The sequence below is a fragment of the Microtus pennsylvanicus genome, chromosome 10, assembly GCF_037038515.1.
Source record: "Microtus pennsylvanicus isolate mMicPen1 chromosome 10, mMicPen1.hap1, whole genome shotgun sequence".
NCBI classification, from domain to species: Eukaryota; Metazoa; Chordata; class Mammalia; order Rodentia; family Cricetidae; genus Microtus; species Microtus pennsylvanicus.
Window position 1 is genome coordinate 74,068,833 of NC_134588.1, and position 60,948 is coordinate 74,129,780.

Below are 60,948 nucleotides of genomic sequence, written 5' to 3' on the forward strand. Positions count from 1 at the left end.
CTCCACATACTCGGCTCAGATTAGGGCAAAGTTTAATTGGGTCCCTGCTTTTCATTTTTGCCTGACAACTGCTACATCTACTCTTCCCACGGCAGCAAATCAGAATGTTAGTGTTTTCCAAAAACCCATCAATGGAACAAAACAGAAAGGCTCTTTCTCTTTGGCTCTTCCTCCTGGTCTCTACTTCGTCCCCAAACTTTTACAAACCAGGCTTCAAATGATAGCTATCTAATTCTCCTTCAGTTCCTTGACAGCTTCAGAGTGTGCCCCTTCCAAGGCCTTGGCACCCTCTGCCCTCAGCCTGCACTTTCTGTATTACCCGCCACTTTCCCAGAAGGCTAACTCTTCATTCTTTTGCTTTCAGTTTCAACATCACCTTCTCAGTTCTCCTGACCACGCCCACTTTTATTCTCTATCCCAGGCCCCTTGTCATTGAAATTTGTCTTTTCTACTAAAAGTCACTTCGTGGGCCCGGAGGTGGTGGTGTACGCCTTTAATCCCAGCACTGGGGGGGGGGGGGGGGGGGGGGACAGAGGCAAGCGGATCTCTGTGAGTTCAAGGCCAGCCTGGTCTACAAGAGCTAGTTCCAGGACAAGCACCAAAGCTACAGAGAAACCTTGCCTCAAAAAAAAAAAAAAAAAAAAAGGGCCACTGTGTGGAGGGAGAGGTTTCTGTTGCACCACCCCCACCATAAACACAAGGCCCAGTGCTCACACATTGGACACCCAATCACGCATTTTGGCCAAATAGAGGTGACAATGTGGACAGGTTTCCTTGCCAGGGACAGGTCCTTGTGCTGTCTGGAGTATTTTAGAGACAGGCAACCTCCCCCTTGCTAATAACCACAACAAGCAATGCAAATACACTCCATTTCTAGATTTTTCTCTTTACAATGAACTTAACCTGCTGGCTGCGTGTGTAAAAACATGGTTCCAGTCTCATGCCACTTTTGTGTTGCCCAGGAGGAGCAGACCTGGCCCTCAGCTCTCTCAAAGCCACTTGATTTTACCAAGAAGGAACAAGGTTGTGCTTTGCTCTATAGGCACGCAGGCAGAAGCTGGGACCAGGTCGCCTTTTTCATCACAGCGGTGTGGATACCATTGTACATCTACCTGCCTGTCCTTGTGGCCTTCCACTTCCAAAAATTATCCCAGCCAACTCCTCAGCATAAAGGAGATGTACAAATCTCAGCAGGCTAGCCAAAGGAAGCTTGGTATTTTTAGCCCGGAGTCTGGAAGGGGAGAGTCTCTAAGACTCGCCACCTCTTTCTAGAGGACTACCCCCACCTCTGGCTCCCAAGGCTAGGCAGGAACGTCTTCCATCTTAAAACCAGCCATTTTCCCCCCATCTTTTTCCACCTTCAAGTTACCCCGAGCCATCCCTTGAGACAAGGAATCTCACAACTCGCTTTTCTCCCGCCGGGTCAGGGACTAAGGCCGGAGGGGCATTTGCATAGCTTAACTCGGCCAAGCGCTCAACTGGCCACCACAAGTGACTGGCCGGAATCCAAGCTCCGCCAGCTTCGCGGAGCCACCGAGAGGGAGGATCCGGGTAAATCCCGTTTGGGGCACCGCCCAGAGCCGGACAAAGGGGCGGGCCAGCGATCCGCTCCACTCCCCAAGGCAGGCAGCTTTCAGGGCGGGGTGAGCAGTGGAGGCGGGGTGAGCAGTGGGGGCGGGGCACGGGCGGGGCGTGGAGATCAAGGTGGGAGGGGTAGCCGGCGGTGGGAGTGCGGATTGACGGCCGAGGGGGCGGGTCGAGCGGCGGGAGCCCCGCCCTGCTGCGGGGGAGAAGCGAGCGATGGGGTGTTGCCTTGTGTGGGCGGAGCAAGCGTCGGGGGCGGGGCCCGGGTGGGCCAGACGCGTGGGGCGGCAGAGCGGCGCAGGGAAGCGGTGCCTCTTTCTCCGCCGCGGCCCCGCCCCTCCGCGCCCCGCCCCCGCCGCTCGGACGGCCCGAGTCGCGCCCTCCCGCTCTGCGCCGCCGAACTTGGTCTAACTTCCTCGGCCGACCGGGCCGTGCTGCCGCCGCCGCCGCCGCCACCGCTGCCGCTGCCGCGCCCGGGTAAGTAGACCGCGCGGCCCCGCTGCAGCGTCGGGCCTGTCCTCATTGTCTCGGGCTGGTCCTCGTGAGCGTCCCCTCGGGACGGCGGCGGCTGCTCCCTGCGTCCCCGCTCGGCCCCGGGACTCCGTTGCCTGGCGGGGGGCGGCTCCGCGGGCGGCGCGGGCTTTGTCTGCTGAGACCGCCCGCGAGCTCTGGAGGCCGCCGCCGGGACCCCGCTGAGCCCAACTCGGGCGCTGTGTGGAGTGAGAGGCTCGGCGGGCGCCCCGGAAGGTGTGGCTGCACCCTGCTGCCGCCTGGACTCTGCCGCTCCTCACCTGTGAGCCCAGCGGAGGGCGCCTTCTTCAGCTCCGGTCCCGGGTGAGGGGACGGTCGCCCAGCCCCCACCCACCCTGAGTTTGCTTCCAGCCTCTGGGTCCCACGCTGTCCTGCCGGAGTTTGAGGAGGTGGCGACGCCGGCATTTCGGTGCTGGTCGCTAGAGGCTGTGTTTGGAAGTAGAGCCCGATCCCTGACCTAACCCGAGCTTTGGACAAGTTTTGGTTCTAGCTTTACCTTTGCTCAGCCCAGGTTGCAGCCCCCATTCCTTCCCTGTGAGGCGTGCAGTGCAGAGGGTGGGGAAAGTGTGCGCATGGGGACTTCGGTCCTGAACCTCAGAAACTGCTGTCTGGAGGAGTGAAACTCGTTCTCCGGTGAGAGGCGGTCAGTATTCCCAAAACTCAGTGTCTTAAGCCAGTGCTTGCCTGGAGCTGGTTGCCGAGCCATAGTGAACACTTAATGGCTGTATAAGGAAGGTGGTGTTTGGGGACGTCGAGATGTGTTGGGCAGCGTGTGCAGGACGCTGGGTTGGAGTCTGTAGCAGGTGTGTTCCCAGCTCTCTAGGAGGTTGTCCCTAGGATTGGTGATTGTGGGTCAGTTGCCTGCCAAATACTGGACAGTTTCTACACAGACTCTTGACTTCTAAGTAGAAGTTGGTGCCTGCTGAGTGCTTCCTTCTTTATGGGGAAATCTGGGGCCCCACGTTCTAACAGCTCAGAGGTTGCAAGGAGACACCCTTCCTTTCAAAACTCCTGGGCTCTGGAACCCTTAGAAAGAAGTGCAGACTTCTGCTGTCCCGAAGCCTTGTAGCCTATTCTGACAATGTTTTTCTTTTTGGAGTCAGGGTCTTGTGTAAGGCAGGGTTGTCTTGAATTCATAATTCTTCTGCCCTACTTTCTACATTTGTACATTCTGCAACCTCTCCACATTTTTGGACCCTCTTTGAACCACCTAATGTGTTTCAGAGACTGCGGTGCCCTGTGCTGTAGTGGGACACTCCTGGGCTCATGCCTCCTGACAAGTAGGTGGTCAGTGGTGTTTATTGATATGAGCTTGACCTAGGCCTAGTTGCTCCATTCAGTCAAACCATCTGAGCCACTGATCCTCCAAAGGTTTTGGTTATTTCCAAGAAAAAAAGGCACCAAAGGGGAAGGGTTGTCTGCCCTGGGAAGACACCCCCCTCCCACCCTCTTCTTTAGTGCAACTGGCAACTGTGTGTTCTCTGAGAACAGGTGAGGGCTTCTCCCTTGCTATGTTTCTGATGGAGGATGAAACTCATGCCTTGTGTGGGTGGGGAGGAGCCTGCCCTGCAGGTTATAGAAATGAGGCGAAATTACAAAGAGGCCAGGGTGCAGGGAAGCCCTGGGTTCTTTAACCACTTCCGGGGCCTTACCCTGGGCCACCATGTGCCTAGGGATTTGACCTTGTTTAACTTTAGCAGAGAAGTTAAACAGAATTATTTTTTACAACACCTAAAAAGGCCAGTATGCCAGTCCTGAGAACTCGTTGCTTGTTTAAAATCTAGTGAACTTATGATCAAATGTACAGCTTTTACATGGCATAATAGTGAGTTTGTTAAGGCTTAGTAGTTATGGAGACTTATATTAAGCCACTGTCTCAGCCTTCCTTTAATTGTTTAATCCCTGAAACAACTCAATGTGGTAGACATTAACTACCTGATTTTACAAATGAGCAAACTATGGCCCAGAAAGGTCAAAGTGATTTCCTTGTGGTCTCTGCCTGAGAGTTGGAGCCTCTCATTAAGAGATGCCTTCCTCCTGGAGTTGCTTAAACATAGTGCGAAAGCCTGGCCCAAGGTGGAAGGAACTAGTGAGTCCTTCAGTACAGGTTCCTTAAGGCCCAGCTTCCATGCGTCTCAACTGTCTACCAAGATTAGTTAGGACATACCACCCCTAAATCCCTGACGGTTTGCCCCAACTGTAATGTCTGCCCTACAAGGCCAGAGCATTGCAAGCATGGCTGGAGAGTCAACACCTTCTGTAGAGATCAGGGTTTGATTGGTTAATACCAAAGTCTTTTTTTTTTTCATCTCCACATTTACATCACATCACTTATTTGCTTTATGATGCCGTTATAGTAGACCAGTTCCTAGTTCATATCCCCAGTCACTGAGACGTAGCCCGATGAATCTTGACTCGTATCGTTTCTGCCCATTTGTGGCAGATGTGGCATAATGAAGTGGCATTTCATTGGCTACACCAAGTAACACGTCTGTAGTCACCTTCAGGGTCGGGGTGGGGTTGGGGGTTGAAGTCAGAAACAATGAATGGCAGGAAGCCTATACTTGGCTGTCACTTGTTTCTCCTCAAGCTCTGGGTCCTAGTTTCGTTCTCTGTCTCTGTGCCATCAAGAATGCTTTTGTAAACTAATCAAAGAAATGCGTTTTAAAGATGGGCTTGCCCCATTTGAAAGGTAGACAATTAATAAACATGACTGAACCCTAGGGCCTAGGGATGGAGAGGTGGTCTTTAAAGACCTTGCGTACTTGTTTCCTCTGACCCTTCAGAAGTTACTGGGGCGCCTGCAGTGCCCTTTTCCTCATTACCTAATTCCCATGCTTATGCTAAAGCAGGAAGTCCCAGCCTAGAGGCTGCTAATGGAGGTGACAATCCCTGTTTCCTGCTGCTGGCTGTTTGTGTCTGCAGAGAGATAATCCTGCCTGTGGCCTGTGGGCAGGAAAGCAGGCTTGGCCGCCCTTCTCTTGTGGCCAGTGACTGTTGAGCACGTTGCACTTCCCGTCCTTGCCTGGATGTGAAGTTACTTGTCCTAGAAGCCGAGCAGGTAGAGGTGCCCTTCATTTCCACGCTCTAAGAATTGCTCATGTGACTGGGGCCGAGCTTCGGGACAGTGCGTGTGGAGCAGAGCGCCTATTTGCTAGGGTGACTGGAGGGAAGGACAGGATAGAAACCTGTTGGATGCTTTTCTCTAGCCACACTGGGTTTTGCTTTGTGTTCTGTCTGCACATCAGCCAGGGGCCATGAGTAGAGGTGGGGAGACCTGGGGTTATTCTTTGTGAAGGTTGGTTTGCCATTGGTTCTTAGGCATGGGTACTGCTTTTTCAGGGCCCCTGTTTCCCCTCTGTGCAATGGCAGGAGACATAAAGGCCTGTTGCAGCTCCTGGCTGGTCACTCGTGACCAGAATAGGCTGTCCTTGGTTGTTTTCAGAGTCTTTGGCCTGGGGAACGGGCAGCGTTTCGATTTGCCTTTTCCTGCAGTGTAGCGGTGCCGCTTCCAGCTTATAAATTACTTCAGGTTTTGTGGTCTCCTGGCCACTCTCTTCCATCCCTCTGCTTTGATTCAGACAGAGCAAGTACTTGCCTTGGTTCAGGACAGGACCTGGCCTGTGTGCGACAGTTGATGCACCTGTCCGCTCAGCATGAAGATGCCCAGCAGTCCAGCTTGCAGACGGGCAGTCAGGAGGCCAGCCTTTGGCTGATGTCTCATTGCTAGCTGTGCAACTTAGACTGGAGTTACATCTTTTCTCCTCTTTGAAGGGAGCTAAATCAGACCTGCCCTGCCTGTCTTGGCTGCTGAGAATCCAGTACACACTTCAGGTTTGAGGAACCACAGTCTCAGGCTTCTGGGTTGGGCCTGACCCTGACGCTGTTTGGGGACAGCTGCTATCTTTCGGGGCAGTTCCCAGCAAGTGCTTACCAACAGCTGATTCTGGGAACTCTGCTTCCTCCACCCTTGAGGGTTGGGTGGGGCTGGGCGGGGCTGTGGGTTTTCTCTTTGGAAGTAGTAGGTCTGGTAATCAGTGTAAGTGGGCTTGGGCAGACTGCAATTGACTTGTTCACCTCTTAGGATCTGTTCTGCCTCCCTCTTTAAGCAGCCAGAGCCCACATCTATCAGTCAGACTCCTTGGGCTCTCTTGGTCTGTATACTGTGTCTAAGGACCAGAATAGATGTCTAAAGTGGCTGTTGGCATACTGGTAGGAGGTAAGCTAATGGTGTCCTCTAGACTCTTGAGTTCTCAGTCATCTTGCAGAGCTGAGGTGGTGGGGAAGAGCCAGGTCAAAGGCTGGTAAACCTTCTCTCTGGGTTTTTTCTTGCTGTGTGCCCCAGCCATTGGGTCTGTGATCTTGTATGTTACAGAGCCCAACAAACACTCAAAAACAGGGACTTTGAGGATGTCATAGCTCTGACATCCAACCAGGGTCCTTACAGCAACTAGAAGGGAATGAGTGTCCCCTGAGATAAATGTCTTTTGTTAGTTTTTGTTGGTGTGGTGGGGGAACGGGTTTAGCATGATCAGGGAGTCCTCAGCAGGGTTTCCTTCAAAGTTTCAGAGGATAAGGAAAATACCTACCTCAGCTTTAGTGCCCCAGATCCGCTGCACAGTTCATGCTCTGGTGGGACTCCCAGCACTGGCACTGTATAGTCTCAGTGTTGATGGTGTCCAGCTTTGCTTCTTTGCTTCCCACACTGGCCCTAAATGCCCCTCTCCATGGCTTCTCTGTTTCTTGACCAGCCTGTACTCCTGGTCCTTGTGAAACCAGTCTTCTGAGGCTTGTAGGAGGTGACCAACTCCATACCCAAGTGTTAGTGATACTCTAAGTGAGGGGGAGGGGCCTTGAGTCCTGGAACCCTGAGGAACTCCATGTTTAAAGAAGAAAATGATGTTAACTTGGTAAGGTGAACTATTCAAGATGGCTGTAACAAGGTTTTTAAGTAGGGGAGAGAGACTGGGCTCAATTCCAGAACCCTAGGAAAGTCAGAACTTACAGCCAGGGAGCAGTATGCCAGGATCCTAGAGAATTTTTGAGGGTAGGAGACACTTTCAGCTGAATAGACCTCATAGGGTTCTTCCTCAAGGCAAGCCAAGTGGCCAAATATTATGTGGGGGATAAAGAAGGATGAGGAATTTGGTAATAAATTGGGGGATAAATTGACTTAGCAGGATTCATGTGAGAACGGGCCTCCACAAATCTGAGATTGGACAGAGCTGATTGAACAGAGGGTTTAGAGCACTTGGCTAAAGTTTGGTGAAGGCCTGAATCCTTTCAGTATCCTTTGTTCCATTTTGTGAGTTTTTACACTGGCTAGGCTCATGATCACCCACATTTGTTTCTCAGGAGTGACATTTTCTCCTGTAGGGGTTTCCCAACCAGTACCATTCCCTCTGACACTGTCAGTAAGGCTCCAGAACGGAAGGTGGTCACCATTGAAACCTTAGTCTTTTTGTTGCAGTGCGTACCCCTAGGCAACAGGACCTCGTGTCTCTGCAGCCCCCATCTCCAAACTTTGGGCTTCTGGGACTATTGGCTATCCAATCACGGGCATTCTCTTTTCTGAAATCCTCTACAGCTGCAGAGGGGCTTCTGTCTTGTGCTTCCCCAGTCCTACACAAACCAGTGGGACCACTCTGTAGCCCCTACCAGCCTAGGACTTTCTTCTTTTCTCTGCTCTAGGTCCTGGAGGAGCCATGGGGGTGGTCCCTTCCATTCCCTGGGTCCACACAGTGGAGGGACCATAGGTGGGCCCTCCCATTCCCTGGGTCTGCACAAAAGAGGAGCCATAGGTTCCCCCTTCCATTCCCTAGGTCTACCCAGTTGTCTTTCTGATTTGCATGTTCTTCCCTTCTCCAAGAGGGAGACTTCTCTGGTTTTCTATCTGTCCCCTCTTTCATTGGTCATCCATCCCTGTGTCCCTGGTGCAGGTGACCTACTAATCTGTCTGCCTGAAGCTCTTCTCATCTCAGTCTTCTAGGAGCAAGGCTCCCTTCTGCTCTGAGGAAAACCTGCTGTCTGCAGGTAGGGCTTACTCACTTCTCCAAAGGGAAGGCCCCCATGACCAGTAGCTGTTCCTGCAGAGGCAGACTGGAGATCATGCCTGTTCTCTGCAGTCACCCTGCCTCTCCACGGGCATTGTCTCTTGCTGTCCTAGTTGCTTCCTGTGGAATACAAGCCGTGGTGTAAACAGGATAAGTTGGGGGGGGGGTGTTGCCAAGAAAAGAGTCTGTGGTAGTGGAGAGTGTTTGTGTCCCTGAATGGCCACAAGCATAGGAAAAGGATGGACCTAGGTACCACAGTGATGGCAGGTTCTGCACAGAACCCCCTCTGAGTTCTGAAGTTTTCCCCTGAGAAGACCAGTATGGTGAAACAGGATATGCCCTGGAGACTCAGAGCCTCCCTGAGGCGGGGGAACCTTGAAGAAATAATAAAAGGTGGGGTTACTGGTAGAACATGCCTTGACCTTGCACTGGGTCCTGTCAAGGGAGCAGGAGGTGCTTCCAGCTTTTAGGTTTGTTGCTAGGGTGGTCCTAGTAGCTTTGAGATCCCGTTTGTGCTTGTTTGGGGGGGAGTCATTTGTTGAACACTTCACAGTCAGGAAAGCATACTTGTCCCCTCCCTGGCCTCTGTTCTCTGAGCCCTGGGCAGTTGTGAGCTTGAAGCCATTGTGAAACAGCCAGCTGTATTGTTCCTGGGGTTGAAGTTGTGTGCAGCCAGGGTTGTGCTCATGGACCACTCCCTGTTGTTCAGGTCTCTCCCTATACCGTGGCCCCCACTTGCTCTAATGGCCATTGTGTCATCCCCTAGGCAGCAAGAAAGGCTGGGATGGGTTTTGTATTATTCCTTAGGGGCAAAATCACGTGAAGGAAGTACATCAGTGCTTTTTAGTGCAGAGTACTTATTGACACACCCATTAAAGGGGGGCTTTTAGACCATATGTGTAACCCTTTAGCAAGAATAGGCACAGGAATGCATCTCCCAACCCTATTCTATGGTTCCGTTTCTTGAAAGGTACATGCGGCTTCATGGCTAAGGGTTGGGGTTTTAAGCTGAGATTTTGGAGAAACTGTTTTTTAGCTTGTCCTTGGAGTGGGGCCAGGCCTAGAAATCTGTTGAAATAGCTTTCTTTAGCTGCTAAAATGGGGATGGGCTCATAACGCTAAGACTTGGAGCCTTGCTGGCTGCTGGGGAGGCCCCTGGAGAAGCATCTGCAGGATGCTTTGGTTTCAGCCTCCCTGGGACAGACAGACAGACGCTGTTAGACAGACAAACATCTTTGATCTTGGGATCCTATAGGTGGCCGTTGGTGTGTGGTAGCTTAGTTTCCTTCCTGCCAAAATCTGCTTTTTTTCGATAGGAAAACTTTCTGCTTGTGGGCTTAGGGTGAATGAAGTAAGCAGGGAGTGGAGTGGGCTCCCAGGCCTGTACTCCCTCCCTGGCCGACTTAGTGTCTTCTCCCTCCCCTCCCCCACAGCATCTTGTCTTAGGGAGATGCCAGATGCTGCCTAAAGAGAGCTATTCATGAAATATTTTCCCTCCCCCTCTCCCCGCTCCTCTCTCTCTTTGTTTCTTTCTTTTTCTTAGACAAAATCTTCCTACATAGCCTAGGCTGACTCTTAAATTGTTCTCCTGCCTCAGTACTCTGAGTACTAGGATTATAGGTATATGCAAGTACACCTGGTTATGGTACCTCTAGCCAAAACCTTAGGTAAACACATTGAATTGAGTTTCACCTTTTTTTTTAAATCATAAAACAACCCAGAAGAAATAACAGAAATGCATACTTCTGACTAATTCAGCTGCATCACCCCCCAAGCCCAAAGCCTCCACCATCAGATGTTCAGAGCCAAGTCAATTGTGACAACCCCCATGCACACACCCCTCTCTATCTCTCTTGCTTATTCCCACAGTGGCATGCAGCTTACATTGCTCTGTCCATACTGAGGCTCCCTGAGGTTTATCCTGGGATTGTCCCGTTTTAGCACACATACATGAAAAGACTGTACTCCATTCTTGTTAGCAGCAGCAGGTTATCTTGCTGCAGAGTGAGCCTTGACTGACTCACTCTTCCAGCACCCTTGATGGACATTGAGGTTGCTTTCAGTGTTTGCTTTCACAAGCCCGATTGTCAGGTGCCTTGAACATACAGGTGGGTCTGAGGTGCCTGCTGTGGAGTTGAAGCATTGAGGGGATTGTTAGAAACATGGCTGCTTTGATTCCAAGAGGAAGGGAAGTTTCTGAGGCGTGAAGCTGAGGGGGATCTTCTATTTTTGCCGTCGGGGGCTGAGTTGGCAGGAGGCTGCGTGTGCTGCTTTCCTTCCTTCTTGCGGCTCAGCTCAGACCATGCTCTTTCCATGAGCACATGTAGAACTCTTGGCTGTGCTGTGACCACTAGGCCTGTGCATGCACAAGTGTGCCATGGTGTCTGAGGAGGAGGCTGGTGAGATGAGCTGTGCAGGGAGGTCACTTCTCACAGTGTGCACTTAGTTGGAGCTGCCTACGCTCTGGGTAGTGTGAAAGCAAGCTGGAACTGGTCGGTCTCAGACAAGCTAGAAGGGCTGATGCTAGGATCAGGCCTCCCTCCGCTGCTGTGGGAGCCCTGGTATCCTGCCTGCTTTGCAGCTGGGTCTAACTGGCTTGGTGTAAAACTCCCTATGAAGACGTCCAGGTAGATGGGTTTTCTGTTTTGAGTAGGTCCTTCCTGAGTAGAGAGAGGAGGGGTTGGGATGTGAGAGAGGATTGTAGGAGAGGGCACAGGCTTCCTAATGTTTTCTGACAGTTTCCTTGTTTCCTGTAGCCTGTGTCCCCCTGAAATAGCCAACCATAGCTGTCTCCCCGTGTAGCTGTGGCTGCCCCATACAAGGTCAGTGCAAGACAAGAAGCAGGGAGATCTTAGGGGGACTCCATTCTATGCCCCGACCTAGTGGTTTTGTGAACTGTACCCCTACCAATCTCCCATACAGAGGACTCCTAACTACTGCAGTCACATACAGTCCCCATGAGGAGCCCAGAACTATCAATGCTGGAGGCTCTGTTGTTGGAAGCTTTGGCCCTTTGTAGCACAGAGGTTTCTATTGTGGCCTGGTGACAGCTAGGCCTGACCTGTGAGGCTAAGGAGGCGGGCCTAGTGATGACAGTGGAGCCATTCATGGTCTCTGCCCTGGTTTCCTGATGCCTTCCATCATGGATTTGTGTGTGGGAGGGGAGTATGTGGGGGGGGGTGGAGAGGGAGGGGCCAGGGCTGCTATTGTTAATGACGGCTGGAGGCCATTGTGCTTAGTGGAGGTCTGCTGACAGCCCTGAGTCACTGGGCCTACAGTTCTCAGATTCCAGCCCTGCCTTCTCTCTCCCTGTGACTTTTGTGGGCACCTGTGTGAAGATCCCTTTCTTCTTTCATGTCATGTGATCTGCTTGGTGCTCCTTGGGTTGTAATCAAAACAGCTGGGAAGGAGCAGGATGCCCAGGCTGACTCGTCAGCCGCCTGCCCACCACCTTGGGAAGCATGTCCACAGAGCTCTCGATGCCCAGCTGCACCCTTGGGTGGGGGCCAGACACGTGCCTCAGCTGCTGTTAGTCTTGTAGGCGCCCCCATCTGCCTTTGTGCTCACCCTGTATCGCGTCCCTCATCCCTCCTTGAGCTCCCAGCTACAGAAAAGCCTGCTTTCCGACAACCCAGCCAGCAACCACCCCCGCTGCCACTGCCGAGCACAGCTCTTCTCCTTTGTTTAGCCATCTCTGAGCTCTTGAAGGCCGGCACAGAACCAGTGGAAACTTTCATGGTGCAAGTCTGCCTACTGGGCCAAAGGCTTGGTGGCTCCCTAGATGTACCTTTATCTCCCAGGGAGGCCAAGCATTCCCTTTGTTCTGTCTTCCTCTTACCAGGTCATATAGGGAATCTTAGAGCCAAGGCAGGGGTGCTCACTAGGTTTCGGCCATTGCTGTGTGTGTGTGCACATGAATGCTCATGAGAAAGGGTGGGAACTGGTCACTTGGTCCTAAGCAGAAGCACCTCCTGACAGTATGGTAAGCTTGCCTTTGAAGGCCTGTCAGAACAGCTCCTACTTATCAGTGCCTGGGTGCCAGAGAAATGGAGGAATTGTTTATTTTGGTTTTATGGTGGTGATGATTTTTCTCCGACTGAAGAGAAGCAGTCCCTGCTCTGTCACTCTCAATGTCTCCCTTTTCCCCCATTCCCAGTTTTATTGGTCACAAGGAGCATTCTCTTTGGAGGATGACTCTCACTGCAGGGTTAGGGATTTCTCCCTGGAGGTGGATCTGCCCCAGCCATTTCTGTCTCCTGTCTAAGCCACACCAGGAGCTGTCAGAGCTGTTACCCTTTGAAATGTAGGGTAGTTTTTTTTTTTGTCGAGAAAAAAACAAAACTGATTCTTTCAGAAGTCACTATCTTCAGATTGAGCCTGTCTTTCAAATTAGGGGCCACCCACCTCTCCGCGCGCAAAAAACCCTGCATGTTAGACTGTCTTCATGTCAGCAAATGTAGCATACTCAGATCAGAATGGGCTGGAGTTCACCGTTACACGTGTAAAATATGGACCCCATTTTGGAGGTATCCAAGTGATCTCTGGAGGACAGGGTCACAGTGCAGGTTGCTCCGTTGTCCTGACTAGTGTTTTATCAACTTAACACGTTAGGGCATGTGGTAGAAGGAGCTGCAGCTGAGAAAAATGCCTCTGTCAAAGTGGTCTGTAGGCAAGTCAGTCTGTCTGTGGGGCATTTTCTCAATTAGTTATTGACATGGAAGGGTCCAGCCCCCTGTGGGTGGTGCTGTCCCTGGGCTGGTGGTTCTAGGCTGTGTTGGAAAGCAACCTGAGCAAACCGTGAAGGTAAGCTGGTAAGAAAGAGTAAGCCTCTGCTTCAGTTCCTGCCCCAGCTTTCCTGTGTGGTGGACAAATGCATGGAAGTGTGAGATGGAACAAACCCTTTTCTCCCCAAGTTGCTTAGGATTAAAGCACAGGAATTGGAGGCAGGGGCTTGAGTCCTGGAGGTACACTTGCTGGCCACTGGCATTTCTCTTCCTTGAATGTAGGCCTTTGACTGGATAATGGAGGGAGGGGTTGCTCAGACAAACCTGGGCAAGGTTCTAGCTGTGACCTTTTTAGTTTTGTGAGTCTTAACTCCTAAAGAGTGGGTCACTATCTTGAAGGCCCCTTGTTCTTTTAGGATCTCGTAGAAGAAAATGGCTTTAGATAGGTATGTTGAATAAAGGGTTTTTCTCTCCAGGCCATTTCTTCCCCTCTGTTCCAGGCTGGTGGCCCTAAAGAGTGTCTGTGATTCCCCATTGGAGCTGCACTGCCACCCTGCCTGGTCGTGGGGACTCTTGAGAGCACAGGGCCAGTGACTCCCTGGAGAGGTCCTGAGTGGACATGGACGTGGTTCCTCCTCTCTACTGGTCTAGTCCTTCCCTTGTTGGATCCGGGGAGAAGAAATAAAGCTTTCTTTGTTTTACCTCTCCCCAAAGTGAGGTCATACCAGGAAAGTTAAATCCGAAAATGTAGGGATACATCTCATATAACCTCCCCTCCCCCCACAACTTCTTAGCTTCTTACTCTGTGTGTGTGTGTTTAAATTTTGTGTCTATTTTATTAAGAAGAGGCAAAATATTCTTTCCTTGGCATCTTTTCAGGGTGGGATTGTGGCCCTTTATCTGCCTTTGACCACCCAGCCTTACTGCTTGATCCTTGTGCCCAATCAACCCTGGCTGCTCCCTGTCCCATCTGCTGTCCTGCTGTCTCCTTCCTTGAGCACAGGACAGGTACAGATTGTCACTGGACCTTCTCGTGTATCTCCCCAAATAACGGCTCCCCCACCCTGGAAGAAGTCTAAAGGCCTCACAGGAGGCAGGCTTCCCTCATTTGCTTAGAGTAGCTCTCGCAGCTGTGAGAGGGCTGGGGTGCGGCTCAGTGGAAGAGGGCTTACCACTGCTCAGGAGTCTGTCTATCTTCTCTCAGTCCACAAAAACAAAGAAAAATCCCATGATCATCAGGTGGGCTACACTAAAATACCAATTAATTCCACAATGGAAGCGTGGGGCAGATCCCTGCAAGTTCATAGGCAGTGAGGCAGTGAGGACGCTGTCACCTGATGGTGACTTGCCCTCCAGGCACCTCTGTTTGACCTGCCTTCTCTGGCTGCTCAGCCTCCCTTTTGAGCAGCATCAGCATCATCTGGGAGCCTTTGAGATGCAGAGCCTTGTAGGAGAAGGTTGACCTCAGATCGGCCAATCAGAGCTGTCTTTTCAGAGATTCCCAGGCGCTGTGTGCACTTTCAAGTCTGAGAGGCGCTGACCCTGACGCCTGCCCTGTTATTTTCACACCTCGCCAGTGTTTTGTGGTTTTGCTGTCTACCCTCTGGTCTCCTGTAAAGTTGTGTACTTTTAATCAGCCAGAAACTCCGGTTTTATGTCCTCCCCTTCTCAGGTGTGCAGTGTGTTGCAGGTGTGCTGGTTGTCTGGGGGTGCAGCTGAGATCCAGTGAGCCCCTTTAGTCTGCTGGTGAGGTCATCTGTGGGGCAGGGAGCTGAGTGGGTAATTGGAGCCTCCGTGGACCATCTGGTATCATTTACCCCACCCCATCTGTCTTCCTCAGCTTTTACCAGCTGGAGGACAGAGTCAGAATCAGGCTGTAGGTGTGGTTTGCATTTTGGGGGAAACACAAAACATTCTGGATGAAGATCCTTTGGTATATATTGGTGTTCAAGTAAATAGCTCAGGTGAGTGACTAGAAATCGATATTTTCTGTTTATTTTTTTAAAGGGATAGTAATAAACAAAAACTAACACATCAGAATTGGACAAAACTGATACAGAGTCAAAGAGAAGACACAAGAAACTGAGACCCACTCCATTTGCACACTCAGGAATCCCATAGAAACACTAAACTGGAAGCCATAAAATACATGCAAAGGACTTGTAGGGTAAAAAGACAAATAAAAGAATAATAATAATTTTTTTTTTAAAGGAAAAGCCCTAATACGACATTGTGAGACAAGGAACCTCCAAGGATGCCATTGAGTTTGTTTTCTGTTGGCCATCTACTGCCGGGCATGCAGCCTACCTTTAAGAGTAGGGTTTCTCCAGGGAGACTCCCTTTGGAAGAAATAAATTTTCATTTGCAAGTGGTTATACATCGGAGATCGCTTCTGGATTAGGGAGCTAGGCACATGGGCACATCTTGCTTTACCTCCAGGAACCCATCGATGCAGACCTGCGCAGGCCCTGGGAACACTGCCTCAGTCTCTGAGGGGTCACGTGTGGACTAGTCACATGATTTAGAGGACTTTCTTTCCTTGGTGTCCTCCATCCCTTCTGGCTCTTACACTCTTTCTGTCTCTTCTTCTTTGGGGTTTCTTGAGCCGTGAGGAGAGGGATTTGATGGAGACCTCCTGTTTAATACTGAGTGTTTCAAGGTCATTTTACTCTCTGCATAAATGTGTGACTGTGGGTGTCTGTGTTTGTCCACATCTGCTGCAGGAGGGTGGCTGAGCAGGGCACTGACCTGCTGCCTTGGCTGAAGTTGTTTTCCAAGAGCATGTTTGAGGTGGCTCTGCACCACTTGCTAGCTTCTGGTTCCGGTCTCGGACTTTGGGGAAAGATTTCATATTTATCCCCCCTGCCCCGCTGCTGCCTGCCGCCTCCCACCCCTTCTGCTAACCCTGCTCACAGTTTCCCACCCGTGAGTCCCAGTTTTTCAAGGAGCTCTTCTTTATTCCTCTTTTCATTTGATAGTCTAGAGTACTTATCTTTATTTAGTTTTCCCCAGCAAGATTCACTTCTCCGAGCTTCTGTAAGGCTTTGTTACTTGTTTTGTCAGTAGTCTTGTTCGTTGCTTCCCTAAGTAGCTTTGCTTTGCTTGAGGAAGGCCCAGAGTGACTCAACTCAACCCTCTCAGAAAGCAGGGAAAGGTTGGAGGAGTTCGTATTGGAGAGGGGATAGTGGGGTTATGTCTCAAAACATAGTATACTGTACATCCCATGCAGTTTTGGATGCACCAAGGTTTAAGCATCTCAGAACCATAATCGTTCAGCCTTTTAGGCAAGAAGAAAATGGAGACAAGGAGTAAATATATGTCATTCAGAATTCTCTCATGTAGTTTCCTTGTGTTAGAGAAGCAGGGTGGGGTTGGGGGTGGGAGCAGCCCAGACAAAAGAGAACATTTCATATCCCCATTAGGCATGCAGGTCGAGTTCTGGCAGCTCTACAGAGCTCTGGACTGACCGGCAGAGACCTCGTTATTGGAGCAAAGTCCTCTTTGCCAGAGTTGGCTCTTTCTTCATCGGGAGTAACTGTAGAGTTCAGGAGTGGCTCTCACCCTAGTGTTGGTCTTTCCAAGGTGGTCGTGTGGCTCTGTCTTGGTACTGTCCACAGTGCCCAGCCTATAGCTGGGGGTTCACAGGGAGCTCTGCTGATAAAATGCATTGGAGGGTGCGTCTGGTTCGATGGTTTGCTACTAGCTTAGTTGCTGCATGTCCGCATGTATGTATGAGTCAGTACTGTTGCTCTCATGCCTGTGTGCCTGTAGAACTTGTGTCCTCACCCACCTGACACCTAAACCAGCTGCTCTGGGGAACACTTTCTGGTCTGCGTTCTGCCTTCCTGTGCTGGCTTGCTGTCTTCAGGATCTGGAATCTGAGTCCCCGTGTCATGCCCAGCTCTGCATTGGAGTTATTTGCACTGTGCCCTGATGAGGCAGAAGCAAGCCATGAAGTGTCCTCTCCCACAACAAAGGGGTCACTTGCTGAGCTAGCCTGTGCAACAAGGAGATACCAAGCAGGCTGTCTTCAGCCCTGCTGGTCTGGAAACCATTGGTGGTATGGCCCACTGGAGAATATCTGAATTGGCACAGGGCCTAGTCTATGTTTCCAGAGTTCTGGGGATACAACTAGCCTTCTAAGTTGTTATTGCCTGCCCCCAAGTGCTGTGAGTTGGCCCAGATTCTCCACATTGTGTGTAACTGGCCAGAGTAGATATTCTGTCAGGACTTAACATTTTTAGATTATGAGGTATACAACACTGTGACAGTGTCAACCCTGCGTCATGTGGGTGGATGGCCTTTGATGGCAGAGGGGAAAATGCTATGGGAAATGAACTACAGGATTGCTCTGTATATAGCTCTGGCTGGCCTGGAACTTGCTCTGTAAACCAGGCTGGCCTCAGACTCCCAGAGGTCCACCAGCCTCTGCCTCTCAAGTGCTGGGATGAAAGGGGTGGCCACTATTGACCGGCTGGGAAGTGAACCTGTAACCCAGGGAGGTAGGCCATGGCTGTTGTGGGCGTCTGGGCCTGCCGCACCTGGGCCTGCAGATGCTGCACCAAAGCTTTGATTGCAGTTGTATGAGCTGTGGCATGAATCATTCTGAAAACCTCTGCTTGGCCTGCAGACTCGTTGCCTTAATGTTTTGTCTGCTGCTGCTTCCCCTCCCCCCTCACCACCTCCCTCTTCCTCCTTTTTTAAGAGAAAAAGATACAGACTGTGTTTTGACTTGAGGCCCCTTATTTTTCGGAACCACTTGTAACTTGTGTTCGGTTGATGTTTCTGCACAATTAGAGTCAGGTCATGCACCTTCCTCAGGAACACTTCCTTCAGAAGCAGTGTGGCCCGGGCGCCTCTGCTGGGGACCCACGCGAGGTGCCAGGTGCGTTTGACTCAGTTTGACTCATTGCTGGTGCTGTGAGCAGCAGTGTGCTGTCAGCTGGTTTCTCCACATCTAAGTTACTAGGCTGCCCTATGTAATTAGTCAGTGCCCTTGGGGAGGTGCTTGGAGTCCTACATTTGGAAATGTAGGAATCCTGACAGGATGGGTTATTCCAGTCACGGTTCCTGAATGGCGATAATCTAACTTCACAATGCCCTCCATTTTTCCTTTGGCATTTTCCTGTAAGGAGCTCTTTTCTCTTTTGTTTATCTTTTTTTTTTTTTTAATAAGTGGCTTTCCAGATCTATCCTAGTCTTTATTGAAGGAACCTCTGGAAACATCTGGACTAATCTGCATGTGTGTGTGTGTGTGTGGATTCAGCTGGACCAAGCTCAACATTTTCCTTCCAGTGGGCACCCCATGGAGCCAGCTAACTGCCGAGAAAAGTGACCCACTCTGCTTGCCACCATGCAGGGTTTCTGGGTCAGAGCTTTTTTGAACAAAGGCTCCTGTAGCTTTAAAAAAAATCATTAAAAAAAAATCTAAAAATCACTCAATTAGGTGACCTCCATTTCACACCCCATAGTGCCCCTTCCCTGACGCATACACACCCTCCTTTAGCACCTCTCCCTATGCAGCAACCGCTGGCACCAAAGCAGACAAAAGCTGACTCTCTGAGTTAGCCAGGAGGCCTGTTGATGTTCCTGACACTCAGCCGGTTTGGGGTTGTGAGTTGTTGGTAGAAACTCTGTGTTTAATTTGTTATCTTCAGTGGTTTAACAGGAAGCCAGGCACATAGAACACTATGCCCACTGGAAAGCCTGGCAGGGTTCAGAACTGGCTGGCTAGATTCCCAGGCTATGGTGGCGAGGTCCCACAGACTTGGGACCTTTATTTCCTCCTGCACAACCATCCTTTAGGGTAGTTCTTATAATAAAGGAAGCGGCTTCCTTTAAAGCTTTATAGTGTCTTCCCAGGGTATCCCGCTTTTTGATCCTAGTTAGTGGCTGTAGGCCGCGGGTGTGGGGTGTTAGATAGCTAGGGACTGGGTCACCAGAGGCCATAGACATGTCTGACTCTCGGGTCTGACTCGTGAGTCAGAGAGCTAAGCCCCTTCTTTTGCTTATAGGGTGGCAGTGCCTTGGGCTAAGGCCTAAAATGGTTGCTTTGTGAGATTCCTGTGGGCAGTGAGCAGCTCTTTGGGCATGTTATCACATGCTTCTCTTCTCCTAGAGCTCTTGCCCCTTCTGTACCCACTCGCATTTACCTCTCCCTAGCCTGCTCTCCGGGGCCTCCCTGTGAGTTTGTGAATGAATGTTCCTACTACCCTGTTAGCTCTAAAGCCTCTTAGTGGGAACATCCAGGGCCCAGGGCTACTTGGAGGCTCAGAAGGGTCCTAGCACTATGAAACAGGGCCTCCTTTGGGAAGGGCCTGGCATCAGTGCGTAGGAGCCTTGGAAGCCTTGTGAAAAGGAAGGTTCTTGGTTAATGGCCTGCTTTGGAGAATGAGAGGGAGGAGAGATGTCAGGGATCACTAACTGTGTGTGAAGGGGGTGGGCAGTTGCAGTCTGGGAGTGGGTAGGGAAGGCACTGAGATAGGTTGGGGGTTCAGAACAAACACGGCGAGTGGGAGAGGAGTGGATACCGACGGCTGCGAGAGACCTTCAGGTCTTAGCGTGGGGGAGGAAGAGCTAAACTGCAGTCCCCTGGAGGAAAGGAGAGGAACAGGAACAGCTGTCCCAGAGCCTGGGTGTGTACTGACTTGGGGACCGAAGTGAGGTGGACCTTGGCCTACTTTTTTGCCTGAGGCTTAGGAATCAGGCTTGAAGGACAGGACAGGAATAGAGTGAGACTCTGAAGTTTGGGGCTTCCTTACAGGAGGGTGGTGAACACACAGCACAGCTTGCCCTAAACTGGCGAGGCAGCTGCTGCTCTATGGTTAGTCAGGTTCTGCAAGGTAGAGCAAGAACACTTGTAGCCACGCCTTCCCAACACTGTTTCCCTTTGTTTACTGTCCTCTGGCTTCCTTTTCTCTTGGCCACGTCTTCCTGCCTGCCTGTCTCTCTTGCTCTCTTCTGTCGTGATTTGTCACGTGCAGCAGAGAGAGCTGTTGCTATCAGGGCCTCTCATCTTTAGTCTTACTAAAGTACTGATTGAGTTGAGGGGGACTGAGATCTGCATTTCTGGCAAAGTTGAGTTCCTGGTGCTGTTATCTGATCCATGGTGTCAGTGCCTGGTGTTAAACTGCACACGGTCCAAAGGTGGCAAGTAAGAATGAGGAGAGAGTTGACAGCTGCTGAGAATGGAGGCCCTAGGAATGCCTGAAGGAGGCTGGCCTCCCTTGTCTGTTGGGTGAGTGAGGACTTGACTCCTTTGGGTGTGGCACCACCAAACACCAAACCGCGTGCTCTAGACAGCTAACTCTGAGTCCCAGAGGTTAAGAACTGCCAGCATATCTGGAAATGAGAGGAGACAGTGAACTTTACCCCAGATTTTTGCTTTAACGATCTGTAGCAAAATCTTCTCCTTGCTGCTTTGGGACAGAGATCCCTGTCTCCTTGTTGACTGTCAGCTGGGGCTGTGCACATGCGTAACTCCTACCTTCTCTGGTCACACGTGCCTCCCTCAAACCAGCAAGAGTAAAACAGAACCGTTTATGCTTGGTGCCTGTGCATTCTGCTTTTGCCTTCAGCCGGGAAAGAGCTTTGCTTTTTAGGGCTTATATAATTACAGACCGTCCTGCATATCCACAGGTTCTGAATCTATGGATTCAACCAACCGCAGAATAAAAATACTCAAGGAAAAGGGTATGTCTGTCTGCACAGATATCTTGCCTGAACATCATTCCTTCAACAATACAGCAAGCAACAATTTACATAGTATTTATAGTGCATTAGATGATTTAAATTTTGAGAAGATATACATAAGCTGCACGGTGAAGAATACCTCTTTAAAACCACACACTTCCTGTGCACGTTTGTATATGTGTATGTATGTCTGTCTATTTATATCCGTCTGTCTGTGACTGTTTGAGGCAGTTCTCTCCTTCCACCGTGGGGATTCCAGAGATAGAACTCTGTCATCAGGCTTGGCGGCAGGTGCCTTTACCTGCTGAGCCATCTGGCTGGCCCTACATTCTTTTGAAGGGACCTGCCTGGGTTTTGGCTTCCATACCATCCCTACAGTGTCCAGAGACAACTGTGTGTTGTACCCTCACATTCTTTCTGTGTTAAGACCAGTTGATTAGTAATTGTAGTTACAGAGTTTCTGTTGCTCTTCATAGTAGAGTATGATTCCTGATGGGTTTGTTTTTTTTTTTTACCTCACTAGATAAAAAGCGGCACCCAAAACTCCTTCCTCGGAGTGTAATGGGTGAACATGTGAATCGAGCAGACACATCTAACTTTACTTTCTCGTAAAATATCGTGTAAATTAAGGGGAATTTAATAAAGGAATCAGTGTGCCAGTTTGGGCATCAGTGAGTGGTAATAGGAAGAAAAATATAAATTATGAGTAAGTGACTGAGTGATCTGGTGTAAGAATTGATGACACCGAGTTATTCTGGCAGGAGAAAGAGGAGAAGGGCACTTGTATAGAATCCTCAGATAGTGCTTTAAGAGGGAAGAGGAGGGTGGGGTGAGGTCAGTAAACTTGAGCATGGTGGATGTTTTATCCTAGACTCCTGTCCTCCATGATACTGCTCTGTCTCCCCCTCCCATAATAATAGAATGTTGGAAATTATTTTACAGTAGGCAGACTTGAACCTAGGAGATTCAGGGATTCTTGGGGGTTCATGTTGAGACTGCACTGTTTCAACTCTCCAGCTGAGTTGTTTTCTAGAACACTGGTGGCTTGGTTGGGGAAACCTCACTAAATAAAAGCAAAAAGCAAACAAACCAACATTTCTAAACCCAAAAATATTTGCAACATGGATTTAGCAAATGGCTCAGCCAGATCATCCTAGATAGAAATCTTCCTGCTAAAGGACACATTGTATTTGTTCTTAATTAAATATTACTGGACATATGGAAAGTACCTACCATGAGTGACAGCAATAAAAAAATCTTGAGAGAAACAGCTTATTTAGAAAGAACTATTTTTGAGGAAGGCTGTTCAGACGTTTTGTTTGGAGGAAGAGAAATGCAATAGTGTGAAATAAGAACAAGATTATAGCTTTAAAGGCACATTTAAAATGCAAAAAGTAATTAAAAAACAAGAGCTGAGCAAAAATATCATAGAACTATTAAGAAGCAGTAGGAGGTAACATTAAAGTGGTCTTCGGGAGCTAGAGCTCAGAGGTGGGTGGTGGGTAATAGGGCGGAAAATGCAAGGTGTTTGGAGTGTTAGCCCAGGTTCCCATGCCCACTAAAAGGAGCTGCAGAGGGCGGTGGCCTCGTGGAAGGAGACACTTTGTGGAAAAGAAATTGTCTTCGTGCTGGAAGCTCCTTTTCACGTGGAATGGCCAGTGTCAAAGTCTCAGTATATGTGTAGACAACCCCATAAGTTTACAGAAAGAACTTGAAGAACAAAGATTTGGGATCAAATAGATTTAGGCTTAGAATATAGACAATGGAGAAGGGGCGACTTCACTTTCTGTATGAAATTGACTCCCAGCCTAGACTTCCTACTTATAGGAAAAGGTAACCCTGTACCCTATCTAGAATCTCAGGATTTCTCACAACACTAAGTATAGGCAGGACCTCCTGGGGGCAGTACCCAAAGGGAATTGTGTGTTCGTCTGTCCAGTACCTTGGAAAACTCTGCTCTGAGGATAGGAATAGAACATCCGATGCATAAGAACTTACTGAGAGCAGATTTCGGCAGCTCTCATTTGAATTTGAGGTTGTTGATAAATTCATAAGATGCCAAGTCAACAAAAATAATCATTCTAGAGGGAAAAAAAAATTACCCGAAAAGGAAAACAGCCCCGGTTTGTATGGCTCATTCTGCTAGCTCACATGCTCATCATAATACCAACTCTGAAAATGATCGTAGTCATCTCTACAGTGCCACTATAATTAGATGGAGATAGAACAAGCGTGAGGGAGTGGCTTAGGGAAAGATGGGGTTGGTAGGGAATAGAGTTAAATCATCATCTTCCAGAGTGGGGCCTGAACAAGTAATGCTCTAAAGTAAGAGCCAGGTAGCACTAATGGAAGCATATAGAGTCATTCCAAGAGGTACTCAGATGTAAAAGATGAGAGTCAGTGTCTTAGGGTCTCTGTTGCTACCACGAAACACCATGACCAAAAAGTAAGTTGGGGAGGAGAGGGCGTATTTGACTTTCACTTCAATAGCAGTGTTCATCATTGAAGAAAGCCAGGACAGGAACCTGGAGGCAGGAGCTGATGCAGACGCCGTGGAGGAGTGCCTCTTACTAGCTTGCTCCTGCATGTCTTGCTCAGCCTGCTCCATATAGCACCCAGGACCACCAGCTGAGGGATGAAACCACATATAATGGGCTTGGCCCTCCCCCATCAATACTAATTAAGAAAACGCTTTACAGCCGGGTCTCACTGATGCATTTTCTCAATTAAGGTTCCTCCTTTCAGATAACTCTAGTTTGGGGGCTGGAGAGGTGGCTCAGCGGTTAAGAGCATTGCCTGTTCTTTCAAAGGTCCTGAGTTCAATTCCCAGCAACCACATGGTGGCTCACAACCATCTGTAATGAGGTCTGGTGCCCTCTTCTGGCCTTCAGGCATACACACAGAAAAAATATTGTATACATAATAAATAAATAAATAAAATTTTAAACAAAACAAAATAAAAAAAATTCCAGATAACTCTAGTTTGTATGTCAAGTTGACGTAAGATTAGCTGACATAGTCAGCTAGAAGGTAATGCAATCTAAGTGGGAAAGGCCTGAACCCAGGGGCAAGGCTGGGGTCCACCATTTTTCTCAACAGGATTGTTGGGTTCTCATGTTTTGTGACAGTTGATTCTTACATTTTATATAAATAAGATTAAACATTCAAAACGACAGGGAATAAGGAATGCATACCATGTGATAAGGAGCAGAATTTCAAGAAATTGTACATGCAAGTATGCACACTCCATCCATCCATCCATCCATCCATCCATCCATCCATCCATCCATCCATCCATCCATCATAGCAGTACTGGAGATTGAGCCTAGGGTCATGTATGCTAGGGACGTGCTGCCCCTACATCTCTAGTCCCTGAAATGCCACCGCAGTGGACCATAATCAAAGAGCTGGTACATTTGTTCTCATGTCTGTGACCAAAATACCTAAGCAACTTAATTAATTTTCTGGGTTTATTTTGACTCATAGTTCAGGGAGGTGCAGTCAATCACAGCAAGGAAGGTATTATGAAACTTTCTGGTAGTAGGAGCATATACAGACAAGGAAGCTAGGTGGGATTGTAATCTTCAAATGCCAATCCGTAATGACCTACTCTTACCAGCCAGGCCTGCCTCCTAAAGGCCCACAACCTGCTCAACTGCTGCTGTCCTCCAGGGGCCTGCAGGAGACATTCCAGGTCAAATCATGCCAGTTGAAAAGCTATGGTCTACTGATCTGTCAGTTCACTTTCATTCTTCTGAATTGGAAATATTTTATAGTTGAACAGGTGCTAATTTTTTAAATTAAGGGAAGTCAGTGGGGAAGATTGCTGCAGCATTAATAAGATAGTCAGATCTGGGAGCCCTGCTAATGATGACTATGGGCTCCCCACTCTACTCCCCCACAGTGGCCTCCATCAGTGTTTATAATGCCAAGATGGTAATGGCAAGTGTGATGGTGGAAACGTGGAAAATCATTCATAGACCCACGCCATGCAGCCCCCTCGCGTGCTCTGCTTTTCCATTTGGCCTTTCCCCACAGGCCTACAAGTTGTTCCGTAATTACAAACCACAACGTTCATGTTTCATACTTAGTGCATTTTCTTCTGCTGGCTTATTTCATGAGGCAATTCTTAGTCATGAGTTTATTGGATTAGGATGTGACCAGATCTAATTTCTATGACTGTTTGTTGACTTTTCTGAGGGTAACATCCATCTGCTGCCTGCAGTATGCAGACATTCTTACCTCTAGAAGTGGTGGCATTCTCTTAAATTTGAAAGTAGGAGCTAGTGCCCCTGGATAGTCTGTAGATTTTATTTTCAGTGATAGGGATGTTCGTGTCTATAAAGTACGCTGCCCTTTTCATTCTGCACACCATCCATAGCCACTGTTTACTGTGAGCTTGAGTCATGTAACAAACCTTTACCTGCTATCAGTGCTGCACCTCCAGAGAGCTTTCGTGACTTATGTTTCTTTTATTATTTTAATGGGATTTAATCATGTGGAAATTTGCCACAGTCTCACACTTTCCTACATCCCACCTCCTGGATGCCTCACAAGAAAAGATGATTAAGGGGGAGATGGATCTGAACATCCTGCTCTCCAGAGTGTGTGTGTGTGCGTGCACACGCTTGCAGGTGTAGTGTGTCCTTTAACTATTTAGATTGATCTTGCCTATTTAATCCCCCTCAGATTGTTAACCAGCTTGCTCACCACTATAAGGTAATTCCACCTTTCCTGTTACCAAGTAGATGCTTTATTTTATATCTGTGAGTTCTTGGAGTTCATGGTCGAGGTCTGATCATTGTTTTGGATGCATATAGAGTAGCTTTTAAATTCTTTTCTGCTAGGTCTGCTAGTATCTAAATAATTTATTGCCTTTTAGGAAGCCAAAATTAGCCAGTCTCTGTCTGTCCATTTATCCATCTGTGTATGTGTGTGTGTGTGCGTGCGTGTTACGGTAAAGACTATTGGTGTCAACTGTACAGGATTAGTACTTGATGTGGTATGCCCCTCTGTATGTGTGAATATGTTTTATTGCCATTGGTTAATAAAGAAGTTGATTTAGCCAATAGCCAGGCAGAATGGAGCCAGATGGGAAATCCAAGTAGAGAGACAGGGAGAAAGAAGGGGGAGTCAGGGAAATGCCAACACCCACTGGAGAAACAAGATGTGAGGTAACAAGCCACAAGCCTTGGGGCAGAATATAGAATAATAGAAATGGTTTAATTTAAGTTGTAAGAGTTAGTCAATAATAAACCTGAGCTAATAGGCCAAACAGTTTGTAATTAATAATAAGCCTCAGAGTAGTTATTTTCAAAGTGGCTATGGGACCAGGTGGGACTAGAAACCTCCAGTTACAGAGACTTGGCTAAGGTCTGCCTTCACTCTGTGTTTTGCCCATGAGGTGAGATGTCAGGGACCCTGGATACTTTGGAGTCATTTGGGGTCAGGTCTAGTTTCTAATGTCCTCACAGCCGTGAGTGTGGGAAGAGTATAGGCAGCTGGCTCATGAGTGCTCGGTCCTTTTTCTGCCCCTGAAGTTTTGAGTTGCTGATTCTTTGCTTTGCTGAAGACCATTGTGCCCTGTTGTAGAGGACAAGTTTAGACCAGGCTGAAAAAGAAGTGTTCCTGTTGTTCTACAGTGTAAGCTGTAAAATACATCTTTGGGTTTCTGGCCAGCAGGAGACAACAGGACCCCAAAGGAGAGCCCAAGGCCACCACCATTTTTCCCTTCGTGAGACTCATGGCAGAAAGCTGGAAAGTAGGGTTTTTTTTTTATTGCCGTTGAAATGGTTTCCCTTTCTGTGAGTTGGGGATGGGGAAATCAGTACCATCAGGAGGCCACCCCACCCCAGGGTCTGAGTTGTCATTTCAAAGGAAGTGAGATGATGCTCATGCATGTTCTTGGTTTGTAAGTAGCAGGCGGGGCATGCTGTATGGGTGTGATATCTTGTGCCCTGGACAGTTAGGGAGTGTGTGGCCCCTGCAGGCCAGACTTGCTCCTAGTGAGGTGCCAAGTGTTGGGAAGTCACTGCACGCGGGGGTTTTAATTAGGTCTTGACTTGCAGTTCTTTGGTGAGGGTTTGGACCCCAGCTTCTGGTTTGTGCAGACAGAGTTGCTTCCTGTTTGGTCGTGGGGCTTGTGGCGTGAAGACATCACCCTGTATAGGGAGAACGTACTACACTCAGAATACTATTTCCCCGTGGGGTGGTTTTCTGTGTGGGTCTGTGTTATCCACGTTGAACTGGCTAGAACTGAAAGAGACCCGGGATTTGTATTGTGATAGTCATCATGGGATAATCATGGAGGCCTGGAGCTGGGACACACGGTGGTCAATATTGCCAGGCCAAGCAGACAGTGTTTCTGGTGAGAAGATGGAGGGGGCTTAGCGTTCTTATCCTCACTGGGCCATGGTGGCCATGGAGTGCTGTCTAGGAGTTGTGAACATCTGGATGCTTGTGTGGCCTGTTTCCCCCGGCTTCTCCATGAGCCCTGGAAGAAGGGGTGCCTTTGATGCTCTGAGGACAGGACAGTCTTGTCTCTAAGGGATGGAGTTCCTAGCACTTGGGACATTTTGCTGTCTGAGCAGCACATTTCAGTAGCTAAGTGGGTTAGAGTTAATGAACTCTAGGCTGAATTTTTAACTCCTACAGAGGACCATCCAGTTGTCTCTAATGATCTTTCCTTCCGTACAAATGTCCTCAAGTGAAACAGACAACGCTTGTGTTGAAGAACGTCCTCTCTGGTTAGGTGTCTGCAGCGCCTGTTACAGCCGGCCAAGGTGCTGCGCCCACACAGCCGGGCTCTTCTGTCTTCCCAGGCTCCCACAGAGACAGCGGCCCTCTGGTATGTAATAGCTGCTCCACCAGGCGTGCATCTGGCCTCATGGCCTAGTCACCCAAAAAGCTTAATACACATTCAGAGCCCAACCAAATCTACACAGATGGTGAGGGGGCTGGAGCCTGTAAAATGTGAGGCGGACTCCGATGATGTCAGGTGAAGCCCTCCCTCATGGTAGCACCAGGGATTGGTCATATATTACCTGTTTCAGTTGAGGTCCCTGAGGCCTCCATGAGGCAGGAACTTGATTGGTCAGGCCATGCTGTGACAATTGGTGCCTGTGCCTTTTTCTGAACTCTTTCTTTTCTGAAGGAGTTTGAGCTTCCCTGTGTTGTTGCTTGTGTGGTTCTGTGGCGCGTGTGTCTGCAGCACTCGGCAGAGTCTGTCCCCACTCATCCTTAGCGGGCGGTGTCACAGAAGTGTCTTGGTAGCGGGTGATGATGGGGTAGATGTCAGGCTGCTGTGTGCCTGTCTGCATGTACATGTGGGATGGTGTTGAGTTTGCTGAGATGGTGGTACCCCCTTACAGTCTGGTGCCTCAGATCCTGCCCCCCCCCGCTTTCAACTTTCCTGACCCACCGTCCATCCATACTTTCTTCTGGGGGTGGTGGATAAATGGAAGTAACACTGGTAGCCTGGCTTTGTGAGTGTTTTGAGCAGACAGATAAGAAACAACATACATTGTTCACAACTCCAAGAGTGCTTCTACTGGGACAGTATAGTCCAGATTGTTTGCCTTTGGCCAGGAGGGCAAAGCTATAGTCATGGAGAATAGCGTAGGAGGTAGGAAGGAGGATGGAGTGATGGTGAATGCTGGCTTCTGTGGGCCTCAGTGGCCTCTACCCAGACTGGGCCTTCTCACTCTCCACACACTGAGAATGGGAACTTGTCTCAGACAGCAGACAAATGAACATGGAGCCTTAATAGTCTTTCTGTGCCGGCCCCATGGTTGGATCCTGCACAAGCCTGCCCATCTTTCAGCTTTCTTCCCACTGTGCCTCCTGTGAGCCAAGTCTTCATTTCCTTGTTGGCTATGGTGGATAAAATAATATGGACAGTGTAATCTGCTTTCTATGGTACAGATTCCGGGCTCCGTCCTTACCCTCCTATCTATGGATTTATTTTTATAGGTGAGGTCACACTGTGTAGCCTAAATTGGCCTGATACTCACAGCAGCCCTCATGTCTCAGTCTCCCAAAGGCTGGGAGTACAGTGCGAGCCACTGTGTTTATCCCCTTGTCTTGGGATGGTCACATGACCTTTCTGAACTCCACTGTCCTTGGCGTGGAGTGGAATAATCAATGCATGGCTGAGAAGATGATGCAGTAAATGGTTGAGAAGGTTCCAGAGTTTCTGATACTTTGAAGACACTTCAAAGTTCTCATCCTTTTTTTTTCTTCAGATTTTTTCCATTTGTTTTTAAATGGAAGCTGACTTAACCTGGTTGTTGTCTAGCCTCTAATTGGCATTTGTGTTTAGATGACCAAGTGGACATGAGGGAGCAGTGGAGGTTTCTGGAAGTTGAATGGGATCTGTGGCCTTTGCACTTGGGGAGCAGGTGTAAAGCTGATTGTGCCTCATCAGTCGCTGTCCCCACAGGTCCCGCCTCTCAGAAGATGCACTATTATAGATACTCGAATGCCGAGGTCAGCTGCTGGTACAAGTACCTGCTCTTCAGCTACAACATCGTTTTCTGGGTAAGTCCTGGGGCGCTGCCATGGTCTCTTGGTCGGAACCTTCATCACCGAGTCCTGATTCTCCCTGTCCTTCTGATGACCAGACTCCAGGGAGGCCTTGGGAAGATGTGGACAGGTTCCATGGTCCCTGTCCTCTTAGAACCAGCCAGGAGTAATGTCATGGGTGCACCAAGGTGACTAAAAGTCAGACTAAGGGCTCCAACCACCACCACCACCACCACCGCCCACCCTCACCCTACCCCCTGCCCTGGGTCTGGAGGATTCAGGAAGCCTTTGGACACAGTCTTGGAGTGATGATGCTATCTTCCTAACCCAACAATGCCTTGGCAAGACACGAACAGCCAAGTACTTTGTGGGCCAGGCTCTCTGTTGTATCCTGGGAGGGGATAGTTGAGGAGGGACAAAAAGTGATTTCCTAAGAGTGGTATAAGAGCATCGGAGGGTAGGCAGGACAGCTCCTTGCTGTTGTGTATGTGTTTGGCAGAGTACGCTGAGCCAAGGGTGCAGAAAGTAACCTCAGGGACCGAGACCCAAGTATTAATGAAGAGGCAGCCCAGTCGGTTTGAAGAGGAAAGACCCACTCAGAATAGTAGTTGCAAAAGCTGTCTGGCTGCCTGTGTGGGGGAAGAGGTGAGCTGAGCAAAAGACAGCAGGTAGCCGTGAGGCTGGAGTAAGGTGACACAGGCCAGGACAGGCGTTAGGAAGCTCAGGCTGCACCTGTCTCAAGGGTGTTGAGTTGTTATTTACCTCTTTCTTCTTTTGCAGTGCTGGGATTTGAGCCCAGGGCCGAGTGCACGTTAAACAGGCACTCTACCACTAAGCTACACCCCGGCCCCCTTTAGTTTTTATTTTCAGATAATCTTAATTGTTTTCCTGGCTAATTTAATGTTTGATACAAGCTTGAATCATTAGGAAAGAGCAACTGTCAGTTGAGAAAAGTGCTTGTAGGTGGCAAATCGGTCATGATTTGGCCCAGTCCATTATAGGTGGTGCCACCTTTGGCTGGTGGTCCTGGGTGCTATAAGAAAGTAAGCGGGAAAAGCCACAAGAAGCGGGGCTCCAGTAGGCAGCATTTCTCTATAGCTCTCGCTTCAGTTACGTCTCCAGGTTCCCGTCCGCTTGAGTTTCTACCCAGACTTCCCTCAGTGACAGACTGTAATCTTCAAGGTAAAACAAATCTTTTTCTCCCCAAGTCACAATTTGGTCATGGTGTTTCATTACAGCAATAGAGACCCTGTTTAAGACAGTTGCCAAGGGTGACTTTGAACTTATGATCCCCCTGCCTCAGCGTTCTGATTAGCTAGGATTATGATCATATGCTACCATCCCTGGCTTTCTATTTCTTTAACTCTTAGAAGGTTTTGTTTGTGTTGGGTGGTGTGACCCGGCTTCAGAGTGGCTACAGAGGGAGGGAGAAGGCCGTTTGAGCCATATTCTGAGGTGGCACTTCGGCGAGGTATGTGTGGAGGGAGAGCTTGAGGTGTTCCCTGACTGGCCAGTGACGTTCTGGAGATGCACCCTCTAATTCCTGCCTTTTCAACTTTGACCTTACGACGTCATGTCCTGGCGATTTATCTGTGTACTTAGGATTTTCTGTCCCAGAGAAATAGTGTGGACTGCAGTAGTATGGCCATCCAACTCAGACTTCCCTGCGCTCAGTCTTCCACCAACAACTTCAGCTTGGTTCCCGATGTAGGGTGCTGGATATCAATGTGTGTGCTTGCTTCCTTCCGCTCTGACAAAATACCAGGTGTGGCGAACTTAAACAGGTTGATTTGGGGCACACATTTTAAGAGGTTCCATGATCACCTGGACTGTTGATTTTAGTCTCTGGTTGTGGTGTCAGATGGCAGTGATGTAGAGTGTGTGGCACCAAATTGCCCTCCTCATGGCCAGGAAGCAAAAGAGGCGAGGAGTTGACTAGATAGACAGTCATGCGCGCTACAGTTATTAGGCACAGAGGCCTGCACTCCATTCTTGCCGTGTATTGCAGGGCTTCTTAGACTGCATTTCGCTCTTTGTATGGAGGGCCTGTGCTCCCTCTTTTCCCAAACAAGTGCCCTGACCTTGCCTGCTTGGCTTTTGACTTGACCTTTGACTCATCCCAATTGCTGCAGGTGGCACAATACGCTCATTGTCAAGTCCCAGTCCCTGGTCGCCTCTGTCCTTGAGATCTTTGTAACAGATCCAGGGAACACTGCACCAGCAGCAGCAGACACCAACAGTGGAGTTCAGTGAGTCCAGAACTGTGGCAAGCCTGCTGGGTTGAAGTATGTAGTAGTATTTTAAGGATTTGTGCAGACTTGGCAGTTAGTGTCTGTGGTCAAGAGTTAATCATTTTTGTTAGCGGGCACTGGGGCAGAAGAGTAGGGAACAAACAGGAATAGTGAGAAAATGTCCTCATGGATGGGAGTGGAAGCGGGAGGCTGGGCCCCTTGGTGTTGGCCACCGTCCCCTGTGTTCCTGGCAAGGATTCACTTACCCTGGGCAGGATGCAGCAACATGGAGGGAGGCCCAAGTACTGAAACTCACAGAGACCTGGGAAGCTCCCAGTTCAGTGAGGAAAGTAAGCCAGCCTACTGTGGACACCTGGACACAGTCTGGCCTCCCTCCTGAACCTATTGACCTTGACGAAAAGCCTGGTGTTATCATTGAGAGTTGATCTCAGCTGCCTGTTGTGTCTCCCTTACGAGGTTTCAGAAAAAGCAGAAAATGGCATGCTAAGTCCACATGGCTTCTGAGTTTTCTTTTTTAGATGGAGAAAGTAGAGAAATGTAACAAGCTTGGTGCTTCCATCACCCAGCTTCAGAAACGAACTTCTTACAGCTGGTTTTGTTTCGTCTTCATCCCCACCCTCTCTTGGATTTCTTTGAATCAAAGCCTGGATCATTTTCCACATGGAGCATTTGTGTTCGCTTTGTTGTGGTGGGGAAGATTGCTCAGTAGGCCAGCTTGAGTGTGCAGATGGCAGGTGATGTTCCTGTGACCAGGTTGAGGTATGGGACAGAGTAGCTGTACTGAGCCGTCGGGATAGATGGCAGTCTGATGTTTCTGTGACCGGGTTTGAGGTCATAGGATAGAGTAGCTGTACTGAGCCGTCGGGATAGATCTTTGTAGCACTCCAATGATTTTTGTCAGTTTGCTTTTTTCTGACTTTGAGACTGGGGTTCCCCGAGCCCATCCTCCACTTGGTAAGAAGTGGATGCTGCTCTCTGCAAGCAGAGAATTGGGCTTCATGAAGTTCTTTACACAGGGTGATGCAGAAAGTAGCTTTTAGCCAGCCTACCACTTTGGTTGAGAACACTAGTACTGTTTTATCCCTTCCCCCACTCCCCCCACACAAACTTTTCTACTTGTGCTAGACCTGTTTCTAGTTTAGAGTCTCAGTTCAACCCAGGGAAACACAAATCAAAACCACAGTATGATACTACCTCACACTCACTAAGGTGTGATGTGTTTCCTTTTCTTTTCCTTCCTTTTTTTTTTTTAAACAGAAAATAAATGTTGATGTGGATGTGCAGAAATCTGTGACCTTGTACATTGTTGTCATGGAAACACGTAATGATCCATGATTGCAGTCTGATGTTACTTCAGGTTAACAATGAAATCACCATGTGCTCCAGCAACCCCACTTCTGGATATATACTCAGGAGAACTGAAAGCAGAATGTCAGATGTCTGTTCTCCAGTATGCACAACCTTATTCACCGTAGCCAAAAGGTAGAAACAACCTGTGATCATCCATGGATAAGGATATGTGCCATATACATGTCAGGAGAGCCTTGGTCACTCTAGGACACATGCTACAGTGTGGGTGAACCTTTCGAACATTATATTAAGTAAAATAACCCAGATACAAAAATAACAGTCGGATTCCACTTCAGGGTAGATACTGACTGGATGGCCCCACTCAGTAACTAGAGTAGTCAACAGGCAGACACAAAGAGTGGAATTTGGTTGCCAGGTGATGAGCAAATGGGAGGGTCGTAGTCCCTCTGTGCCGCCCGTTCAGATCACCTCCAGCTGGGTCACCTCTAACCAGTAGAAGTTGATTTGGCACATGGTTCTAGAGCAACAGCTCTCAACTTAAGTGGGTTGTGACCTCTGGGGGCTCAACAGCCCTTTGACAGGGGTTGCCAAAGACCTTTGGAGAACACGATTTATAACAGTAGAAAATTACAGGTATCAAATAGCAGTGAAAATAAGTTTATAGTTGGGGATCACCATAACGTGAGGAGTTGTATTAAAGAGTAGCAGTGTTTTTAGGAGGGTTGAGAACTACTGTTCTGGAGGCAGAGAAGGGCAAGATTGGGGAAGCCATAGCCTGGTGGAAGTGTCACATGGGTGGAAGAATGAAAGAGCGCAAAGGGAGGCCAAATGCAGCCACCCCCTCACTCCCCTGCAGTGCTGGGCCTGAGCATGGGGCCATGTATGTGCTGGGCATGCGCTTGGCTACTGTGCTCTATCTGCATTCTTCAAACTCAGTTTTATACCAGGCCCACTCCAGCAGTAATGAATTAATCCATTCATCCTCACGACCTGCTGCCCTCCGGAAAGCCCCACTTCTCAACACCGTTGCAATGGGGACAAAGTCTCTCGCACATGAATCTTGGGGAACGCAATCAACCCATAGCAAGGAATTATTGTTTAAGGGGTCCGGTTTCACCTTTCTAATATAAAAAGAGCTCTCTGGATGGGTGGTGATAATGACTGGCCCTGTTGTGATGTACTTTATCTCACTGAGCTGTACACTTGAACATGGTTAAAATAAATTTTATGTCATGTGTGTTTCATAGAAATATAAGAAGAAATGTTTTATTTTAGCAGACAGAGGAAGAGAAACTGGGGAAGCAAGGCAGGAGGAGCTGTGGACTGCCCTGTCTATGTTCATACACAGCTCAGTTTTGTAAAGAAGGCACTCTGTCCTGAATTTGCTTCTTGATTGTTCTCGAGTCCACAAGTCAAGATAGCTTGCTCCCATAAGCATTGACTGTAATCTCCCCAAATTCAGATAAAGCACTTGCCTGGATCTGTTTCAGAGGCAGATTAAAAATGGAGAGCCCATCCCTTCTGAGTGCAGGCATCAGGCCTGTGCTACACCACTAGGAGAACCTTCTGCATGTTTTTACTTTCAAAAAAAGCTGGAAAAAAGCCAACACCCTGCCATTGACAACCTCAGTGAGTTTAAGTCCTAGCTTTCTAGCTTGTCAATTTTGTGAGTTTGTATCTGGTTGTAAATGGGCAACCTTACTTCTGAGTGAGACAGTGGGGCAGGAACCTCGAACATCTCAGCCCACTCCTTCCCAGTAACTGATACCTCCTATGGGTAGGGTGAACATAATGTATAATCTGAGTCAAGAGTCTCAACAAGGGAGAAGTTACTGATAGTTTTACCAGATGAGCCCCAGTCTACTCTGGCACACCAGGACTGGCAGCTGCCCTACTCCAGAGAGTGAGCAAGAAGACTGGGGGAGCAGTCCCAACCCACCCCCCAATTCATGGAGAGTTGGCCTTTCCCAGTGAGCTCTGACTGTGTTGTATGAGACCCTGACCTGACTGCAGTTTGTTTCCCAGCTTCCGTCACCTGTGTTCTCTGTCTCCCCCCCCCACACACACACCTCCCGGCACAGACTGCTGTCTTGCCTGTTTTATGTAGTGCTGGGGTTTGAACCTAGGCCTTCATATGCATGCAAGGCAAGCGTTCTACCAGCTGAACTGCATTCTCAGCTCCTTTGCTTCCATCTTTTAAATGATGCATATGAAAAATCTGTTTTAAGAATGAAACAATGTAGTTTTCACTGCTATCTCTTCTTTCAATAATTATTGAGGGGCTGGAAAGATGGCTCAGCTGTTAAGGACACTGGCTGCTTTTCCAGAGGACGTGAGTTCAATTCCCAGCACCCACATGAGCGTTCACACCTGACTGTAACTTCAGTTCCAGGGGATTTGTCACCCTCACAGACTTATATGCAGGCTGAACACCAGTGTATGGGAAGAAGGGAGGAAGGAGGGGGAGTGGGATAAAATATTTAGCTCAATAAAAACAATAAAAACCCAATGTACATAAAATAAAAATAAACAAATAAAAGTATTATTGAATGCACCTTTGCAATGGCCTGAATTCCAGAAGACTCAACAAAGCATCCCTGAATAACATACACCCCTCCCCATGCTGCAGCCGCCTCTCTGTAAATGTGCGTAGTTTAATGTCCTCATGGGCAGTGTCTCCAAAACCTGGCTGGGGGCTGCATATCATACCAACACACAGGCGGAGGACGTTTCGGTTGCCACGCGATCTTTCTGGTTGTATTTTTTGTAGGAATTTCTATGTGAGACATTTAGGTTGCTTCAGCTTTTCCCTGTTCTAGATAAGACTGTAGAGACTGGTACAGATTTATGCAGTACGGGTTCTTCCCTGTAGGAAAGGAAGGGAGCTATTGCTCTGGTAGATTCCCAGGAGTGAGATTAGTGGGTCAGAAGGTGTGTGCATTGATTTGACCTGGCTGACACACTTACCCACTTACAGTCACAGGAAGTGAGGCTCCTTATCTCTTGGCATAAGTAGGAGTGCATGTGTTCTCAGAGTCAGCCTTGCCAAGGCAGAGGGCAAGGACTGCCATGTCAGGGACTCCCCTCCAACTAAGGTGTGGCTAGGAGTATTCACCTCCGGATGCCTCAGCCCTGTGCCAAGCGGAGACCACTAAGGAAGATAAGGCAAAAGGCTCTCCCTTGTGCATGGTGGCTAGTGCCTGGCGTATGGTTGTTACATATCCACAGGATGCTTGCCAATACAAGGTGTGTGTGTGTGTGTGTGTGCGCGCGCGCGCGCACGCACGCACGCTTGCGTGCCAGTAGATCACTGGCATGGCAGCTCTATCAGAGAGGGCTGCCTGCCCTGTGGGAGTGCCTCAGTTCCATCTTGTTTGTACTGCTTTGTTTTTTGTCTTCTTTCTTCAGAAATTACTTTTCAAATTTCTGTTGAACAGCGGGGGCAAGGGTTCAGTGGATAAATTGCTTCCTTGCCAAAGTGAGGACTGGAATTCAGATCTCCAGAGTCCACATAAAACCTGGGCGGGCACTCAGAAGACAGATTCCCTGGTCAAGGTGGCTGGCAGGGCTAGTTGACTCTGAGCTCTGGGTTCAACCAGAGACCCTGACTCAGTAACTAAGGTGGAGAACAAAGAAAGTAACCATGACAACTTGTGGCCTCCACACTGGTACTCTTCACAGTGGCGTTTCCTACAGTCTTCGTGTTGGTTTAGCCCTTGCCCTCACTCCCTTCCTTCCCGTCCCTGCCTTATCCTTCCACTCCCAGTATTCCACTTCCCCTTCATATCATCACCCCACACCCCTTCCTTGAAGCCTTTTCTCCGTCTCACCGGCCCTCTAGTTTCCTGGCTGCCATCCACACATGAGATTGTTTGTGAAACCTCCACAATGATTTTCATCGTGCCTGAGTAGATTATACTCCACCAGCATTGTGTAAGGGCCCCTATTTCCCCAAACCCTTATCAGTCAGTGCTTGCCTTCGCCACATTCCTTCCGGGGTGACATGAAATCTCAAAGTAGTTTTAATTTTAATTTGCATTTCCCTGATGTTGAGCACTCAAAAAAAAAAAAAACAAACAAGCAAAAAATCCACAAATATTTCCTGGGGGGCAGAGGCAAGGCACATGTGTTGGTGTACCTTTAATTCCAGCACTGAGGAGCCAGAGGCATCTTGAGTTTGAGGACAGTGTGATCTACATGGTTAATTCTAGGCCAGCCAGAGCTACATGGTGAGACTCTGTATTTGGTTCATGGTCCTATTGATTGATTGGCACTTTGAATACTTCTTTTTCTTCTTCTCCTCCTCCTCCTTCTTCTTTTTGGTTTATTTTTTAGTGCTCAATTTTTTAGAACTCTACATATTAACCTAAACCCCTTAGTCTAATGTAGTTGGCAAAGGTTTCTCTTCCATTCTGTAGGGTGTCTGTTCCTTTAAACTGCTGCTTCCTCAGTGTGTGTGTGTGTGTGTGTGTGTGTGTGTGTGTGTAGTTTCTTTTTCTTGGGCCTGTTTTTGTGCTCTTAGGGTTCTATTGAGAAAATTCTCGCCTTATTTGTGTTTCAAACGGCACTCCCATGTTTCCTATCCTCCATGTGAACTGTGTTTTGTGCAGAGCGAGACACGGGATTTCGTTATGGCCTCAGACTCCAGAGATCTGTCTACCTCTGCCTGCTGAGTTCTGGGATTAGGTGCCTGCACCGTGATCCCCGCCCACAGGAGTCTTTTTGTGTCTTTTGCTCCTTTCTGCATTGCCGCCTGTGTTTTCCTCAGCGTGTACGTATCTGTCTTCAAGTCTTTGTTAATTTGCTGTCATTCCTTTGTCCCTTATTTTTTGATTTCTGCCACCTTCTTACAGGGCCTCTTTTTTTTTTTTAAGGAATTTTTACCTGGGTACCAGGTAGCTTTTGATGAGAATGTTTTTCCATAACAGTATGGTGTTGTGGAACACTTTATTATAGGCATGTGTCGATGGGTTCTATACAGTTGTAAGCTGTTCACATCTGCTAAAATAATACAAAAGCATACCAGAGTTAGAGATACCCAGAGTTTACGTGCCTGAATTAAAGGAAATCCTGTCTTCATCCATAAGTCCAGACAGTTTTAATGTGATAGTTTAGTGCTGGGCTTGGCCGCTGGCCGGCAGGTCAGACCTGGTTCTGCTTGTTTTGCACGTAATTTTCACTGGAACGCCGCCACGTCTATCCGTTTGTCTAGCAGTTCTGGCTTCTCCCAGTGTTCACAGCCGGTGGGACAGTTGCAGCAGAGCTCAGGGAACACACAGAACTCAGAATGTTGACTGTTTCGCCCTGGTATAGTAACCTAGATGTTTCCCTATGTAATCTGGGACAGCGAAGGCAGAGACAGTTTGCTGGGGTGCTGCCCAGAGCCTCCCTGTAATAACTTGGTTCCTCCATTGTCTTTCCTTAACCTTTGCTGGGTGGGGCTTAGGTTATCAGTGTCACCCGAAGCTGCCCCTGGAGCAGTCCTTGCCCCTGCTCCAGGCTGCTTGCTCAGTCCCCTGTGGTGCTGCAGAGGCCATCTGCTTCTCGTTCACAGCTGCCACCCATCCGGAGGGAGGAAAAGCTGACCTGTGATAGCTCTGTGACTCCCGGGCATGGTGCCTCCTGCCTCGGACCCATTTCTCCTGTAATGAGGAAGCTGAGGAAGCAGGCCCAGCCTCCCCGTGGCTCTTCGACCTTTCAAACTTCCTTTGAGAGGTGGTTCTTTTCAGACTTTTAGAATGGGTGTTTATTTTATTTTATTTATTAGCATTGCGTGTGTGTGTGTGTGTGTGTGTGTGTGTGTGTGTGTGTGCGAGCGCGTTCCATGGTGTGCACATGGAGATCAGAGGGCAAATTTAGGGAATCTGCTTTCTCGTTCTACTGTGGGATCTGGGGATCAAATCATGTCATCAGTTTTCCATGCCTTTTCTCTTTGAGCCGTTTGGCCAGCCCTCAGCTAAGACTTTCGATATGGGATTGTTTGGAAAGAGATTGGCTGCCCTGTTTTGAGCTCCCAGGGTCTTCATTCATAGTAGACAGGGCTACATAACCCCAATGACTGTACTGTGACCCAGGTAGGGCTCAGCCCACTGAGTGGACTTTCAAGGCCAAGTTGGGTTAAGGACAGCAGTTCTCAACCTGGGGGGAAGGGGTCAAATGACTTTCTCTTAGGGGTAGTCTAAAACCATCGGAAAACACAGTTGTTTACATTACAATTCTTAACTAGCAAAATTAGTTAATGGTATAGCAATGAAAATAATTATACGGTTGAGAGTCAGTGCAACCTGAGGAACTATTAAAGGGTCGAAGCATTATGAAGGTTGAGAACTGCTGTTTTAGGGTCTGTGCCTCTTGGAGGCCAATATGACCTCAGATTTAGTTGAATCATAGGCAGTTGAAGGAGTCTCAGGTATCTCTAATAGTCTGTGAACTCACCCTGGGATTTCTTGTTCTGGGATAGTCCATGACCATGATTTTGCATCCTGCTGGCAGGACTTAGGTGTCAAAGCATAGCCATGAGGTGCTTGATTGTCAGATGAACCCCAGAGATGGGTGACTGCTCAGAGCCTTGGGATGTGTGAAGAACAAACTTGATAGTATAATTTCTTCAGGCTCTTGTTCTCTACCCTGCTGTCTGTCTGCATCCTTCCTGCTTTGTTTTCCTGAACTCTGTATCTCTTGTTTTCTCCAGAAGGGGTAGCTGAGACTCTGGAAAAGGGGACTTTTTTTAGGACACTAGTCCTTTTGGGAGCTGCCTGGAATAAGACTGTAATAGCTACTTTCTCCATGCTGGGACAAGACACCTGATGAAAGCCACTGAAGAAGAAGAAGGGAGTTTTATTTAGGCTCATGGTTTGAGAGTACAGTTCATCGTGGTGGCGGGAGCATTAGATGGCTGCTCACCATCAGGTGATGGTGCAGAGAGATGAAAGCTGGGGCTTGTCCCTGGTCTGTGGAATGGTGGTCTTACCCCTCAGTTAAACCTCTTTAGAAACATCCAGAGATATGTCCTTCAGTTGGTTCTAAAATTACAGACGCTGGAGATGACGATTAACCACCACTAGGGGCAGGCAACAGGTAGAGGTGTATGAGGGTCACCTGGTGGCCCTTCAGGCCTCAACTCTGCCTGAACCCAGGAGAGCAGGGCTCCTTGCTGTAAGCAGATTCCATTAGAGTCTTTCCCCAGTCCTTTCAACCTAACTGTGAGTAGAGCCATCTGTGTTGAGAAAGTCCCAGACTTGCAGGAGATCAACCCTGGACCCTGGACCCTGGACCCTGGACCCTGGACCCTGGACCCTGGACCCTGGACTGCATGGATTTTTAGTGCGTTCCCTTCTGCTTACCTCAGATATCTATAAGGAGGCCCAGGGAACTGGTTCTGATCACCTGAGTCAGTGTAAATAGATTTACCATGAACCAGAGGTCAGCAGTGCTGATTCTAGAAATGTGGCTTGCTAAGATGTGTGGAGCCTGCAAGAATTGCCGAAGCATTACACGTGTGTTTAGAGCAGTCAGGCAAGGGGCCAAGGCCATTGAGTCCTGGGTGGATGCTCTTAATTTGCCATCTAGCAGGGTTTCGATGTTCACACTTTTATTGCCACTTGATCTACTTGGGTAAAGTATAGCAAGCTTACCCTTATGGTGAGGGGATTTTTTTTAATTAAAAAAATTATTCATACTTTTATCATATTCTTTACTATATCCCGACTCTTCCCAGATCCTCCACTCCATGCCCACCCAAGTTCATGTTCTTTCTCTCTTAAAAAAAGGTCTGGGGGTGGTAGCTCATATCTTTGATCCCAGCACTTGGGGGCAGAGGCAGATGGATATCTGTTGTGAGTTTGAGGCCAGTCTGATCTACAGAGCGAGTTCCAGGAAAACCAGGGCTACACAGAGAAACCCTGTCTCGAAAGAAACCCAAGCAAGCAAGCAAGCAAGCAAGCAAACAAACAAGAAAAAGAAAAGAGAAAGGCAGTAAATACATAGAGCTGCTTCCCTCTTTGGTTTGGGATTTCCCTCTGGCTTGAACTTGTGCAGGTCTTGTTCCTGCTGTCACAGTATCCATGAATCTAGACAATATTGTTTCCTTACAATTGTTCACCACCTCTGGCTCTTACAATCTTTCTGCCCTGGGTTAGGCTTTTTTTAATTTAAATAACATTTTTCTTTTTATTTATTTTACATATCAACCAGCACCCCCTCCTATCCTTCTGGCCCTTTGGCCCTTCCGCTTTCCTATCTACCCACCTCCCCATCTACTTCTCCTCCATCTCCATTCAGAAAGGGACAGACCTCCCATGGGCTTGCGCATACCCTGGTACTTCAAATTGAGGCAGGACCAAGCTCTTCTCTTTAGGTTGAGGTGGGGCCTGGTAATCCAGCACAGGTTAGCAAAAGCCAGCTAAGCTCCAGGGAGAGGTCCTGCTCCAGCTGTTAGAAGCCTTACTAAGATCATGCAAATCAAGACAATTTTAAGATACCATCTTACACCTGTCAGAATGACTAAAATAAAAAACACCAATGATAGCCTTTGCTGGAGAGGTTGTGGAGAAAGGGGTACACTCATCCATTGCTGGTGGGAATGCAAACTTGTGCAACCACTCTGGAAAGCAGTGTGGCGGTTTCTCAGGAAATTCGGGGTCAACCTACCCCTGGACCCAGCAATACCACTCTTGGGAATATACCCAAGAGAGGCCCTATCATACAACAAAAAGTATATGCTCAACTATGTTCATAGCAGCATTGTTTGTAATAGCCAGAACCTGGAAACAACCTAGATGCCCTTCAATGGAAGAATGGATGAAGAAAGTATGGAATATATACATATTAGAGTATTACTCAGCAGTAAAAAACAAGGACTTCTTGAATTTTGCATACAAATGGATGGAAATAGAAAACACTATCCTGAGTGAGGTAAGCCAGACCCAAAAAGAGGAACATGGGATATACTCACTCATATTTGGTTTCTAGGCATAAATAAAGGACATTGAGCTTATAATTCGCGATCCTAGAGAAGCTAAATAAGAAGGTGAATCCAAAGACAAACATATAGGCATCCTCATGAATATTAACCTTCATCAGGCGATGAAAGGAGACAGAGACCCACATTGGAGCACCGGACAGAAATCTCAAGGTCCAAGTCAGGAACAGAAGGAGAGGGAGCAAGAGCAAGGAACTCAGGACCGCGAGGGGTGCACCCACACACTGAGACAATGGGGATGTTCTGTTGGGAACTCACCAAGGCCAGCTGGCCTGGGTCTGAAAAAGCATGGGATAAAACCGGACTCGCTGAACATAGGGGACAATGAGGACTACTGAGAACTCGAGAACAATGGCAATGGGTTTTTGATCCTACTGCAGGTACTGGCTTTGTGGGAGCGTAGGCAGTTTGGATGCTCACCATACTAGACCTGGATGGAGGTGGGCGGTCCTTGGACTTCCCACAGGTCAGGGAACCCTGATTGCTCTTCGAGCTGATGAGGGAGGGGGACTTGATCAGGGGAGAGGGAGGGAAATGGGAGGCGGTGGCGGGGAGGAGGCAGAAATCCTTAATAAATAAATAAATTTAAAAAAAGAAGCCTTACTAAGAGACCAGGCTACACAATTGTTACACACATGCAGATCCGTCTGATGCAAGCTCCCTAATTGTCGGTCCAGTGTACATGAACTCTCACGAGTTCAGATCTGCCGTCTCTGTGGGTTCTCTCATCTTGACCCCCCTGGCTTATACAATCCCTCCTCCCTTTCTTCTGCAAAACTCTCAGAGCTCAGTGCAGTGCTTGTTTGAGGACTGGGGAGGGCATTCTTGCAGCTTCCAGAATACGGGAAACCCGTGCCAACTTAGGATGCTCCAGTAGGGCATCTCGTTCTTGTTTGTGGAGGGTATGATGGCTGTTCTTCCTATCAACTTGACTACATCCGGAACTAAAACCTAAGTGTCTGGGCACACTTGTTGGGATTATTTTCTTAATTAAATAATTTGAGATGGGAAGACACACTTTTAATCCAGATCTTTTGATGTGGGAAGATCTACCTTTAATCTGGGCCACACCTTTTGCTGGCGGCCTATATAAATTACAAGGAAGAAGGAAGCTTTCATTCTTTGCCCGTTTGTTCTTGCTGGTAAGTCCATTCCTTCCCTGGCACTAGAGCCTGCCTCTTTGGGATTCTAGTGTATACTGAAGGCTAGCTGAAACATTCAGCCTTGTGGACTGAGCAACTACTGGATTCTTGGACCTTCTGTTGGTAGACAGTCATTGTTGGATCAGCTGGGCCACAGCCTGTATGACATTCTAATAAATTACTTTTTATGTATCTACTTGTTCATTCTACCAGTTCTGTTGCCCTCCAGAAGAACCCTGACTAATGCAGAGGGGGTTGTTGTGTTGTTGTGTGTGGTGTAAGGGGTGTGGTGTGGGAGAGTGTGGGTGTGGGGGGACTTGTATGTGGGTGTGTATGGGGGTGTGGGGGTATGGGTGTGTGGATGTGTGTGTGGTGGGTGCGTGCATGTGTATGTAGGGATATGGGTGTATGTATGCATGCATGTGTATATGTGGGGGGGGCTTTCTGATCAATTACCATAGGGAAGGTTGCCCAGAGATTTTCATTTAATAACCTTAGTCCTGGGATTCTTGAATTATATGCTGTGAGCTTCTTTAACCCATTGTTCAATGGAACCTCTTGTTCCTGTAATTGCTCCTGAATCTTTACAGAGACTCTCAGAGATTCTTCTGCTCTGACTGGGATATAGACTTGTAGAATGTTCCTTCTTAACACAGTGATGTTGTTTGAGGGTTGTGCAGCCTAAGAACGTTCTCTGTGGAGCCTTGTCTCATTTGGTCAGTTTTCTGTAGGTGCTCTGTAGGGCCCATGACTCAGAGTGCTGCCCACTCTTCTGTCCCTGTGGGTAGTAAGATAATATGCTGTCAGGGATTGAGATACCCAGATGGGGTTCTTAAGTCTGTCACCAGCTTGCAGATCCATCTGATGCAGGCTCCCTAACTGTTGGCCCAGTGTAACCTCGGACATGATTCCACATTCGTTCCCTATCTGTGGGAGTTCTGGGGAGGAAATGACAGGACTGCCATTCACTCCTGGAGCTGGTATGTGGTCCAGGCGCCGTTCACTTCCCTTGTCTGGTCCTCTCGTAGGTTCTTGACCATAATTGGTCTCCAAAGTTCCTGCCTTGGGCAATATTCACTGAACCCTTGAGCAGACATGTGGCTGTTAAGTTCCTGTCTTTTGGGTCTGAGTTAACCTCAGTTCTTTTTATAAGATGACAGGAGAAGGAGTCCTTCTTAGTCATTGTAAGAGAAAACGTATGACTGTAACAGATCCAGCAGCAGTCTCCTGCAGGTCTTGAAGGAGGGTACGTGCCCGTGTGTGACATGAGTTGGAGTCTGCCTACATATGCACAACTTTGTACACTTGCTTTGGCAGAGCCAACATCATTCTTTCTGTTTAGCTACTCCAGAATAAAATTAAAGCAGCACCTCAAGGCCGGATATGGTGGTACACGCTTGTAATCCCAGCACTCTGGAGGCAGAGGCAAGAGGAGCTCTATCACTTCAAGGCTAACGTGATCTACATAGCAAGTTCTAAGACAACCAGGCCTATATAGAGAGACCATGTCTTAATCGAACCAAACACCTCAGCGTGGGCTCAGTAACATCTAAGTGTATGTGGAGTTGAGGCTGATTTAATGTGGGGAGGGAAGGGGAGTCTGAGAGCCACTGATTGAGTGTTTCAAGATAACCTTCTTTCTCACCTGTCCCTAGATCCCCGGAAGTGGGCGGACTGCTCTAAGTGGTCAGGCAGGCCCAGTTTTGAATGGGAACACTGGATGGCAGCAGTGTCAAGATACCTTCCAATCTTACTGCACTAATTCTGTGTATGTAGTGTGATTGGTCATGAGCCTGGCAAGCCAGGCTAGGTAGGCTCTTGCCTGGCCCTCGGGAGTACATGAGACCAAGAAGTAAACCCAGAAGCATGCATAGAGGAGAGTGTGAAGAACCCCAGACTTGGGGCCTTCTGGTCTTGAAGCCTTGGTGGGGTTCTCACATGGGCCCAGTCTGCACCATCTTTCTCCACATGAGGGAGTTACAGCCCTGAGCAGACAGATGAGAATGTGGCTGAAGGTAGGCATGGTCCACTTGAGTTAGGATCAGGGCTGCACCGAGAACCAAGCCAGTAGGGACTAAGTTCATATAGGGTGGCAAAGGTAGACATCTTGGGGGAAGACCTAGATGATGGGAAGGAGGCGGTGAGGAACTGAGGCCAGGCGGTGGCAGACTGTGGTAGAACCTTAATTTCACCCTAGGTGTGAGGGGAAGTGACTGCAGCATTTTGAAGTGTGGAGTGACCTGGTCATAGTCATATTCCGCAAGTGATAGTTCTGCATCTCAGTTCACCATGATGGAAGATGCTATAAAACTGCACAGAAGACTGTTTCTCACTGTTCCCTAAAGAATGTAGTATAACAGCTATGTGCACAGTGCTTGCATTCCATTCGGTGTACTAAATAGTCTACCTGAGGGAGAATGTGTAGCTTACTCCAGGAACTTTGAGGACCTGAGAATTCTGGTATGTACTGGGGGCATTAAGACCAGTCCTTTGGATACCAAATGATAGAGGAGTTTTAAATGATGATTCCAGTTTATTGCAGACCTGGAAGGAGGTAGATTATGGACAGAGGGGAGCTGAGAATCAGGAAGAAAACTGGCCACACACACTCTTAAGGTTTGAAGGTAAAATGAGCAGAGGGTCCCAGTTGGTGAGTATGAGGCCTCTTTCCATCTTGTGAGTTTTCTCAAAAATGACTAGTGAACAGATGTAGTGGTGTTTAATAAGGAAAGGAGCTGAGGAAGAAGGGCCCTGGAGGCCACGAGGAGATGGTAGATGTGAGCTGTGAGGTTGATGGTCATGGATGTGGTAGTATTTAAAGCTATGTGAATGCTGGATCATCATGCCCCTGCCCCCAGTGTTCCAAGGGTCTTTGACTGAGCCATTAGATTTACCATCATTTAGTGGGATCTGAAGGGAAGGATGAGCGACAGCAAGGGAGGAAGACAGCCCCAAGCTATGTATGTTTGCTGTCTTTGAACCTGATTGAAGGAGGAGGAGGAATGACCAACAGTGACCTTACTTCTTATGAGGTCAGATGAGAAAAAGGCCTCCACTCTGCTGAAAGACAAGTCTAGTCACTGGTTGCCTTAAGGAGTTGTAGGGTGGCCTTTTGCTTTACTTCCCATGCCATTGTGAAACTGATGGAGAGAGGGGATATAGAGTCCAGGAAAACAAAGATTTTACTGCTAAGAGCCCAGTGTGGTGTAGGATGGCTCAGGGAACTAGTCTTCTAGCTTCAGAATGCTCACCCAGTATCTGCTTCTAAGAAGAAACAGTGAACAGATGAACCAACCGTGGTAAGCTGTGAGCCCTCAGAGAGCCACAACCAGATATCAGGCCTGTGTGCATTTCGTGACAGTGACCTGTGATCCAGTGAGCACCGAAACCTCCCAGGGTTTTCATCACAGGGCTTTTCCTTCCTGTTCCAGCTACATGGGTCTGGTATTGAATAAAATAGGCAGAAGCCACTTAAAGTTGGAGAATACCACTTGCAAAGTTGAGTCACGGAGAAACCTAGCGCTTACTTACTGTGAGGTCCCACTAAATGGCGTTGAAATGCCAGCATAGTGTAAAGTAGAGAACAAACCAACAACAGAACAGGCAGCTCCATTTGCAGAGCACGGGGCATCGAACTTTATAGGGTACAAAGCCGCTCTGCTTTAGGAGTGTGTGGTGTATTTGGGTCAGTGAGCGACGGTAGTGGGGAGGTTGAGTTACAGTGCCCCTCTTCTGCTTAATGTGGCTTACCTTAATCTATCAGCTAAGACCCTGCTATTTCCTGAGTATATGTGTATCTGTCTCATGCTATGTGCAATTGTGATGAGGAGACTCCGCTCTGACCAGTGAACACGTTGAGTACCTGCTTGTCTGTGTTTGGAGTCTGAATCCTGGGCTGTGGGACTGAGATGGGCAACAGGTGGTCTTGGATTGTGCTTTTCCCCTGTAGCTTTGCCTTGCAGCTGGCCTAAGCCGTGCGATCTCAGCTGGGTCAGAGGCCTCCAATAACCCTGGCAGTCGCCCGGAATACAGGGTCTTGCACACTGAAGTGAGTTGAGGGTGAAGGTGGACAGGAAGAAGAAACAGTCTCTTGTCAGCATGAGGCTGTCTGTCTCTCTAGGACTGATCTCAGCATCCTTATCTTGCCTCTTTGGTCTTGCAGCCATCTCAGGTAGAAACAGCTACTGGCCGTTCTGTCTGCAGTCTCCATGGCTCTTTCATCTGCAAGATTCAGATGCCACACTGGACAGGAGACAGCTCACTCGACTAGAATGTAGACTTTGTTCCTAGTGCTGGTTTCTGATCTCTCTCTTCTCTTTCCCTCCCTTTACCCCTGCAGCTGGCTGGCGTTGTCTTCCTTGGAGTCGGGCTGTGGGCATGGAGCGAAAAGGTAGGTGGAACCTCGGTTACCAGGCAGCCAGGCCTAGAGCCATTGGACTTGCATTGTTCCCTCCTCTAGCCTGCTCAGTAGTCACTAACTGTGCAGTGAAAGGTTTGTAGCATTTTAACCCCCAGAAAGAACTTGCCTCTAAAAGTTGGCTCTGCTCCTGGAGGTCATGGACAGTTAGGTCAGTACTGGAAGAGTACCCACTGGGCTTGGCAGCTGTGCCCAAGGCAGGCCTGGGGCTGCCTGCTAACCCTTTCTGTTATTTCTGGGAACAAGTGAACAGGTCCCTGTGCACAGTCATGTTTACTCCTTAAGTGCTTGTCCTGGCCTACAGAACAAAGGGAACAGATAAAGCCTGGTTCTATGCCCCTGGCATTCTAGGGAGGAGGTCAAGAACCTGTGTGCCGAGGAAGGAGAAACCAAGCTCTCGTTTTGCAGCTAGACAAGGGGGCACTTGGTACTCTAAGGGATGAGAGCTCCAGGGGCAAGGTGGAGTCCTGGTGCTGACCTTACCCTATGAAAGGTTAGTGCTTGTAGCTTATAGGTGGGAAAGCTAGAATTCTTTCAGGAATGGGGAGCAAGCAGGACCCAAAGCTGAAGCACCCCTGTTTCTGTGGTGGAACCTGCTGTTGCTTCCAGAAAAAGGAAGCAGAGCACTTTGGTCTATGAGCTTTTATGTGATGGTCTTAGGAGCAGAATTGGATATTTCCAAATTTCAAAGAGGCTTGTGAACCGCTGATGGCAAAAGCTGCTGTACAATACAAGGTCTCTGTCCTAGTGACCCGCAGGCAGTAACCCATGCCTAACAGTGCCACCATGTGGCCATATTTGGGATTGCAATGGACTTGATCTGTATGAGCCATGATCCTGGAGCTCCCTATGTATCTATCTGTTTGTTTTGGCAGCTTCCCCAACTCCCACTGCTTTGAATATCACAGAATCTGTCCATTGTGGTTGCCACTAGTTATATATAATTATTTTTAAATATTGCATAAATGCATATATCTTTTTAAAGATTTTACTGCTTTTTCTTTTTTTTGTGTGTGATTTATACGCATGAGTAGAGGTCAAACAACAACCTACGGGAGTAGGTTCAGTGCTCTTTCTTCTACCATGTGGGTCCTAGAGATTTAACTCAGGTTGCCAGGCAAGGTAGCAAGTGCCTTTACCTATTGAGCCGCCTCAGTAGTCCCTGACTATATGTATTTGAATAAAAATGATAAACCAATTCTTATTTGTCCCTAGCCCCTGCAAGAACAACAGTGGTTTTCTTTGAACCATGCTGATAGGACGGCTCCATCATAGAAAGCTCTCCAGGCAACACTAGTCCTTCATCTCTCCTTGCTGGGTGTGTTTCCTCAAAAATGTTCATTTTGAGGCTGCTTTTAGCCAGTTTGACCATAGGCCACTGGACTCCACTTCTCTGAGGCCTGGCCAAGGTACCCTGCGGGCCATGGAGGAATCTGGGTCTGGGCTCATAGGAGCCCCCATCTTCAATGTGGACCTGGAACTTCATGGGAAAAGTGTCTGGAGGCTGAGGTGGACAAGGATCTAACTAGACTTGGGGCCTCTTGGAAGTGTTTAGAGCACACTCTGGCCTGGCTCTTGATCTCTTGAGAAGCAGGCCCCTGCCATAGCTGCTGACAGAGTTTGCCCCAGGACCTTGACTCCATTCCTAGGGCATTGCTACCTTGTATTCTCTGCCTCTTCCAGGGTGTGCTGTCCGACCTTACCAAGGTGACCCGGTTGCATGGAATCGACCCTGTGGTGCTGGTCTTGATGGTGGGCGTGGTGATGTTCACACTGGGCTTCGCAGGCTGTGTGGGGGCTCTCCGGGAGAACATCTGCCTGCTCAAGTTTGTGAGTGGTCCTGGAGTTGATGGTGGGAGGCGGGAGATGTGCTGGGCTTACATCTTTTCTGACCCAGGCAGTAGAAGCAGGGAGGAGGCCTTTGAACCTCTGTCTCACTGGAGGGAAGATTTGGGGAGCAAAGCCCAGATGATGGTTCCTCATCTTAGGAGAATGGGGTTTGCTGTCCCCTCCCATAGGAGCCATCTGATGCAGGGGTTCTACCTGCCTCCTTTGCCTTATGGCTCCCCTAAAGGGAGTTCTAAAGGGATTGATTGTTTGTTGCTCACCTTTGCCCTTTCTGGCTAAGATCAAACAATGTCGCCAGTCGAATTAAGAAACCATTTCCTTCCTCCTGGGTGTGAATCTGTTGGATGTAATGTAGAGTTCTTAATTTTCTGGCAGAATTATGAATTGCTAAGAGTTTAGTTTTATATTTAGATACGACTTCATTTTTAAATGTATTTAGTTAAAATTAAATAGCACCTGGTGAGGCAAACACTTTTATTTTCTTTATGATTTATTATTTGTTGAGTTTATTAGGTCAAGCTTTTTTCATCTGAAAAGCAAAGCACACATTTTTCTAGATCTTCTCCCTCTTCCAAACACTGTGTTTTGCACCTCAGGTCTATGGGAACAGACTGTGTGCACGTGCTTGTACACGCTTGCGATTCCTCTCCAGTTTTCCTGGGCAGGCTCCTTCCCGTTTCCTAGATGTGACAAAGCTTCTTAGCGTCAGATAGTTTCATCTGTGCCCCAGTGGCTGCATGGGTCCCAATAGAATGTTACTACTGCCCGCCTGCACAGCCATGCTTCTAGAGAGGCCTGCATGTGGCTGGCGATCCTGCTTGGCTCTTGATCATACTCTACCTCTAGAGTGGTAGGGAACTCAGATGCCCTCTGTGTTTTAGTCTCAGTTTTCTCATTCCTAAAGGGGACTGGAGGGTTAGGATGGTAGTGTGGAGGGATGGGAGCAGATAAAGCCTGGGTGGAGGCTCCCTGTGGAAGCTACTGACAAGGCTTCTTTCCCCAGGGTGGGGGAGGGGAGTGAGGGCTGCCTCCCAGGAAATGGTGGTTTGGACTTTCCCTCCCTCTCTGCTCATCGCAATTTCCAGCCGTGGTAACTGAGGCATGAATAGTGGTGAACCCCGTTTATGGAGATGAAATTCTGTACAGCGGGTGGTGGCTCTGGGTCTAGTGGGGTACATGGGTTTGCCAGGCTGATGGCGACTGACTCCCCCTCTCTTGTGCCCATGCAGTTCTGCGGGGCCATTGTGCTCATTTTCTTCCTGGAACTGGCCGTGGCTGTGCTGGCCTTTCTGTTCCAGGACTGGGTGAGGGACCGGTTCCGGGAATTCTTCGAGAGCAACATCCGATCCTATCGGGACGACATTGACCTACAGAACCTCATCGACTCCCTTCAGAAAGCCGTAAGCTCTGCTCCCCACAGGCCTCCTGCTAAAGAATGCCCTTTGCCACCTCTGGTCACCCTGGGGTGCCCTACAGCTGAGATGGGAATGAGGCCTTCCCTGCTCAGTGGCTTTTCTGCCACAGCATGGCAGGGTGGTATGGAGCATCCCCTATACCTCTGGTCAGCTCAGTCACAATTCTCCCCAGGACCTTTGGTCTCATGGATGGAGAGGGGATGGAGAGGATAGAGCTCCTCCCCCAGGCTTGTGACTCACCACAGGAGCTATTCCTGTCCCCTTCCTCTCTGGGACCTTTTCTCCTTCCTGTTCGAGAAGGGCAAACTGCCTGGAGGAAGCCTTCTCAGAAAGAGGGCTGTGACCTCTCAGAAACATTCCCCAGGGGGTTGAGTAAGCAGAGCTGTGTCCCTCAGCCTTCCTGCCCCTTCCCCTAGTCTGCAGCTGCACCTGGAAGCTTGGATCACTGGCTGCTGTAGCCCCTGGGATGAACCCATTGCCTGCCACAGTGGCCTGTTAGATCTGCCTCTCCCTGAAGCGTGGCTTCCAAAATGTCTTTACTGTGGAACACTTGGTTCTGAAGAGAAACCAGAAAGCACTAAAAATAACTGACCAAAACTTGTTTACCCTGTTGCATGCGGCCTGGGTGCCAGCAAAACCCTTTTGTGCAAACAGAGAGGCTCCCCTACCTTTTCTGACTTGGGAGGATCCTGCGTTTTAGCCCCCTGCAGATGGCCTTGCTGTCCTCTCTCTTCCATTTCTTTCTTTTGTGCTCATATGGCATGGCCTGCTAGTTTCTAGCACTTTCCCTGCTCTTTCCTAAGCGATGTTGTCTTCCTGTCGCCTGTCTGTCTTTTTTTGAGACGGGGCACAGGATCTTGCTGTGTAGCCCAGGCTACTCTCAAGCTTACCCTCTGATTATTGAAATTAGAGGAATGTTTGTGCTTTGCCAGGCCCATCTCTTCTAGAAATAAAGAAGGATCCAGTAAGTTTTAGGCCTTGGGATGACTTAGATGGTCACTAAGTCATTAAAGCTTCTTGCATCGTGGAGGAGCGTGGGTGGGGAAGATGGGATTTTCACTAGAAAAGTAGGATGTGGAGGAGGGAGAGATTGCTCTTGGCCTCTAGGCCAGCCTCAAAGGTGAGTGTAGGAAGGGACCTGCTGAGGCTGGGCCACTCCCTCAGGGTCTGTTCATGGTGTGCAGGGGCTGCACCTCTGTAGGCTGATGAGGACTATTGTCAGCTACACAGTGTACTGGGGAGTGGAAGGCAGCGGCCCCAGGTCAAGGCAGGAGTTTAGTGAGTTACTGTTGATGCTCACCCTAGTCGTACATATTCAGCAGCTGTGACCGTTTACCAGGGAGTAAGGCTTGTCTCGCAGTGCTCTCTAGATTAGGAGAGCGGTACATCAGCGAGCCTTTAAAGGGGAGGGAGTGTAGCTTGGGTGGGTTCTGGCAAGTGGCACAACTGGACGTAAGCATGCTGTGAGCCGCACAGAGGAGATGGCATGTCTGCTGCTCCTTCCTAGCGGGTTGCCATTTGTTGGTGTTATTCAGCGTCTCTGTGGGCCGCCTTGGTGTCCCTCTGTCTGGTAAATGGGAACATGCTCTGCCATCCAGAGACACCTTAGGTTGGCTAAGTGACCCTGGCCTTCCTCATGTGGTTCTTGGCTTTTGTGATTTCAGAATCAGTGCTGTGGGGCCTATGGCCCTGAAGACTGGGACCTCAATGTCTACTTCAACTGCAGTGGTGCCAGCTACAGCCGAGAGAAATGTGGAGTGCCCTTCTCCTGCTGTGTGCCAGATCCTGCGGTGAGCATATGTCCCTTCCCTAGCCCAGCAGCTCCTGCCACTGCCAGAGCCCACCAGGCTGCTGATTCCCGACACACTGATGGAGTGTGGTGCGTTCCTTCCGCTCCCTCCATCCACCTCCGGTCCTTGCAGCTCTGAAATACTGTGCATGCATTCGGGGAGACCTCATAGTGGTGCACCTTGGCTCTGTGCGGGGGAAAGGGGTGCTCCCGGCCCTTGCTGTGAACGTGGTGTGCTCTCTGCAGAGTGTACTCAGTGCCCAGAAGCCCACAGATTGTAAAGTTATGTATACCTCCCATATGGAGGACAGCCACTCCATGGTTAATAATTGTCTAGCCTCTTCTTCACCTGCTTTCATTCCTAGTCTAAGGCGTAAGTGCTCAGGGTTCTGGAAATTGAGCACTTTGGGTAATGTATGAAGACGGACTATGTTTTGCTGGAATAGAGATCAGCCCTGCACAAGCTTCTTCACAGCCCTGTGATGCCTAGTCGTAGCCCCTGAGAAGCACGCCTTCACTCTGTTATTACCTGGGCAGGATTCTGGATGTGGGAGAGGCCTGTTTGCTGAGGTTGCACAGTGGCGTCAGAGGTGTCCAGGAATGTTTGAAATCCAGCAGCGCAGCAAATGCTGGTGCAGTGAGTGTAGCAAGTGTAATAATCACCTCCTTCCTGGCCCAAAGGTGGCCAACTGTGGCCCAAGGTGAAATTTGCCTGATTGCTTTGTATGACCTGTGCCAAGGATGCATTGCTTTTCAGTGGTTGTTGTAGTCAGTTTTCCATCACTATAACCAGCCGTCTGAGGAAAGGTTTGTGGGACTCAGTGGTAGGGAGTATACTTATTATGCAAGAGGCCCTAAATTTAATCCCTAGAATTTAAGGAGAAAGAGTTACGCTGTCTGACAGTGTTGGAGGTGGTCCTGATGCTTTCAGAATTTGGTACCTGGTGAAGATGGCAAGGAGCACATAGCTACCCACTACATAGCTAAAGAACAGGACAGAATCCCCTGTTCCCTTACAGGACACAGTCCTAGAGACCTAGGGGCTTCCTTCCAGGCTCCATCTCCTAAGGACTCTATACCTCCCAATAGCAGTACCCTGAGGACTAAGCCTTTGGGGGATATCTAACCTCAAATATGGGTGAAGAAAAAAAAATATTTTGTATAAGAAATTGTATGAAATTCCAAGCCCAGTGGCCTTTGTTTCCTGAAAGTATAGTCAAGCCGGATTGTTTGTGTGCTCTCCAGGTTTTGTACTCCTGCTGATGAGGCAGATTAAGTCTGGTTCTGTACCCCGAGTCTACAAAATTCACTGCTGAACCACCACAGAAGCAGCTCACTGACCCCTCTGCTAGCATGGAAGGGGAGCTGGTTGGCTGCAGGGTGTGAGCGGTGATGGATTCTCTGTAGGTGTAGGCTGTGATTTCCTAGTGCCTCCTACCGCCAGGTTTTTGACAGGACAAAAGTGACTTAAGTTTTCTGCTTCTCTTACAGCAAAAAGTTGTGAACACGCAGTGTGGCTATGACGTCAGGATTCAGGTAAGATTATCAACACAGAGCTTCAAAGGGCTTTGGGGGACTGTTCCTTAGGTTTCAGTCTGTGGTCTAACCTCCTGCTTCAGGAAAAGTGCAAACTGGAGTGGGAAACAGGAAGACTCACTTGGGTCCTATCTAAACCTGCAGTGAGCTGAGTCTGACCACGTGCATGCGTGCGCACACACACACACACAGACTTAAAGCCCTGTGACTAAAAAACCCTTGTTTTACTAACCATCTCACTGCATTAGAAGTAGTATAGAATTGGGAACAGAAGCTATGTAAGAGTTATCTACGTATAGGAATTGAGGAGAAGGTTGGCTTGTGGGGTGTGTGACTTGCTCCAGCTTCTGCATGGAGGCAAGAGCAAGAGAGAGATGCCTGGATTAGGGCAGACTAAAACCCAGTGCTTCTTACAGACCACATGGAGTGAGGGCTTTGGATGTGTTAAGATAGCCACAAAGGCATATCCTCCTTACTGTGGTCTGTTCTCTGGCGGGTTTTGGTGATATGGTTGGCTGCTGTTGTCAAAGAGGAGGTGTCTCGGACCGTAGAAATCCATCTTCTTGGACACTAGGGCAGTTGATCTGTATTTTGGGAATCTTAGTTTCATAGGAACAAGCTGTTTGGTGGGTGTTTTATCTCCCAGAATTCACAAGCTGAAGCCTAGTCCCCAGCGAAGAGATTTCTGATCTTACTAAAAGACCTTGTATGGCCTGGAGAGGTGGCTTAGACATAAGGAGCACTGTCGTTCTTGCAGAGGGTTTGGTTCCTAGCACACATATAGTGGCTCACAACCATCTGTAACTCCAGTTCCAGAGGATGGATGCTGCCTTCTGTCCTCTGTAGTCACTGTTTACACAGGGTGTGAAGACATAAATGCAGCCAGAATGCTTACACACATAAATAAATCTGAAAAAAAAAATCCCAAGAGCCTTTCACCTCTTCTGGCATGTGAGTATTCAGCGAGAAGACACTGTTTAACTGGAACTCAGCCCCAGACTCCGAGTCTGCTGGTGCCTTGGTGTTAGGCTGCAGCCTCTGCAGTGCAGAGGAAGGAACTTCTGTTGCCTTAGGTCACTGTGCTGTTTTGTTTTGGCATCCCGAATGGCCAAAACCAGAGAGAGGCATCTGTATGGAGCCTGGCTTTCATGTTGAAGATCTCATCTCTATTTGAAGATGGAGAGCTCAGTGACAGACAGACATTTATTGTGTCACGATTCTGGAGCCTAGAAGGCCAAGATGAAGCTATCAGCTGGGTCAACTTTTGGGGCTGCATAAGAAGGAGCTGTTCCAGGCCTATCTTCTGGGTTTTCACATCCTCACTCCTCTTTACCTGGTCTGCCTCTGTACACGTCTCAAATACGGACAGGATCAGACCTTATCCTGATGGCCTAGGCTACCTGCAAAGACCCGTTTTCATATACAGACACAATCGGGGGGGGGGGGGCAAGTATGGCACAGCGTATCCCATAGTGCCCCTGGCATGAGTTGATGTTTCATCCATGTTGACAGGGAGGAAACTGTGGCTGATTGCCACTTATGAGGTAGTACGAGCTGGCTGTGTGCTGTTATAGGATCTCCACACATTGCTTTTCCAGGAGGATTGGTAGATGGGGGCCTGGCTGACTCTGTCTCCCAGAGCCAAGCTTCCCAGTGGGAGACACAATCTAAAGAGCCTCTGACCTTTCTTCTGCCAACTTCTTTAATTGAGAAAGCTTGGCATTCCCCTTCCTCATCAGTACCTTATATTTCCTAACTAAATGTCAGGACACAGTAGCTCAAATTCAAGGGTAACCCGGGACTTGAGCCCAGGTCCATCCTTCTGGCTGTCGTGCCCTTGTTGTCTCCAGCCTGGGGATGTAGACTGAGTTCCCAGAGGAGAGCTGTCGTTTAGATCGGTGATAGATGGAATAGCAGCAGGCCCTGAGAGAGGTCTAGACTGAAGCTGGAGTGTGTTTCTCATGCAGGATTTTTCTTGTGTCTTCTCAACCCCCCAAGACCATCATCCACTTGCTGTGCCTGCCCTGCCCCATCCAGAGCCAGGCTCTCTGGGGGCAGACAGGGATTGTGTGTGCTCAGGCTGAGGCCACTGTGCTGTTTCTCTGCAGTTGAAGAGCAAGTGGGATGAGTTCATCTTTACAAAAGGATGCATCCAAGCTCTGGAAGGCTGGCTCCCCAGGAACATCTACATTGTGGCTGGTGTCTTTATTGCCATCTCACTACTGCAGGTATGGCCCAGGAAAGAGTGTCCAAGGCTAGTTGCATGTGCATGTATATGTATAGCATGGTGGCAGCTGTACATGTGTGTTGGAGGGTGGACCCAGGATGGGCTGTGGCTCCTCTGTCCCCACAGTCTGCGACCTGAAGGGAGACAGACAAGACAACTGTGACCCTCTCTGGAGGGCCCAGTAAGCTTTGTATGGATTGCCTGTGTGGTGGTCAGGGTACTTGAGTGCATGGCCAGTAACTGTTGCCTCTTTAGGATCCTTCCCTTCTGCTTGATTGAAATAGCAGTATTTAAGGAGGTGTCAGTGGCTCTAGCGAGGGAGGTAACTCTTCCTTCTAGCTGGGGCAATCATCCCAGAACTATTTTGCGTAACACCTGGCTGGGCTTCCTGGAGTCTTCCTCTCACCGCAGAGGCCCCTATGTCCCACTGCCTTTTGTGGCTTAAAGCTCTGCCTGATCACAAATACCTCATGTGAACAGACATGAGTAGCCCAGTGGTGAATGGGGTGGCTGGTGCCCATGAGAAAATCTAGAAAAAGTCAAGAACCCAGTTCTTTCCGGGAAACTCAGTTTTACTAGTCCCGTGAGTAAGAGGCACTGGCAGCCTTCAAGCAGCTCTGTTTATGTGTCAGGTGGTTCAGCCTTGAAGAGGTGACTGGAGTAGACCTGGTTGCAGCCACACAACACTTCTTTATTCTTCCCTGTGTCCTTGAGGGACTACAGAAGAAGACTAGAGAGACACTTGTGGAAAAGGAAAGAAAAAGGTTGTGAAGTGGGCAGAAAAATAACTTCAGAGACTGTCTTCAGTTATGAAGCGTAGAACTTAGAAGGGGGAGAAAGCAAGCACATCTCCCAAGTGTGTGTTTGTTTAGGTAGAAGAACCTCCCCCTCTTCCTCCCCTCCCTACATTCCTGCCTACAGACATCAGGGCATGGCTGTGAGACTATTCTCTTGGGAATGAGGCCTACTGGGTATGGTTCTGAACAGTTGATGTTATTTTTCAGTTTGACCTAGCACTCAAATATGTGGGTCCCGCCTATGGTGTGTGGCGTGTTCACTCCCTGGAGACAGTCTGAGCATCTGTTCTGGTCTGTGGCTCCTGCTCTGACTTCTTCCATGCTTGAAGGATGCAGTAGCCTACCCTGGGCTACTTCAAGCTCTCTTCTCACTTTGCCCTTTGACCTGGTAGGGTAGGTGAGGGAGTCCATGCCAGCAGTCCCCACTAGCTCCTCTGCTCCCTGCCCTTGTTTTACACCGCTGACACTTTTGGCTTTGGTTTCAGATCTTCGGCATCTTCCTGGCGAGGACCCTGATCTCAGACATCGAGGCAGTGAAGGCAGGCCATCACTTCTGAGAAGCAGAGGCAGCAAGTGGAGCTGAGCCACATGTGGAGGTGAAGCCACCCACATTCAGACCCCTGTCTTCGGCAACAGTGTGATGTGACCTCTCTGTTTCTTCTTGCTGGTGCTGAAGACGATGGCCCCTTCTCCTCTGCCCACGCTTGACATGGCATCTCTGAAGGGGTTTGCCCAGAGACAGAGAAGTGGGCTTCATTTGGAGTAGTAACTCTGAGGACTGATGACTCCCATGGCTGCAAGGGGGGCTTGATGGCCCTCTTGGAGCCCAAGAGCATCTACAGGCCCTACCCACTCACACTCAGTAATGCTCTACTATTATCTGCTGTGGGTGGAGCATTTGTGTTGGACCAGCAGGTTGAGGACAACTTCTGGCTCCATCGGATCAAGAATCATGGAGGGGAGGATAAGTGGTCCAGTGGGTTCCCGAGTGCCAACAGGGTTCATGGTGGTGTAAACATGCCACGGATTTGCAGGATCCTCAGCCATGTCCAAGTGAAGTAAGCCTGAGCCAGCCAAAGCCAGTCCCAGGGAAGCACCTTGCCACTGCCTTCCAAGCCTACACTGCTCTCCCAGGGTAGAACAGCCTCGTGTCTCCATAGCATTAAGCCCTGCTGAGAGCCAGCTCTCCTGTTCTTAAAGCATGTAAATAGTTATTTATAGGGGTAAGAGTGTTCCACCACCATGTCTTCATTGCCTCTTCTCTCCAGCATTCTTTTCTCAGCAGCCTTACCCAGTGTCTGTTGCCAAGCTGTCCTTCTCCATTCCCTAAGTGTCTCAAGAAGCAGCTGTGACATGCCCCTTCCCCCCCAGGCCACACTCCCTCCCATCACCCTTGCTTGGCTTCACTGTCTTCTGGTCTCGGTGCTACTGAAACTGCCACCAGGACTTGAATCCTGATTGACCTTTCTCCCCGCTGCCCTCCGGGGATCCCACCTTCCTGATTGTTAGCTGGAAACCAGGTTCCTCTCACGACCACATACAGCTAGCGGCCCAAAGTGTGCTGTCCCTGGAGGGCAACTCTGCAGCCAGGCCCTTGTGAACCACAGACACCAGGTGCTGTACAGAAGCTCAGCGCATCTTATTTCTAACTCCCGTGATGACTCCTCCACCCAGATGCCATTCTTCTGCCATTGTGTTCACTGTCAGTGCTGTTCTGGGCTGCTCTTGAAAATGATGTGTGTCTTAAGTACTGGGTACTCCTGAGGCACGCCAGGTGTCCGTCCCCCTTGGGCTGGGCTCCTCTTTAATGCTTCTCTGTAGCTCACTGTCCTCACCGTTCAGGGGTTGAGTGCCTACCTTCAGTTACTTGCCGAGGTGTACATTCTAGTGTGGTGTATACTGGTGGGTGTGTGTTCATGATGATGATGACGTTATAGTTTTTTAAATAATTCTCTATAGACTAGAGGAAGAAGAATGCTTGTGTTTTTAGAAGTGTGATGCTTCTCTTTGACCTGCCAAACTCTTTTATGGAATATATCTTTATATTAATGCTGTTGTTTGGGTCATTTTTTGTTTGGAATCACTATTAAAAAAAAACCCACTTCAAGCATTTTGGTGATAAATTGAGCCACTGAGCTGACCTGAGGCTTCGGGTGTGACAGTAGTTATGGTACATCCTAACAGAGTGCCCGCATCCTTCACGTGCACCTGACAGTTGAAACTGCGTGGCTGATGCTTTGCCACCCTCAGCTATAAGCATGAACTGTAAAAACTTCCTTTCCAGAACTCGAAGAGGCGTTATTCTCAGTTATCTCGAATCTAACCCTAGTAATATGGTCCATCTGGACAAGAGTCCGCAGACACCATGGTTCCAGAAAGGACACTACTGTGTGAGCTTTTGGATGGTTTTCTGTTCTACACAGTGCAGAATCAGATGCTCTCTTTTCCAAAGAGAGACACTTTGGAGGGTCCCGAGGCAGCATGTGGGCTGCTGCCCTTGGAAGGCTCCTCAGCAGAGGGAGGAATGCGCAGCCTTGGCATGGGGAGCCACTTGGTAGCTTCCTGGCCCATAGCTTCAGAGGGGAAAGAACTGTTTGAAATTCCTCCACTGACAAGTGAGGGGTAGAGAACGTGTATGCCCATGCCTTTGTCCCAACTGCAGCACAAATAATAAAAACCCAGAGACAGAAATTGGGGTCCGACCCGAAAACCAGAAAAGCAAAGCAGCCAAGCCACTAGAGAAGTCTTTCTCTACCAAGGCTGGGTGACTGCAAACCAAACAGACTAAGCCTCTCCCTCCTCTCATTGTAGATTCCCTTTCGTGCTGGGATTAAAGGTGGGAGCGCCACCACATGGGTTTGTTTCTGCATTGATCTTGTGTAGCCAAGGGTTGCCTTGAACTCACAGAGATCCATCTGTTTCTGTCTCCTTAATGCTGCTGGGATTAAAGATGTGTGTCACCATTGCCTGACCTCTAGTGCCTTTAGCTTTGCCTCTGGTCTTCAGGAAACATTATTAAAATACAAATAATAGACCACTATACCCAGCATTACATTCCTCTGTGTCCTTGAGGATCATGGGTACCACATTGTCAGCCTTGAACTGTGGGGTACCCTACCTCCCATCATGATCTTAGTTGAGATGCTTGTGTTAAGTCAGAAGGATGCTGTCCAGCCTTCTGAGCTGAGCTTATTTAGTGTGCAGGAGCTGCCCTTCATCCTCGTAAAAGGACTGTCTTTTTAGTCAGTCACTTTTGGTGTCTCCAAGGATCCTCTGGAAAATGTGAAATGAGCATTATAAAAGTGGCACTAGGGACAGGAAAGATGATGTAGCAATTAAGAGCATTTGTTGCTCTTCTAGAGGACCCAGGTTAGATTCCCAGTACCCACATGGTAGCTCACAACCACCTGTGACACCAGTTCCAAGGGATCCAGCACCCTCTTCTGCTCTCTGTGAACACCAGGCACACATGTGATGCACATAAGTACAAGCAGACAAGCTGCTCATATATATAAAATAAATCTTTAAAAAGCGACAAAAAGCCCTGGGGCTAAGGTGTGACTGGGGGGAGAAAGAGTTAAAGAATGCCCTTAAGTGGATGCTGTCTGAGTTTTGGGGACCCTTACCAGCAGTGGGGGTGCTTTCTTTGGAGTGGCCGGATACAAGCACTTCCTGCAGAGCTCGGAGACAAAAACTCCTTCACTTGGCTTTCTTCTGTATTCTGTACCTCACATCCCAGCAGGGGCTTCAAAAACATAGCTTAATGACTACCAAACTAAATTATCACCTTAGACCATCATTTTTGTCACCTCAGACTTTTAAATTTCATTTTTTAAAATCATAAGTAAAAGCTGTCTAAATAGAGTGTGAAGTGAGAGGCATGTTTTCTATTGCCTGAAGACTCCCACTCCTAAGGATCCTTCCAGAAAATGTTCTGGATCATCATCCAAACGGAGATCATTTTTTTTTTTTTTGCAGCTTTCTATGGTTCCTTTTACTTAGGGTATTGATCTGTGGTGCATTCACTCGGCCAAGCTATCCACTGAACCATATGCCACAAGCGAGTGGACGTTGGTCTTCAGGGGATTATGTTTGCAGTCCCAGGTAACAGGAAACCCTGCTAAAGC

General features: G+C 48.7%; 1 protein-coding gene across 1 annotated transcript; it reads left to right on the forward strand.

Annotated features, from left to right (window-relative positions):
- Nucleotides 1-1,873: 1,873 nt before the first annotated feature.
- Tspan14 (tetraspanin 14) lies at nt 1,874-59,851 on the forward strand. Its single transcript, XM_075988669.1, has 9 exons — nt 1,874-2,061; nt 29,025-29,122; nt 47,132-47,182; nt 48,893-49,039; nt 50,287-50,457; nt 52,137-52,262; nt 53,753-53,797; nt 55,906-56,025; nt 57,307-59,851. The coding sequence occupies exons 2-9, from the start codon at nt 29,042-29,044 to the stop codon at nt 57,376-57,378; spliced, it is 813 nt and encodes a 270-aa protein (XP_075844784.1). The 5' UTR covers nt 1,874-2,061; nt 29,025-29,041; the 3' UTR covers nt 57,379-59,851.
- The last annotated feature ends 1,097 nt before the right edge of the window (nt 59,852-60,948 follow it).

What these genes read in the sequence shown, in the direction of transcription:
- Tspan14 (XM_075988669.1), top strand. Translation starts at nt 29,042, where the DNA reads ATGCACTATTATAGATACTCGAATGCCGAGGTCAGCTGCTGGTACAAG. An exon ending in ACATCTGCCTGCTCAAGTTT is followed by an intron (nt 49,040 to 50,286) that starts GTGAGTGGTCCT and finishes GTGCCCATGCAG; the next exon opens with TTCTGCGGGGCCATTGTGCT. An exon ending in TTGCCATCTCACTACTGCAG is followed by an intron (nt 56,026 to 57,306) that starts GTATGGCCCAGG and finishes CTTTGGTTTCAG; the next exon opens with ATCTTCGGCATCTTCCTGGC.